General features: G+C 42.7%; 15 protein-coding genes across 15 annotated transcripts; 7 read left to right on the forward strand and 8 right to left on the reverse strand.

Annotated features, from left to right (window-relative positions):
- The first annotated feature begins 1,307 nt into the window (after positions 1–1,307).
- On the forward strand, positions 1,308–4,669 carry BDB00DRAFT_355365 (MCM2/3/5 family-domain-containing protein). Its single transcript, XM_053117063.1, has 10 exons — positions 1,308–1,461; positions 1,541–1,668; positions 1,768–1,982; positions 2,076–2,448; positions 2,517–2,765; positions 2,839–2,993; positions 3,094–3,761; positions 3,847–4,103; positions 4,193–4,276; positions 4,356–4,669. The coding sequence occupies exons 1-10, from the start codon at positions 1,369–1,371 to the stop codon at positions 4,546–4,548; spliced, it is 2,415 nt and encodes an 804-aa protein (XP_052980073.1). The 5' UTR covers positions 1,308–1,368; the 3' UTR covers positions 4,549–4,669.
- A 351-nt stretch (positions 4,670–5,020) lies between these two features.
- Positions 5,021–7,445, reverse strand: BDB00DRAFT_872052 (uncharacterized protein; the record flags this gene model as incomplete). The annotated part of the gene is made up of 12 exons (XM_053126908.1): positions 5,021–5,161; positions 5,240–5,342; positions 5,414–5,485; positions 5,557–5,741; positions 5,820–5,889; positions 5,975–6,014; positions 6,085–6,215; positions 6,311–6,454; positions 6,531–6,719; positions 6,867–7,100; positions 7,213–7,307; positions 7,395–7,445. 12 exons carry the CDS (start codon positions 7,443–7,445, stop codon positions 5,021–5,023), a joined length of 1,455 nt encoding a protein of 484 aa, XP_052980074.1.
- A 517-nt stretch (positions 7,446–7,962) lies between these two features.
- BDB00DRAFT_763014 (uncharacterized protein) lies at positions 7,963–8,543 on the reverse strand (the record flags this gene model as incomplete). Its single annotated transcript, XM_053119371.1, has 2 exons — positions 7,963–8,067; positions 8,151–8,543. 2 exons carry the CDS (start codon positions 8,541–8,543, stop codon positions 7,963–7,965), a joined length of 498 nt encoding a protein of 165 aa, XP_052980075.1.
- A 2,708-nt stretch (positions 8,544–11,251) lies between these two features.
- BDB00DRAFT_821680 (ras guanine nucleotide exchange factor domain-containing protein) lies at positions 11,252–15,876 on the reverse strand. The gene is made up of 7 exons (XM_053123412.1): positions 15,665–15,876; positions 15,043–15,574; positions 14,801–14,917; positions 12,921–14,721; positions 12,665–12,830; positions 12,074–12,575; positions 11,252–11,995 (listed from the first exon to the last, which is right to left on the reverse strand). The coding sequence occupies exons 1-7, from the start codon at positions 15,802–15,804 to the stop codon at positions 11,480–11,482; spliced, it is 3,774 nt and encodes a 1,257-aa protein (XP_052980076.1). The 5' UTR covers positions 15,805–15,876; the 3' UTR covers positions 11,252–11,479.
- A 622-nt stretch (positions 15,877–16,498) lies between these two features.
- On the reverse strand, positions 16,499–21,930 carry BDB00DRAFT_872055 (uncharacterized protein; the record flags this gene model as incomplete). The annotated part of the gene is made up of 11 exons (XM_053126909.1): positions 16,499–16,578; positions 16,668–16,817; positions 16,935–17,096; positions 17,188–17,278; positions 17,337–17,465; positions 17,553–17,665; positions 17,806–17,943; positions 18,080–18,789; positions 18,880–18,969; positions 19,045–21,229; positions 21,339–21,930. 11 exons carry the CDS (start codon positions 21,928–21,930, stop codon positions 16,499–16,501), a joined length of 4,440 nt encoding a protein of 1,479 aa, XP_052980077.1.
- Positions 21,931–22,767: 837 nt separating this feature from the next.
- Positions 22,768–25,780, reverse strand: BDB00DRAFT_355503 (uncharacterized protein). Its single transcript, XM_053117064.1, has 10 exons — positions 24,863–25,780; positions 24,720–24,750; positions 24,531–24,610; positions 24,314–24,428; positions 24,090–24,245; positions 23,797–24,021; positions 23,593–23,670; positions 23,276–23,526; positions 23,032–23,197; positions 22,768–22,945 (listed from the first exon to the last, which is right to left on the reverse strand). Exons 1-10 carry the CDS (start codon positions 25,624–25,626, stop codon positions 22,856–22,858), a joined length of 1,956 nt encoding a protein of 651 aa, XP_052980078.1. The 5' UTR covers positions 25,627–25,780; the 3' UTR covers positions 22,768–22,855.
- A 282-nt stretch (positions 25,781–26,062) lies between these two features.
- BDB00DRAFT_821699 (uncharacterized protein) lies at positions 26,063–27,091 on the forward strand. Its single transcript, XM_053123413.1, has 2 exons — positions 26,063–26,212; positions 26,317–27,091. Exon 2 carries the CDS (start codon positions 26,486–26,488, stop codon positions 26,834–26,836), a length of 351 nt encoding a protein of 116 aa, XP_052980079.1. The 5' UTR covers positions 26,063–26,212; positions 26,317–26,485; the 3' UTR covers positions 26,837–27,091.
- A 1,283-nt stretch (positions 27,092–28,374) lies between these two features.
- On the forward strand, positions 28,375–31,540 carry BDB00DRAFT_821700 (major facilitator superfamily domain-containing protein). The gene is made up of 10 exons (XM_053123414.1): positions 28,375–28,542; positions 28,702–28,959; positions 29,073–29,116; positions 29,214–29,326; positions 29,429–29,492; positions 29,601–29,651; positions 29,817–29,908; positions 30,025–30,797; positions 30,903–30,941; positions 31,051–31,540. Exons 1-10 carry the CDS (start codon positions 28,508–28,510, stop codon positions 31,397–31,399), a joined length of 1,818 nt encoding a protein of 605 aa, XP_052980080.1. The 5' UTR covers positions 28,375–28,507; the 3' UTR covers positions 31,400–31,540.
- Positions 31,541–31,628: 88 nt separating this feature from the next.
- Positions 31,629–34,266, forward strand: BDB00DRAFT_821707 (uncharacterized protein). Its single transcript, XM_053123415.1, has 7 exons — positions 31,629–31,923; positions 32,015–32,239; positions 32,315–32,344; positions 32,484–33,270; positions 33,415–33,455; positions 33,536–33,732; positions 33,790–34,266. The coding sequence occupies exons 1-7, from the start codon at positions 31,769–31,771 to the stop codon at positions 33,993–33,995; spliced, it is 1,641 nt and encodes a 546-aa protein (XP_052980081.1). The 5' UTR covers positions 31,629–31,768; the 3' UTR covers positions 33,996–34,266.
- On the reverse strand, positions 34,267–36,963 carry BDB00DRAFT_821710 (major facilitator superfamily domain-containing protein). Its single transcript, XM_053123416.1, has 6 exons — positions 36,671–36,963; positions 36,494–36,587; positions 36,149–36,314; positions 35,624–35,985; positions 34,840–35,324; positions 34,267–34,708 (listed from the first exon to the last, which is right to left on the reverse strand). The coding sequence occupies exons 1-6, from the start codon at positions 36,804–36,806 to the stop codon at positions 34,491–34,493; spliced, it is 1,461 nt and encodes a 486-aa protein (XP_052980082.1). The 5' UTR covers positions 36,807–36,963; the 3' UTR covers positions 34,267–34,490.
- Positions 36,964–38,231: 1,268 nt separating this feature from the next.
- On the reverse strand, positions 38,232–41,672 carry BDB00DRAFT_356016 (uncharacterized protein). The gene is made up of 7 exons (XM_053117065.1): positions 41,352–41,672; positions 40,565–41,087; positions 40,204–40,414; positions 39,891–40,112; positions 39,528–39,677; positions 39,047–39,340; positions 38,232–38,910 (listed from the first exon to the last, which is right to left on the reverse strand). The coding sequence occupies exons 1-7, from the start codon at positions 41,518–41,520 to the stop codon at positions 38,488–38,490; spliced, it is 1,992 nt and encodes a 663-aa protein (XP_052980083.1). The 5' UTR covers positions 41,521–41,672; the 3' UTR covers positions 38,232–38,487.
- A 4,996-nt stretch (positions 41,673–46,668) lies between these two features.
- Positions 46,669–48,503, forward strand: BDB00DRAFT_821719 (uncharacterized protein). Its single transcript, XM_053123417.1, has 6 exons — positions 46,669–46,791; positions 46,861–46,940; positions 47,029–47,156; positions 47,276–47,717; positions 47,821–47,875; positions 48,013–48,503. Exons 1-6 carry the CDS (start codon positions 46,726–46,728, stop codon positions 48,235–48,237), a joined length of 996 nt encoding a protein of 331 aa, XP_052980084.1. The 5' UTR covers positions 46,669–46,725; the 3' UTR covers positions 48,238–48,503.
- A 37-nt stretch (positions 48,504–48,540) lies between these two features.
- BDB00DRAFT_821723 (uncharacterized protein) lies at positions 48,541–51,521 on the forward strand. Its single transcript, XM_053123418.1, has 4 exons — positions 48,541–48,766; positions 48,867–48,877; positions 48,977–49,027; positions 49,173–51,521. Exons 1-4 carry the CDS (start codon positions 48,696–48,698, stop codon positions 51,494–51,496), a joined length of 2,457 nt encoding a protein of 818 aa, XP_052980085.1. The 5' UTR covers positions 48,541–48,695; the 3' UTR covers positions 51,497–51,521.
- Positions 51,522–56,310, reverse strand: BDB00DRAFT_821726 (uncharacterized protein). Its single transcript, XM_053123419.1, has 9 exons — positions 55,768–56,310; positions 55,469–55,567; positions 55,315–55,380; positions 55,125–55,232; positions 54,965–55,057; positions 54,579–54,875; positions 53,919–54,498; positions 52,812–53,746; positions 51,522–52,684 (listed from the first exon to the last, which is right to left on the reverse strand). The coding sequence occupies exons 1-9, from the start codon at positions 55,948–55,950 to the stop codon at positions 51,848–51,850; spliced, it is 3,198 nt and encodes a 1,065-aa protein (XP_052980086.1). The 5' UTR covers positions 55,951–56,310; the 3' UTR covers positions 51,522–51,847.
- Positions 56,311–60,388: 4,078 nt separating this feature from the next.
- BDB00DRAFT_821729 (transmembrane proteins 14C-domain-containing protein) lies at positions 60,389–61,291 on the forward strand. Its single transcript, XM_053123420.1, has 4 exons — positions 60,389–60,420; positions 60,526–60,687; positions 60,779–61,011; positions 61,127–61,291. Exons 2-4 carry the CDS (start codon positions 60,641–60,643, stop codon positions 61,162–61,164), a joined length of 318 nt encoding a protein of 105 aa, XP_052980087.1. The 5' UTR covers positions 60,389–60,420; positions 60,526–60,640; the 3' UTR covers positions 61,165–61,291.
- The last annotated feature ends 4,267 nt before the right edge of the window (positions 61,292–65,558 follow it).

Here is a 65,558-nt window from a genome sequence, read left to right on the forward strand (position 1 = left end):
GGAGGTTTCGAGCCAAGACGGAGGGAATTAAATGATGGAATTCTTTTTTGCAAGCTGAAATTATTTATTAATTACTAAATAAGGAAGTACAAGAAAATCAAAAAGAAAAAGAATCTCAATAGAATGATGGTAGGTACAAGCTACTGCATATATATCAAATGACATAACATAATCCCAGCAGTTCATGATCCTTTCCTCTCATAAGAGAAATAATGAGATGATAGATGGCAGACTCTTTGATTCATCGCAGTTCAAACAATCACTTTTGGTAGCTTAATATCACGAACGATTCTTTTCTTTCTTAGTTAAGGTTGTATACACTTATCCGAAATTTGAGAGTGAAACGCTACATTGCAGTAGTAGAGCATACAGATGATTAACACGAATAATAGCGAAACAGCATACAGAGTCAACTTCTTTAAGCATTTGGTGCACCATCCGCTTTTTTTCACTGACCATCTTGTACGAATACTGGTAGCTGTTCAATAGAAATAAGGAAAATGTTTCGTTTTAAGGACGAGTGTGCATGAAAGGTGCTTATTTGTGGAATATGCATGCAACGTTGCCCGTAGGATAGAGTACATATATACTTGATCCTATGATGCATGAAGCTTAGTTTATCTTTTACACATTCACAGTGCCTTGACATGGTTTTATAGTAGTACTGGCAGAGCACTTGGTGTCACAGTAACTATAAAAGGAAAGGATTTGTTTGCCATGGCAGCACTGTATGGGCTAGCAAGGGCTGGATGACTATCAACCAAAGTAAAAAGATGGAAAAGAGAGAGGACCCATCATTGGTCTTGAGTAAAGGAACTCTTTGCTCATACGAGTCCAAAGGGGGCATGCACTTGCAAACTCAAAAAACAAGGAGCAACAATCAATCTGTGAGTGTGGTCCAAGAAACAATGCAGGATAGATAGGATTGGGTTACTTGATCTAAGCGCTTAAGGGATTTCATTTTAAGTACATCACATCAGCACTAGAAAATCAGCTAAATCCAGGAACCAGTAGCGTGCGATCAAATCAACCACCGCTTGCTCAAATGAAGAAGCCGCCATAAGCAACTATGTTTATGATACTATGCTTTTTATCGCTTCTCTTTGTAAAATAGGCAAATCGTTCTGTGCTTAGCGACAGTAGCGACTATATAAGAGACATACAAGATGCTTAGGTAGCATTAGCATTGTTTATCCACTTCTACCAGTCCAGTTTCTCGATTTGATGCTACTTCAGAAAAAATCGCGACACAAAACGTGACTTTTGTTGTCGCGACCAAAAACGCGTTCCAAAAATTGACGTTGTACCTCTTTTTATTTTCCTTTTCTCGCTAAGAAAAAAAATAATACAGCTTTGCTAAACCCAATCATGGCGACTCCGGCACCAGCACCACAACAACAACTCAACGACGAAGCCAACGATGAGAACGTTCAATTCTTTCAAGAATTCCTTGACAGTGAGGTATACCTTTATTGAACTATTTGTCGAATTTAGAAAACAGTTATACTTAAAAGTCGTGAGCGTACCAAAACACACTCAGAACGTCCAAGGCGCCAGAGAACACGGCAGCTATCGATCCCAGATTAGCGGCATGTTGGCCACCGGTCAGCGTCGTCTGATTATCAGCATCGATGCTCTCCGTCATTACAATCGCCCAATGACCGATAAGTAAAGTATCATGGAAGAAAGGGAGAATATAAAGCAGGTTTTTTCATAAGCATGAGAAATGGCATACTGACTGAATCAACACCATCACCACCATACCAGTTTGCTGAATTCACCAAGCGAATACATTACCGCATTCGAGAAGGCATTGAAAAACCTTGTCGATACTGTGCACGATCCAACCTTACATAATGTTCAAGATCAACCTTTCTATATCGGCTTCCGCGGCAGCTTTGGTGACAACCACGTTAACCCACGTACCCTTCGCTCCATGTACCTTGGCAAACTGGTTTGCATTGAAGGCATTGTCACAAGATGTATGTACAAAAAGATGGGAAAGGGTTCATTAATGTGTAAAAGAAAGGGAAGGTTATATCTAAGTTCGCGTCTATGTTGAACTATTTTTATAGGCTCATTGGTGCGGCCCAAGGTGGTGCAGTCAATCCACTACTCTGAAAAGACCAAAAAGCATTTCGCACGCGAATATCGGGATGCTATCACACCTGGAAACCCTATTCCAACGGGTGCAGTCTACCCAACAGAAGATGACAACGGCAACCCACTTGTCACTGAATTTGGTTTCAGCACATACCGCGATCATCAAACAATCAGTATTCAAGAAATGCCTGAGCGTGCACCGGCTGGTCAATTGCCTCGTTCCGTTGACGTTGTTCTGGATGATGATTTGGTCGATAGAGCAAAGCCTGGTGATCGTGTCAGCATTGTTGGTATCTACCGCTCGCTCGGTAACAGAAATGCAAACCAGACCAGCTCCACTTTCCGGTAAGAATGTTACATGTATTTGGAGAACATGGGGGAAATCTAACGTAAAATATATTACTTGTCTCTAGTACTGTCATTCTGTGTAACGATATTAGCTTGTTGAGCACCAAAGCTGGTGGTGGCATCGCTTCGCCCACTATTACGGACCAGGATATTCGTCATATCCATCAGCTCGCTAAGAAGAGAAACATTTTTGATGTCCTCTCTCAATCATTGGCTCCTTCGATTTGGGGTCATGAGCATATCAAAAAGGCAGTGTTGATGATGTTGCTGGGTGGTGTTGAAAAGAACTTGGACAATGGCACTCACATCAGAGGGTAAGGTTTTATTCTTATGAAAGAAGGAGGCTAATCATCACAGCTTTTCAGACTAATCATTGTCAAAACTTAGTGATATCAATTTGCTGATGGTTGGTGATCCTTCCACTGCCAAGTCCCAGATCTTGCGTTATGTTCTTGGCATTGCTCCTCTTGCTATTGCAACGACTGGTCGTGGTTCATCTGGTGTTGGTTTAACAGCTGCTGTGACATCCGATAAAGAAACTGGTAAAATCAGAGCTAATAGGATGGGAATCGTGGAGGGGGATTTTTTTCTGAGCGTAAATGCGATGGCTAACTGTCGCCATTGTGCGCATATTTTGTAAAGGCGAACGTAAATTGGAAGCCGGTGCAATGGTGCTTGCTGACAGAGGTGTTGTGTGTATCGATGAATTTGACAAGATGAGCGACATTGATCGTGTCGCTATTCACGAGGTCATGGAACAGCAGACTGTGACCGTCGCCAAGGCCGGTATCCACACATCTTTGAATGCACGATGCAGTGTCGTTGCTGCTGCTAATCCTATCTATGGCCAATACGACTTGTCAAAGGATCCAGCAAAGAACATTGCATTGCCCGACTCGCTACTGTCTCGTTTCGATTTGCTCTTTGTTGTAACGGATACGATGGAAGAATCGCGCGATAGAATGATCTCGGAACACGTACTGGGTATGCATCGATTCATCCCAGCTGGTCTCGAAGAAGGTGCACCTATCCGAGAGCAGATAGATGAAATCATGGATACGGACGCCAACGAGCAAGACGCAAATGACGAAGATATTTACGAGAAGTTCAACCGTCTGCTCCATGCCAACGTTCAACAACAAAACTCTGGAAACGCCAGACCCAAAATCCTCAAATCTACTTTCCTCAAAAAATATCTGTTCTATGCAAAGAACCGCATCACTCCTACCCTCACAAAACGCGCCACCGATACAATTATCAACGAATACACATCTCTTCGTAATGACAAGGACGAAGATTCTCGAAAAAAGGTTTGTTTGTTTGTTTTGCTAAATAGCTAAATTTTATGCTAGGAGAAGAGTTTATGTGTGCGTACTTACATTTTATGATCTTTAGACTGCGCCTATCACTGCCCGTACCCTCGAAACTCTTATTCGTCTTTCCACTGCACACGCAAAGGCACGATTGAGCAACAAAATTGAGGATAAGGACGCCAAGGCAGCAGCGGAAGTATTACGGGTAGCGATGTTCAAAGAAGTTGTGCGCAAGACAAAGGCTAAGCGAAGAAAGACCGTCGCCACTTCAGATAATGAAGAATCCGAAGACGAAGCAAGCGATTCAGAAATGGAAGAAGAGGAAGAAGAATCCCAACAGTGAGTTTTTTATATGGGAGACGAGCAGTAGAAGCATGTTTGCATTAAAATGTGTTCCATACTAACAGTTTACCTTTGCACTCTTTTAGCATGGGAACTCGGCGGTCCAACCAAGAACATGTGGATGAAGATACCGCAATGGATGTGGATGAGGATGAACTGACTGAAGCAAGGTAAGATCAAATCTGTGTGAGATATCGAAATGTTGCAAATTTATTTACAAAAAACCTATCCACCCATTTTCTGTTATAGATTCCAACTCTTCCAAAGTAAGATGAACCAAATTGATCTAAGTGAAGGTTTACCTTTTGAAGAAGTATTTGGTCAAATCAACCAGCTGGTATCCGGCCAAGACTTCAGCTTAATTGAGACCAGAAGGGCACTGGACAGAATGTCTACTGATAACAAAGTCATGATCAGCGATGGCACCGTCTATCGTATCTAAACGCATCTTTTCTTTCCATTTTTTACTCCCCTACTCCTTTTTTTTTCTTTGAACTTGGCATGAAAAAGAATATGTAATTAGCTAATTCAGTAAAAATAAAAACACCAAGCACGCACACACCAGCGCAATCGTAATGTAGTAAGAGCCGTTGCCAGACAGTAGTAGTAGCAGCTGTTGTAGCATCTGTGTGCTTTTGGATCGGACGAAAAAAGTGGGGACTTTTTACCAGCAACAACAGACCATGGATAAATGGATTGCACACAAGAGAATAGCCACTAAACTAATTCACATATACAAATATCATGGTGAAAGGCAAGCCCGAAACGGTTTCGCATTTTACCTTCATGTAATTTGTAGTAGAGCCAAAAGAGGTCCTTTTATTGAGGGGAGAGTGTGTGACGCAAGAATATAATCAACTAGTAAAAATCGTGGAAAAGTTAAAAAAGAGACACAGCGTTTCGAAAACCCACATTCACAGCGAGAACTTGGCATTATAGATGGCTTCAGGTACGAAGACCGCTGTAACTTGTTTACCACCAAACCATCTTCCATTCAACGAGCCTAGTGCTTTTTCTCCTGCTTCGACACTGTTGAACTTAAGATATACTTCGCCCTATTACATAATTATATCAGTATTCAATCCACGTATCATAGATGATTATGATGGACATATAAATATATTGTCACTTACCAAAGAATCGGGGTTGACATGAATGTGTTCTACTTCGCCATATTGCAAGCATTCTTGCTTTACATCAGCAGTAAGATCCTGGACCCAGTCAGGTTCGGTTTCCCTATTGAAAAATGGATTAAACGTCGACTAAAGTTGCTAATATGGAATGTAACTGTTAACCTTGATACTTACTCTTCAGGGTTGAACATGTTGTTCAGCATGATTGTACGCGAAGCCTTCATGGGGATACTGGGACGAGAAACACTATGCGATATCGACTGTCGTTTAGTATATGCAGAATCGACACTTAAATAGGGTTATTGAATGTAGCTTACGACTGAGGTGTAGGCATTTCCTGCTTGTATTCTTGTTCCAAAGCATCTGATTGTCTGGCTGCCAGCTTGTGCATCAACTCAGTTCGCGACAGCGAATTCAACGCAAGACCGGCAGAATCATCGTCATCAAGATTAGTGTAAGGCGCGGGAGCACCCGGCTTATCAGTCACCAATCCGACTTTGAGCTGTATTATTTTTAAAGAGTTACTTTAGAACCCTTTATCTGATGTCCTTATTATGTAAAAAAATAAACATAAACTTACATTGCGTCCAGCCAGATCAAAGCCATTCATCTTTTCAAGAGCCTGTCTGCCATCAGGTGCATTTTTGTATCTATAATATAACATGATCAATCAGCAACACTTGTACCCTAATAAACTTCACCTTTCCAACAACAGAAACGGATAAAACAACTCACTGAATAAATGCATATCCTTTCGATCGTCCAGTTTCCGGATCTACAATGGAATTATTAGATACTCGTTTTCTCATATCATAACTTTAACGTCCCATCGTTGTCCACTTTACCTTTGTGAAGGTTGACGAAATCCAGCGGTCCAAATGGTTCGAATATCTGACGAAGATCTTCTTCAGTAAGACTGAAATGAATGGAACCCACATACAATCTTTGATACACATGTTCCTGTCCACCTCCCATCCTAAAAAAACAACAAATAAAAAGGAAAACTTAGTATGTTTGACAATTTATTTTCCTGAAATTCTGTCCTAATACAGGGCTTGACAACAAACTTACATATTTTGCTGGGCTGCTAAAGCGTAGCGGTTCTTCTCGGCCTCAGACATTTGCACAAGTACAGGAATACCTAGAAGTTTTTGACCAGACATTCCTAAAGCATTTTGAACCGAATCTTCTTCATGAAATTCGACATACCCAACACTGTATGGAGCAAATAAAAATTCAAAAGTCAATAACACATGCATACGAAACATAAGGAAACCTTTTCACTTAGTACCCCTTTGAACGTCGTGAGTTTCGATCCGATATGATTCTTGCGTCTCTCACTCTGCCAGCTTGCGAGAAGAAATCTTCAAGTTCACGCGAGGTTAATCGTGCAGCCAATTGCGTTACAAAGATAGTACGTCTGTCTCTCATTTCTTCTGGAACCGGTGGTGAAGGCGAACGTGCCCGTCTTCTTCTTCGCCTATTTTTTTTGAAGAAAAAAGGTAAACAGTTTCAACGTGAGCAATGATATTCTGTCCACTTCTTTTTCTCTTCGTACTTTCTCTTCCTTCACGCACAAACATTGATATCTTTCACTGCAATCCAACATGATCTGAAACCAACTTACTCGCTACGTTCAGCGCTGTCATCCCGTCTTCTTCTAGGACTGCGGCTTCTTCTCCTATCACGGGAACGTGAGCGTCTACGTCTACCATAAGAGGGGGAACGACTACGATATCTTCTACTACTATGTCTAGAGCGAGAACGCGATGGCGAGCGATCACGATGTGACCGTGAATCGGACCGACGACGGGGCGATCGAGAAGAACGTCGATGTCTGGAACTGGATGAATAACGAGAGCTAATTAAACCAAAAATATATTTAATATATAATTGACCAAAGTAAATCAAAACGTCACCACAACGGTATAAATTATTTCAGTTAATCGAAAAGGTAAAGTGTTCAGACTTACCGGCGTTCATCGTCGCGAGCGTCTCGATCGTGGCGGTGGCTGCTGCTTTTTGGTTCATCTCGCTCACGTTCTGTTCGCTCAGCCTGCTCTTCTTTCTACATTTGACATGAAATCAAAAGAACAATTAGCAACGCGATGTCAACTTTAAGAAGAAAATGACAGAAAGATTAAAAGAAACCTACAGGTTTCTCCAGGAACGGAGCGTCCAGCATTGCTTCTACATCCATGTCCATTTTGATTATAAGTTTTATTTTTGGTTAGTGTAAAGAAACCCGCAGAAAGGTATTTTACGGCTAACTCTTCTCCGAAAATCGTCCTATTTAGCAAAACCTCTGCAGGCATTTAACCTCTGATCACGAAATTACTATACCTATTACTCTTTTATATCAATACAGTCTATCCAGTAGCCAGAACCCAAGCTGAAAATATCAGAAGATACATGGCAATAATCACAGCGTATTTGAACATCATTAAGCAACTTCGAAACAAAAGTCATCGTTGAAAGTGCTTTATTGAAGGTCAAAATGATGAGCCGCGTCAAGGACTTGACATATGCTCGCCCAAACGAAAGAACAATGGTGGTGTCACAGCTAGCTGCATAAGAACCTCTAGTGTACGGACGTAGAGGGAATAAGGTTAAATTGGTGGTAGAAAAGGGGAGACATGATTTTGTACACATTTATTTCACAATTTATAGGTACAAGCGATAATGCTACATAAATAAATGCTATGGGGATACACACCAAGTATTTACTGCTCCTGGTGCTTCTGTTTCTTCTTAAGAACAGATGTGTGGTATTTAGTAACAACTTTTTGGAGCGCCAAGGGGACCGTATTCCAATTAAACACTTTGATCTGTGATAGAAGGCCACAAATTAATCAAATTAGTATCTATGCTACTTAGTTAATAGGTTAGATAGGTAAAAGATCATACTTACATCCTTTTCGATATGCCTCGGTTTGGGACTAGGGAAGCTCATAATCAACCGGTATATATCCATGGTTTCATCACGATTCTTGCCTGCTGTCACTGGTTTATAAATTTGCAAATTGCGCCTTACGCGGTTCTTTTCTTCCATCGACATGCGAATATTCAAGAGAAATTCTAGCAAAACAACCAAGTCGACAGACGTCATGTAACACTGCCTTTGGGATTCCCAAAAGATGCAAGAAACGATACAGAATGGGCTGATTCGGTTGACTCGACCGCGGTAGGATTCTTGAGGCACAGGTTGGAACGCACATACGATCTTGTTGTCACGCTCCTCGCGCCAAAACTGAACGAGACGTCGCCTTTGCTGTAATTCTTCGGGTGCCCAGTCGTATTGCATCATCAACAAGTCGCTGTCGAATTTAAGATGTACTTCTTGTCTACCAGCACGATGAACCATTTTTTCAATTGTGGATGAGAGTGTCGATGCTGGTGGGTTTGTGAAGCGCTGTGGTTGTTGTGATCGTCGTTGGTCTTGTTGTTGTCTGTGGTCATAGGAGGTAAACGGTGGTGGCGGTATCGTCGGTTGTAACTCGTTGCGTTCGTAAGGAAGTGGGGGCAACTGTTGGTTTTGCTGTGATTGCTCTTGTTGCGATGATAGTCGTAGCTCGGATGCTGTCCACCATGAGTCACTGCTATCACTAACATAGTATCTCGAGCCTTCAGGTAACGGTGTGGTAGTTAGAGGTGCCGTGGCGCTGTAATTAGGCAAGGTACTGCCGTACTGCTGATTTTTAAATGTGGAATTGTTTTCGTACAAAACGATCGGTTGATGCTGTAGCTGTGTTTGTGGCTGACGTGATGATTGGTGTTGCTGCGTAACGGAGCATTGACTATGTTCTTGAAGATAAATCATTTCATTTGCTATTTGTTGTTGTTGTTGTTGCTGTTGCTGTTGCTGTTGTGGCGGCAGGTATCGCTGTTCATATGTAAAAGTCGGAGCGGAAGTGCTGGTTGCGGTTTTGGACAATGGTTTGTTGCTGGGCTGCTGCTGTTGTTGCTGAGGTGATACCGATACCGTAGCGGATACTGCGGGTAAAGTATTTTGTTGTTGTGTCCCGGAAGAGGTGAGTGTAGGCATGGAAGAGTGGTGTTCCTTTTGCTGCTGGTGATCTTGTTGTCCTGACAGAGGTGGTGGTGACGGCGGTGCTGTTGTCAAAGCAGTCGGTGGTGTACGTGATGATGACGGTGAAGAAGGACCGGCAGAAGTGCCGGGTGGTATGCTGGGTGAATGCAACGAGTGCTTTTGGTCAAACGACATTGTATTAATTTTCAAAGGTACAGGTGACGATAGTGGCGTCAAACGAAATCAGTGTCAAACACGCACGAAGCAAAAAAAAAAAAGTGGCACAAGGGCTTAAATTGAAACTAGAGTTTTGAAAAGACGAAAAGAAAGGAGAAACAAAGTGCTGGTGGGGGAAAAAAATCTCAAAATAAGAACGCAGATCGAAAAATTCCACTTGGATCCGCTTACAAATAAACCCCGGAAGCCCCATTGAACCAGTTGATGAGATGATTAGTATCCGATATAAACAGATTATGTAAACTCGTCCTTCTTATTCAAGGGGTTTTAAGGGTTATTTGTATTGTCTCTTTTATTTATGTGAAATACAGTGATGTTAATAACCCGTTAATCAACGCGTAAAAGTTGCTAAGTAGTCGTTTGCTTTAGTATAGTAACTCGTAGTTAGGATTTCTTGGCCAGCGGTCTTGAAAAGGAAATTTCACACCATTGTTTTACTCCATTCGTAGACATGCGGGAAAAGAAGCTCACGATGACAAGTGCCGCTTTGAACCGTGCTACTATTAGACTGCGGTTCAGACACCGCTCTTCTTTCCGTTTACACTGCTGGATTATCACACTACGAGAAATTTGTGATAGAAAAATAGATAAAACCCATTTTTACTGAGCATGTGCCAATGGAAGCTTTCTTTTGGTGATTGCTTAGTGAGTATAGCAGTTTCTTATGATGGATCTAGATAGAAAAGGTTTTAGTGGTCGCCGCCGTGTACAATTTTCACGGCGTATAAAGATTGAACTTAGCTTGATCAGCCACCTTGTGGCGAATTAGTATCATTACGTGGATGCAGCCGCATTGTCCAAAGTTATATTCATCGATGTAACATTTAAGCACCTTATGATTGTGTTGATCATCGTGATGATATATCTATGGTCGGTGGCTTTCGCATAAATTGCGCGACGTAGTACGCTTTTTTTTGCCACCATGTGGGGCGTCGAAACACAGACCAACAGTCGGAATAAGCTTTGCCCGAGATTTCTTCTTCGCTGAGCTTCTTTACACCTTTGTGGTTGCAGTAGACGCGAGAAAGAGATGGGACGACATTTTTGAATTCAGCAATCCTATCGCGGAATGGATAATCATGGTCATCATGCATATTGACAACCAGTAGCTCGGTACGAACCCCCCAAAAAGTAAATGTATGTAGCAACGAAACCAGTTGCCGACATGATAATCACGTTACTGTCTGCCATGTAATTTTATTAAGATCTCTCAATTCCGCAAGATAACACATTCATTCGTAAGCTTCAATCACTTTGCGGTTAGATATAACACGTGATACTAGTTACATTTGCTTTATCGAAAATTATGATTAAAGTTACTTATTATCTCCAGTAAGTAGATTTCGTTTACTTCGTCATTTGTCTGTGAAATGTTCATCCATTTAGTAATCGTTTTCTGGTCGTATATATGATTTTCTATCTTTGTAAAGTGAGACAATTTAAGAATACGTAGAAAGAAAAATCAAGCTGACAGGATGAACATGATGAAAATTGTAAAAGTGCTGCAGAAAACCACGAAGATAAGCTAAAACGAGCTAAAACGCCGCCTCTCTTCTTAAGTTCTTCTTTCATAAACACCGCACCGCAAGGAAGCGACAATAATGCTACAAGCGTACCGTCATTAGCATTCCATTAAATATAAGCTTACACTATACACATATATGATATACAAGAAAAGAGAAGTAAAGTCATGATCTCCGTCTATACGTCATCTCTTGTGAGTAAGTACATACAGCAAGGGTACATTACAGTATAATATGGTACAGTAGTGGTTGCAGTAGTACTAGAGCAGCACCAACCAAAATAGATAGAGGAGGAAACATATCAAATATTTACGTACAATGTTGATTTATACAAAATCCAAAGATTTTTTTCTTAAAGAAACGATATTTTCACCGGTATCGTCATCTAATATTAACTTATACTAACTATCATTATAATTATTATTATTGTAAAATGTATTCTTTTTTAATTTAATTGATCATCTCCAGTAAGCGTGCCGCCTCTGCCGCAGCTGTGGTGGTTCTGGGCTCCAGCTCCAAACTGCGTTCATACAATGCCTCGACATCCAAACTGGCTTCCAACTGAGACTTGATGAAATGCTGTATTAAGGGCACGACTTGCAAAGTATAGGGCGATGACTGGAATTGTTTGATTTCACGAATCACCTCGGCCGTCTTTTGTCTTTTTGCGAAATTGATCAGGTTGGTTGATTTAGCAAGACAGTCTGGATTGCCGTCTTCAATAAACGTCAAATCTTGGAGATAGATGCCCAAAAATGGGATACAAGGTGGATTTACGGAATGGATCATTTCACGGTATTCGGTGAAATTGCGGTTGGCGCCCATCAGTTTACGGATATAGTTGAGGGTTTGTTGAGTACGGTTGCCGACAATTTCCCAGGTACGTCGCAGACGGCCCACAGCACTGTTGTCAAAGGCCGAGAAGATCGCCATGCATGTGTTATAATTGTTGAGCATACGGCAGCGCTAACGATTGAGTATTTCGTTAGATTCAATCCTATACATACACATGACATACACGCAGAGAGAGAGAGAGAGACTTACGTCTGCTACCATGGCCCAATGCTTAATAATCACTACGCGTCGCTTGGCTTCGCCATGCTCCAAAATGGATCCTGTGACCCAAGCTGTCAGACGATTACAGTAATCAATCGACTGTTTGACATGAAATGCCAGATCTTGGTCATCGCGCGACCAAGCTTTGTTCAAGCACTCGATTGGGCGGATGCTGCTGTACAATTTAAAATCCAAGATACTGAGCTGACGGGCCAACTCTAATGGATCTGTATCCAGGAGACTGATTTGCGCCGTCACGTTCTTGGGCATGATTGGTGCAGGGCCAGCCATGTTGTTGGGCACTAGTTTCTTTAAACCATCATCCGCATCGATTTCACGTCGTTTCAGGATGAGACGGTTCAATTGATCCGCAGAGAATGCAGAGGCGTCTCGGATCACCGTGTTGGTGAAGAATTCGAGTCGGTCCAAAATAAATTCATCTTCGTCGTTATAATAATTTTCCAGCCAGCTCTTCATGACGTTGAAGACACTATATTGTACGCAGTATGTGTTAGCGATACATCAGCGAAAGTGTTCTTCTATAATATAAACAAGAATGATTCCTCTCTCGGTTCTTACCGTAATCGAATAAGCTTTTGTTTTTTATCCGTCCAGGCTTCGAGTTCTTGTGGAGTCAAGCCTTCAGGTGCTGTGATCATATACCGCTTCTCCAACATATTGACAAATTCTTCAGTTGTACAGAATGATCGATAGGTCAACAAAAAGTTGGCAATGAACGATGTATCTATGCAACGGAAAAAATTGCCAGGAAACCAGTGAGTTTTTTGTTATATATTGCTTGACCGTATAAATAGCAGAATGTATGAGGTTTTACCAAGCGTATCGTGGAGAGTTAAGCGTTCGACCAAAGCAGATAGTGTACCACCCTTGACTTTACCATCCGAGCTGAAAACAACCTCGTCAGATGCATACTCATGGCCAAGAAACCATTGAGCTTCTGTAGCCATGACATCAGTGGGCTTTGTGCTAGGCTGTCGTTGGCGCTGTGGTGAACCAGCGGAATCATTGCCCGGAATACGCAACGAGGCAGCAAAATTGGGCGACTGTTGCTGACGTTGTTGGTGACGGTATGATCGACCGCGTGGAAGTAAATTAGACGAACTCGTGCTGATCACTGTTTCCAAAGTATCGCTATCATAATCGGTATCTTGAGGCGTTGGCATTGGCGGGGGCGACCAAGGATCTGAGAACGCGGGCGACAGTGGATTGCTGTAGCTACTGCTAGCATTATCGTTTGTAAGCGATTCCTTGGTATCAGATGTGCCACGTCTCGACAACCACATACGACGTTGACCGACCATCTGTTGCACACTAGAAAAGAGTCGTTCCAATGCTTCCTCGATTTCCGCATTGGTCTCATCAATGGTTGTGATAGCTCTCGACAAAGCCACACCCGAGTCACTGAGCACTTGAATAGCATTAAACAGTCGACCAAAAGCATTGTATAATTGCTGTCGCTCCAGCTTGAAACGTGAAACGGCGGGAACTTGCGTGTGATCAACGTCGAAACTGATGCCTTCCAGAATGCCCAAATACTTGCTTATTTGTTCTGAAAGGGTGCGGAAGAGCATCACGATGCTTTCGCGGGCTTTTTCTTGACTATCGAGGAAATTGTTGCCGTCAAGTTCGTTTTCGTGTTGGATTTCGATCGCATGGGCTGTGCCTGCAGCCAGTGCTTCGGTCGATCCATAAATCTGGTTTGCGTGCGTTTGCAAACTCACAATCAGATCCTGATTTAATCGGTATTTTGTTTTATTGCTGTTGTTATTGTTGGTGTTACTATTGCCCTGTGATGTGGTTGAATTAGTCGGTGTTGGGATGGTGGGTGCAGAGGTCGGTACGTTGTTGCCACTGCCGTTGGATACTTTTGTGCTGCCGCTAATCGTACTGGTGGTACCGACTTTATCCTCGTCGCCCTCCGGCTCATCTGCTGGATCGCCTGGTACGGGTATCGTTGTAGTCATCGTTACTGGCGGTGCTATCGATGGGCTGTTATCAAAATCTTCGACAAACCGAGGCGTCATATGTTCGACACGGATCTGTCGTTGTTGGCAAGCAGTGACAAAGTTGCGTACAGCAGCCAGTACATCGCCTGCATCCTTTTGTAATTTAAACACGGTTTCTGACGCTGCCGACGCACTGTTGGTATGGTTGTTATTGTTATTGTTGATGGCAGCCATCATTGGATTAATATTGCCGGGTGGCGAAGAAGGGGGTGTAGCAGGTATATCAGCAGCAATACGCGCCGAAAGCACCAGTTTGGACAAGGATGCCATGACAGCACGATGTGGGTTTCTGAGCATATGATCTTGGGTATGATGTGAGTCTTTCTCTATGAGACCAGCAGCATAGAGCATAAGACGGATTGTTTCGACAACAATGCCGGTATGTTCGATAAAAAGCTCGCGCAAGTTTTGTTGTGCAGTGACATTCAATTGATGGATGGCAAGTGCCACATCTCCAGATAACTTTTGCCATGTCAGTGGCTCGCTTTGATCTGTCGCTGCGGTGGAAATGGATTGGTTGCCGTTGATAATAAAGCTCTCTGTATCGCGGGATGCTTTGCGCGGGGTATCTTGTTCGTCTTCTGAATCAGTTTCGTCGCCATTTTTTTGCTTTAAATATGCGAGTTAGTGCTGATGCATCAGTCGACAGATACAGTCTCTGAGTATTTGCATAGTAGATAGGACTCACCAAGCGACCTGTGGATTTGTCAATTTCCTCTCTATCCCACGTGGTCTCCTGGGTGACCAGGTTACAGTAGTAAGTTCTGCCTTGAGGCGTGACACGCTCAACCCATTGTGACATGATCTGCATAGAAACGTTAAAGCATTAAATTTCAAACCGACCCCTTCCCCTACTAGCGATCATTCATGCATTGATAAAAACCCTACACATGCAAGCATATCTTGTATCATGCATAAACTTAAACTTACATGACTTGCATCCATCTTATCTTCATCAACCTCATTATTAGTAGCGAGCATCGTTGCTGCTGTTACGGTGGTTGTGCTTGCATTGTTAGTCATATTCGTGCTGATTGCCAAAGCGGAATCGATACTGGCGCGCGATAAATTACGACCGCGATCATGCGAACGAGCGTCGACAAAGTGATCTTCATCGTCCGAGTCGCCTGCGATAGACCCATTGTTGTGGTATTGGACACTGTTTGTCATTGGATCATAGAAATAATGGCCTGCCGCTGCCGCTGCTGCCGCTATCGCTGCTGTATCGTCTTCGTTCTTTTCAGGTACGTCCGGTAATCGTTGATCCTGATCAAACGGTTTTCTCTCTAGACGACTGTCGATACTACCCTTTCGAGCACGTGTTTGAAAATGTGGTTGTTGTTGTTGTGGCGGCGGCTGCTGTTGTCGAGCAGCTGTAGGCATGACCGTGTCTGCCATTTCGGGATTGACATTGATCATCTCGACATAGTTGCTAGGGAACCAACCTCGCGCACCGTTGCACCTGTTATTGCAGAGTCGTTAACGTCAATATATGTTAATTACTAAATTTAGAAAAAACTATATATAAACCAGCAGCAGCAGAAGTACATACCACCCATCCCACCAACCCGATTCCAGCTGGGCAAGTACATCAATCAAATTGCCCTTTTCAAAACTCAATGAAGATTGCTCAGGGGATTGGAACGGGTGGAGTGCGCGTACAGTGCACAGTATCTTGGGCATGGAACTCATTGCTGCCAAGATGACGAGTTAGTGATAGTGGAAGAGAAGAAAAAGAACGAGAGAGAGAGAGAGAGAGAGAGATAAAGGTAGTAGGACGAAGAAAGTAAACGGTGTAGTGATGATGTGTAAGGTGTGTGGTCTCTTCCCAAAGCAGGAACCGTACGAGACAGGTATGGTCTCAAATCTCGTTTAAATATATAGCGGAATTTGTAGGCCCATTTCCACTGTACTAATGCTTCTCTTGACCATATGCGAATGAAAACAATCCTTGAAGCGGACTCGACTATGGAATTTAACTCAGACGCGATCATCGTCGTGTTTTTATGGAGAAAGTGCTTTAACAAACATTTCGTCCGGTGGCCGCCCCCTATTGTGCTTTGGTGTCATTCAGAAACAATGACGACTGAACTGTTGATGTGCATGACAGGGAAGGGAGGTGTTGGTGTGTCTGTCCGCACACACACACACACATGGAGAGAGATCAGACTGTGTACGGTGACACATACATCGCACACTCTCGCTCTTTCTCTCTCCTTTGCAACCTTATTTGAATGACCGCCACAAGTTTCCTTGTGCTACATTAATTCTTCTCTCCTTTGCAAAGACTCATCGTACTACAAGCAGGAACCTTTATACAGATTCAGAATAATATTAAGTTCAGTGTAATATACATTTATGAAATCAGAAATAACGATAAAGAGCTTTATAAATCCATGTAAACCCCACAGAAAGACGCAACGAACGAATTTCTCTCTTCCTTGGGCTCAACGCGATCGAACTTCCCTATGACATATGTGCATCCCGTGTTAATAAGAGAAGGGAGGCCGAGAGCAGCAGACAGGGATGCTTTCATCTGAATCACAATAACGTACCTGGCACCGAGACAAAATAGTTGCTTATTTCTCGGCAGAACCGTGCTCGATACTGCTGTGGAGGCAATACAGTCACCTGCTTCTGTGGCTTCAATGTAGCTTTGCTTTTCGATTCGATCTTCTTGTACCATGTGTAAGCGCCAATAAAGTCTGTAGAGATGTCATGATGTTACAATCTATCTTGCGCTTTTACATACTCCTCCCTCTTCAAGAAACCCCCCCCCCAAAACCCCTTTTCCTTTGGGCAAACATCCAAGAATACTGTACCGACAAGTCCAACCACAATCTCCTTGTTTTGCTCATCGATGCCCACGAGTAGCGAGTAGTCCATAATGTTGCACTTTTCAATGAATTCGGTATCGTTTCGTAGTGCAATGTCAATGATCAGTGCCTTGGAGTATTGCGTGGTAGTCAACCCAAGGCGGTAACCTGAAATATAAAATGAGCGTTGTGTCACATCAAAAGTGTCAGTAAAGAGTAAGAGGCTCGAGCACTTTCCGTCTTTTCTTTTTTGTGTTACCGTGGATCCAATCACCATCCCACAAAGTCGTCAATTGCTGCTGCTCTTGCTTCTCTACTTGTCGATCACTAACGCCTTTGAAATCAAATCGCTACACTTATCAGTCAGTAAAACATGTTTATCTTTCTCCAGCTTTTCGTATACTTTACCTGGGTGATTGTGCGGTTGTAAAATAAGTGATCCATCACCATAACATCCATTGCCCATGTTGTTCGTTTCTGACTATCCGTCATGCGAATCGTATAGAATCCGAATATCTTGGTAAGCACACTTGGAACCTATGTATTTCACCATTCTCCTTTTGTGAATCGCTCAATTGGCTTACTATTCTTCTTGCCATTCTTTCGTTTTTGGTTTTTATCTACCTCTTCTGCAGTCCTCTTCATGTAATCGAAATAAGCAGGCGCAAACTCGAGAAATTGTTGTTTTTCAGCCAAGTTCCACGATGATATCATCTCCTTGATGACAAGTCTATCGTCTTACGTATTACATTGTGACATGAACCATAAGTATCTCAATTCATCTTTATAAAATAGAGCTACTACTACAGTAAGAAAAGAGTGTTGCTTTGAGTACTATACCAACCTTTCGTCTTGTAAAAGCGACTTTTACTTTTACCACCCGTTGCTTTCCAGGTTTGACAACGACATAGCGACTCAATGATGACCTGGTCTATACCGCATCGTTTTCTTAATTCTTCAAATTCTTGAGCATAGTATACTACACATGTAAACTCAATATTGTTGTGCACGAATCCTATTTTGTTATATACAAGAATGATGGTAAATTGCTTCGCGTTTAATCAATGAAAACTCCATGAAAACGACATTGAAAATAGCGTAGCATTATGGCAACAAAGGAGGAGGTAATAAGAGAAAAGATAATTGCTTACTGTGTCGAATATGAGGACTCAGTTTCCTGTTTTGCCGACTATTGTCTTCAGTCGTTGCTGTTGCTATTGTTTTATGGAAGCGTATTTCTTTGATAATTTCCTTGCTATGAGTATCCTTGTTCACATGATGAGCAATCGTCCGTTCCTCTTGCATCTCCCAGGAAATAGGATTAGCTTCACCATCATCCTGGGGCAGGAATGGAGCTGGTGGTGTTTCTTGTTGGCTATAGTGATGGCGAAGACGATGATGATATAGATGTTTCCAGGGTGAAGGGACAGTTGTTGCACTTGCATGATGCTGAAAACGTGCTCGCCAATGTGCTTTGAGTTTGCCGAGATGTGGGTGCTGTGATATGTGCCGCTCCTGTACATGCTGGATCAGCGTTTGCCGAGCTGTGGCAAACGTACTGGCTGGTGGTTGTTGTTGTGTTGTTGTTGCCAAAATGTCTGCATTGCTGCTGTTGATATTGTTCTGATTTTCAAGATAATATCGCTCTAAAGACGAAAAGTAAAAGTCATTGGTGGTGTTGCTGGTGCTGATGCTACTGCCTGCGAGTGGCCCGTGTTGCTGTTGGTCATCATAATCATCGTCATCGCTATTAAGATGCCCTCCAGCGGTTGTAGCCGGCAGAGATACAATGCTGCTGTTGTCGATGACGGCACGTGATTTAATTTCTTTTTGTAGAATCTCAGATTGATACGCTGCACAACTAAGTTACATATTTGTCAAGAAGATTTTCGTTAATAACAGCAAGAAAAGTGTTGTCCTTTTATAGTATGTATCGTAAATTCAACTTTACTTGAGAGTGTAAGAAATAATTGAAGTAGGCTCATCTTCGCGCACTAGGATCGAAGAATCAGGCATGGCATGCACTCTTTTATCTGCTGAGCTATTACATCATTTCGTAAGGTTTCTCTCCCTTTAAAAAAATACATGTTACGGAAGCTTACAGAGATAAACGTACTTGAAATAATCTGGTATATCCCATCCACATTCCGCAATAAGTTCTGGACATCGATCTCGCTGCCACTCGGTCAGTTGATCCAGCATAAACTTTGCCTGTACAACGAATGCGCGTCGAACATCATTCAATTGATGCTTTTTGCTGCTATTGTCTGCAATGTAGAGCATCCAATCGCTGTAATCATTATGTGCTGTTCGCTTTAACGCTTTGAGCTCTTTATGTTGTGTCTCTATATCGGACTTTTCCGCTGCTGAAAGCTGCTCTTGCTTGGCTTCGCCTTTCAAATAATGGTCGATTAACTCTAGATGGCGTATGATGGCAGTGAAGAACAAGTCGATTTCGTGATTGAGTTCACCACTACTATCAAAAGCATTGGTTGAAGTAGGGACACTAGGCGACGAGGGAGACGTAGTCGTAGTGGCGGTGTTGGTCATAGCAGGGATATTGGGCGTACATAGAGTGTACTTGATTGGATGCTCGTCGCGACGTATTTGTAAAGTACAATGGTCATAATAAAAACAATAGACAACATCTGATAACTTGATATTGTGCTTGCAGGTACCACTATTGCTGTTGCTGTCGTCACTACGACTACGAAATGATGGCATAGTATTACTGCCTTTTTCGTAGAGCATAATTTCGAGATACTTTGCAAAGGAGAAACAAAATGTCGCATGTGTCATGGGCGTCGGTTTTGTTTCTGCTTTGCACACAGTACATTTAGACCACATCATGATGACGGTGCCATCTTCAGGGGCCGTTCTGGCAATCGTATTGGGTAATATCATGGTAGTGGTCGTATTCATATCAATATAGACTCGAGAAGGTCCGTGAGAAAAACGCAGGATATGGTCCGTCATCGGTAGTTCACATCCCCCATCCTCTTCTTCTTCGTCCTCTCCGTTTTCGTCTTCTTCTTCGTTACTACTATTGTATCGTCGCTCGCCATGCTGGTGAAGGTAATCAATATTGTTGTTATTGGGTATGATTATCAACGACTTTCTTTTACTCTTCCTGCTCGGATCGTTTTGCTTGCTTTGCTTAATCCACTCCCAACATGATTGCGTCGCTTGTTGGCTCATGTGGATGATCGTCAGACCCAAAGACTGGTCTAAAAATTGACGACTGATATGCAAATTCGGATCGGCTTTGTAACGATAATAATCCATACGAGCAATGTTGGGACCCACGCACGGTCGTTTTTGATGCGGCTGTTGCTGTTTTCGTTTCATGTTTTTGGGATAGAAAGAGTAGGTGAATGAAATATGTTGTTGTCGGATAAATCCCAAAAGAGATGGAGGAGTGGTGTCGATTAACAGTAATCGCTCCAAGTTTAGTAATTGAACGTTTGTATAATAGTTGCTGCCAACAACAAAAAGCTGTTGTTGTTGTTGGAGCTGTCGGCCTCTTAGCATGCTGGGTCCCCCTCGTCTCCGTAATGAGGATGTCCGAGATAACATGGATGGAAAACGCAGTAAGCTGGATGGTTTCGAGTAACTGGAATATTCTTTTGCTTTGTCGAGCGCCTTTTGTTCGTTTTCTTCAAAATCGCGCAAATGGATCAAAATCCTGGGTAAGGAATACATGCGGCCGATGGATGATGAAACATGTGTCGTGGTGAGTTGGTTACATATATTACGAGCAATGCGTGGTGCTGGTGGCAACGATGGTTCTTTGCTGGAGAATAGCAGAGAGACATTGGTGGATGAAGTATTAGCTGTAGCAGTAGGTGAGTGTTGTAGAAGGACGGGTCGATGTTGCATTTGCTTTGACTGCTTTGGCTTGCTGCTAGTCCATTTACTGCGAGAAAACACCCATTTAATAAGGGCAACCGGCTTAGCAGCAGTGTTGCTCTGCGTAGTACTCTTCCTAGTGTTGTGAGCCGTTGTCATAGACACCACTGTCGGTGGCTCATTCATTCGACGACGTGGCGATGGTGGTGGTGCTACTATAGTCGGCGAAGGAATGCGTTTCTTTCGTCTGTTTTTCTGCTGCTGTTGGGGAGGTGTCAGATGATGATCGCGCCAAAGACTTGTCTCCAAATGCATATTACCAAGCACATGCATCAATGCGCATATCAGATCACTCATATAGTTATAGCTTGATGGAGAAACCAAGCCTTGCAGTTCTATTGTACCACCAACGTGCCACCATCTTCCGTCATCAACGTGTGATAATACGTTACCTACGGATTTTCGATTTAGTTTTAATCGTGGGGGTTTTCCTCTACTTGCTTCTTTGCTTCCAAACGTTCCCTTGAATAATTAACAATAAAAGGTCGCAAAAAAACTTACTAAGGGGCACGCCTTTGTATATGTTGGGTAGGAATTGCGATTGTTCTGGCTTTCCGTTTGGTATACATTGAATCCATAAAGCAGTGGCTGACGATGGCGATGATCGATCAAGCGCCCGCGATAATCCGTTCTTCTTTTCCTTGTGACCAAAATCACCACCCTCAAGAATAGAACTAGTAGTGGTAGTTTTGGTGGTGATAGCGGCAGTAGGGTTAGGATGATGGTGATTGCGGTGATATAGACCTTGTGATGTGTCCACGTGAGTGATGGTAGTATCATCGACGACTGCGGTAGCGGCCATAATTTGCTGTAGTACGATATTTAAGAGGATGCCAGACCAAGGTTGAATGGGTATTTGGACTTCTGCCAACCATCGATGCAGTAATGTTTGCAAATGCTGCTCTGCTGCATCGCTATCGATTTTAGTTCGAGAAAGTTCGACAGGACGACGCATTGCAGCAGAGGCGGTTAATGATGTCGTCGTCGATACTACACCGCCGCCCGTCGTTGTACTCAAAGCAGCAGCAATCCATGATTTCTGTCGATTCCCAGTTGCTTCTTTAGTGTTGATGTAATTATAGTTGGTGTTCATTGAATGTAAATTGCTCTAGTTGTATTTATGTGTTGAATCTTTAAAAGAAGAGGGAAAAGGGTGTTTACTGTCCTGCATTGCTCCTCTTTATGCGGGCTGAACGTAGTTGTGGTCGTACATTCTATTCAGGAATAGCCGGCTGCGAACTTTAATGTCATCTGTGCGCCATATATTTCGACTACTTTATCAGGATAGTGGATAATAAAAGCCAGCATGATTTGGAGAAAAGAACTCTTTTTACCAAGTGGTAGATCCCGCGCGCATTTTTCCATTAGGGTTCGTCGCACTCGGAAATCGAAAAATACATGGGTTTCAGGCCCATCAAACTAATTGTTTGTTTTAACACAAAAGTCTCTTTAATCTTCCTCCTCTTTCTGTTTTTGATTAAGCACTATATATTACTACAATTTGCCATGATACCACATACATCGCAGCACCACCCACGGCATCAACTTCACAAAACAAAAGATAAAGTCAAAGCATGGTCCAGAACGGACACTCGCAACCTCGACGAGCCTATATCCATATCACATCCACGAGACCCGCGAGCAATCGAAAGTGCCAAGGCAGCTGAATCAACAGCAAACTTTGTCATGAACTACAAAACACCAGCTTGTGATGATCTGGAAGAGCCACGTCCACCGCCACAACCCAATGACGTCAATAAAAAGAAACATAAATGGCTTTGCTTTTAAAGAGAGAGAGAGAGAGAGTTTGAATTTTTACTTGGTAAAAGTGGTCTGTGTTTGAGAGCGAGTGAGTGTGGGGATGTGTAGTATTATGAGAGGTTAGCGTAATATTTTATACAGGAGGAGGAAAGGGAGGGTAAAAGTGAGAATTGTGTATGTGTGGAATGAAAGAAGATTAGTCGTGGGATTATTTGTGTGTTTTTATCCTTTTTTTACAATACTAAGTAGAGACTTCCTTAATGATCTGACTTTTTAGTCACTGCGTTTTTGATAAAATGCATGAACCGATGACCATATTCAACCGGATTGACGGCAGATATAGAATGCTGTGTATCCTTGGTGTGTCAGTCAAGAGAGTTTATAAACAACCCACTCTCTACTCTACTACTACTTGCCAAAAACGACAACTTACTTTATCCTGCGTTAAGCTCTTCCAGAAATGCTCGGTTTTCTTTACAATGTTGTACGGCGTTAATATGTCAATGACACCCATAAAATAAAGCCTCTGCGTTAATTCGTTGTTTTCGTCTGTGGATCGGAACCCGCCATCTTCAGAGTAAAAAACACAGTATCGACGCCTAAAAGCAGCATTTACAAAATCATTACTTTACAATTCCTTCTGATTCCTCTGTAAATATATATCTATATAGACTCACTCTTCAGATGGAGTCTCCGGCAAGTCTGATGGGTTTAATTGTACTGGATTGGTATGTTTTAGTGCTTTACGGACAATGTCTGCTTTGCTCTCGTGCTTGTTCCCCAGAGCAGATAGCTGTCGTTGTAATCCTTTGGTTGCAGGCTGCACCATTTGCAAATGATGATCACGAATGCCTTCAGTATTGCCCCGGTTCATATCGTGTATACCAATCAACAAGCTGTAATCCATGATATTGGCTCGTTGTAGTAGCTACGAATCATGATTTTCAATGAGTAACCCTTTTTTTCTTCTCTAACAGAGTCTTTAAAAACTTACAGAAATGTCATTTTCAAGCTGCGTGAGAAGAAACATCCGTTTTAAAGGACCCAATTCCAGATTCATGTTTTTAGAAAGCTATATCACGTACAGAAAACATACAATATGTCATTAGATAAGTGAATTGAAAAAACCACTCTTCAAGAGTCTCTTTCTTTCTTCTGAACGGCTTTCCCGCTATCATTGGAATGGTATTGACATTACCCAGTTTTGATCCTTCATTACTGCATGCGGGTTTTTCGCAATCACTTCTTCCGGTGTTAACCGGCCGAACATGGAGCCCTTGAGATCGAACGTCTGATGAATATCCTTGTTGCCAGGAAACACGTTGCCCATGACAACAAAGTGAATCTTGCGTCCGCGTGGTAATTTGATACGGTGTAATCCATAATATCGGCAGAGGAGTGTATTCGGATTATCACAAACATGCTACATGTGTGTGTGTGTGTGCATCATTATTATCACGATACGCTGGCCTCTCTTGTTTCGCTTCTTACCTGATAATAGTCCTTTAATACTTTGCGCATAAACTTGTGTTCTGAATGATGGATCGTTTTGATGATGAATCGATAATCGCGTGAATAGTAAAGAAAGCTTCCGCTTTTTCCCGGAGAGTTCAGCTCAGAGAGAATGTATTTGTTTGTCAATGACATCTAGTAGATTTGTCGTGAGCCCTCTTGTTTCCATCTGTGTCCTCTGCTCGCCTTTTGTAATACCTTACCATGTAATCACCAGCATCCAGATGAAACTTCTCGCGCAAGCCTCGAAACACCCAAGGTGCGTAGTCCTTGAATTTGAAATCGTATTTGACACCGGGTGTAAGCTCATTTCCGGTACTATATATAAATATAGCGTACTAACAGTTAGCACCTTTTTTTTCTGTCCATCTGGTATTCCAAAGTCTTTTTCTCTCACAAAGAGTTGGAAGCAGAACCCACACATCAAACACGAGCTTATGCGCAGCCGTAAAGTCTTGGGGTGTTAAATCGCGTCGCATTTTTGCAGAGACCCTACCAACCTAGAACCATGATGCCGCGTACATAAAAACATTGTGAGTTTAAAGAGGAAGGGATGATCGAGGCTACTGTCATGTATAAAGTATACACTGTAAATCATATATACTTTACAGCAATCCGAATTCCAGTCAGCATATCGTACCTAGAGTTTATGGTGTCACCAAAATGGCGCAAAAATAAGTTAATATCCCCCCTCTTTCCATTTCTCTTGGAGCCCTTGGCCTTCTCTTTTCTTTTCTTTTCAATCACTTTACATGAGTGGATAATTCTGATGTCCTTCTGCTACCCGTGTGCCCACAAAAACACGTTCCTCATCGTCGTCATCTTCTTCTTCATCAGCGTACGTCTTCCGTCTCTTCAACTTGGATACTCTGCGAGCCGCACGACGTTGTGTTATTTCCGCTTTTAACGCCTCTTGTTCCTCGATATTCAACTCGCCTAGATCAGGTCGTCGAACCGACGCACTTGTTGTTGTTGCTGCTGCTGCTGCTACACCTGTTCCTGTTGACGATGACTGTGATGAAAGTAATGGCTCAGTACGCCATGACGGGATAATGTGAAGCGGTGGCTCATTGGACGACGTTTGGTGATAATTCCAAGACGACGGTCGCCCATTCGCAGTAGTAGTAGTAGTAGCACCAACAATAGACGAAGTGGTGAAATCAGACGTTGTGATGGTAGGTAGCGTGTTGTAACTTTTTAGTCGACTGGTCTGAATTTCATCGCTATGAGATCGCACCAGTCCACCACCTCCATCGCTGTGTATAGAAGTTGCAATGAAGGATTCGGAAGGTTGTTGTTGCTGCTGTTGTTCTGCTATAGGATCGTTGTCGTTGTCGTCGATCGCTACTGCTTGCTGTATACGCAATTCGTTACTGAAATCAGTACCGTCTTCTCTATTTGCTTTTTGGGCACAAGTTGGTGGGCGAACACTATGTTCATAAGGTTGTTGCTGTTGTTGTTGTGTTGGAGGGATCGCCGTTGTTGTTGTCATATCTGTCGGATGCTGTTGAGCCATATCTTTTTTTGGGGGTGGGGGATGGGTTCACTCTTTTTTTTTTTTAATAACAAACAAGGCGTGAAGTGCAAATACACGCCTGGTACAGGGACAAAATATATCAATGGTTGTTTTTTCCGTTTGGAAAAGGCTATATGTAAGTTGAGAGAAAGAGAGAGAAAGAGTGGATTGGGATAGGATGATTTGTATGACGGTGCGTTTACGTAACAGAAATACTTGTTGGAATTAAAACGGGCAGGCACGTAAGCGTTTCTCGGCGGTTTTTTCAACGAGAGTTGGGGTGTGTGATGGATTAAGTAGAAATTCTTTCAAGTCAAAAGGAATGGAAAGGGAGGCGGGGGATGTGTGTTCATACGAAAGAAAGAGAAAATTAGAGAACATGACAAGATAGAGAAGAGGGCACTATTTAAAGCAGCAGCTAAGCGAGCTGTTTTGCATGAAGAGTTTCTGTGTGATGTGATAAAAGGGATTTGGTTTACCATGGACATTTTTCTTTCTTTCTTCCTCTCTCTCTCTCTCTGATTGAGGATCATACCCAAATATGGCTATTCAACGTGGTCCACACTATTCGGTTGGGCGTATACATGTATGATTGAGCGAAAAAAAAAAAGGAGCGTAGAAGGGGTCTACACTGCGTGTTGCTGCAGCCACATCATTGTTGCTCAATATCGTATTTATTTGGTTTTGTAGTAAATTACAGAATATGTAGTACTAATGCTTTTTTTTTCATTGTATACCATACATTCTTCTTGGTAAGGATCATGTCATGCATGATATGTTGTATAAGATGCATACCATGCTGTGGCAAAAAGAATACACGTTAGAGTGGATGCATAAATTATACCTTTAAGCTTAGTATATGCTACTCGTTATTGGGCTGCTTATTCATGCATACATACTGACGGAAAACAGCTATTGCAAAATAGACCCATACAACTATTCATTATCATCCCTTCCTCTCTTCTTTTCTTTTCTTCCTGATGGCGTCCATTTAACCCCCCAACCCTTCCTTCTTTTGACCCAAAATAACCTACGCCTCCCCTTTCTTTCCGTCCCCTCTTTTCCAACATGGGGCGCTTCAAAAGTTGGAAAGGTGCAGCTTATTGTATGCATCTACAACATACAGTACTACCAACAGTTTCTCTCCAAGTCAATTTGCATTATTTTCGGATCAAGCATACATACACACCGTAGAATTTCTGTAATCTGACAGTCATACAATTTTCTTTTGATCACCTTTCATGCATTAATATATGCTTTGTTTGGTCATGTGCTATTACATATATGTCTGCATCGTATTACTGTTGTCGTGGGGTGTTGCCTGTCGACAACCACTGTCAGGTACCTTTCAGGTACACAGCACTTCTTCTTTTTTTGTTGATAAAAGTGCTAATGATTGTCTCAGCAATTGGGGGCTATTTCACTCATGTATATAGTATCATTTGTACATTATTGCAGATCTGAGGGAAACATGACAATTGTCCGAGCTTCTTCTTACTTATCAAAACACATAAACTACTATCTTTGCTATTAATATATTACTCGTCCTGAAGAAGTGCCACGGCATTTACACTATATTATGTCATTTGGTTTTTGAACTATGTGAAGCTGGTAAAAGAAATAGCAATAATACCAGAGCCTATGGCTCTTGCTTCTTACAAACTGACTCCCTATGTAGTCTCATTTTCGCCCCTTCCTCCTCTACCCTTTTTCATTTTCCCTACGACGATTCAAACAGTAAGTCGCACATTTATTGTGGTTTGAAATTATTTGTCACATATTGCTGCTTCCACTACTACGTGGAAAGCTATTACGAATACAAGCCGATCGCGGTCATTATCAAAGCCTCCAATTTATCACCACTGAAGGAATGGGATAGTGCTTTCAATGCATGTGTGCGTATATTGACAAGCGCCTTTTTTTTTTGTTGTGGTACAGTAGTGTATTTATGTATACAAATATATAAGCAGGCATGCAGAATTGACAGAGTTTTCTGTTACTGTCACACAGTGTATGATATAACAACACGGTTCAACTTTTAAAAGTTATGCATGTACACACAGTTTGCATTGCATGAATCGTTTATGAGTAACAAAGTATGTACACGCCATCAACCCCCAAAATAGATATAGCTACCATTTGAAGTCTTTTTAGGTAGGGCGCTCAAGACATTAAGTATTATTGTTGACGAGCTACCTTGGAAAACTACAACGGAAGTTTCATGTTTTATGATTTAGAAGGTATTACTGTATTTTGTAAGCGCTCGGTGTCTGAGCATTGGTGTTGTTCAAGAGTCCCTTGCTGCTGCTGATGCTGTTGGCGATGAATTGTGTGGTTTAGATTCTCTACATCCGGCTTTTTCCTAAATGTAAACATCGACCTTTGAGAACCTAATTACATGTACCAAACGTTGGTTAGACATCATGTTAATGCATTTCAATAATTCAATGGCCATATATAACTATTTCTAAATTTACAGTGATTATGAGATCAATTCAAGTTTTGTTATGGTACATAGAAGCGATCCTACTATTTCACTGGGACACCGGGTGTATCATACCGACGACTCCTTTCAATACTACATAATGGATCGGAAACGAATTCCGAAATATATCATGGTTCCCTTTTGGTGTTTCACGTATAAACCTATCCATCATTGGCAGAAACTTGAGGAGAGAGCGAAAACCCCCTGTGAAAGAGCAAACTGCGAGCCTCACTCTTTGCAAGTATAAGGTAAGGAGGAAGAACCTCTTTGACAATCATGCATATTTCACAGTACGTATGATTTAATATCATACTCGCGGCGGGAAGGCAGCAATTTACATGTTTAAGCACAACTTGTTTATTCATATTCCACCTACCTTTTGTTTTCGTTGCATAAATGTTGTTTACTGCTGGGGTTTTCAAATTTCCCAGGTACGTAAATTCCCCTGAGTATTAGTACTTTGCATTATCCAGATTAGAACCAGGCTGTCCTTTTTATATACACGTCGTTCCACTGCTCAGCATGAGTCTTTTTTTGTTCTTTTCTTCCGTTCTGCCAAAATCTTTTCCGATGCACTCCAACACAAGTAGCATTGTTATTGCCGCATCTTCTTCTTCTTGTTCACTATTCCGCAACAAATCGTCGATCCCATCTTCTTCCACGACGTTTAGCAACATTACTACTACTACTAGTAGCGACGATGACCGTACAGCTACTCATACTGCCCTCTTTAGCAGTGGTGCCAGTATCAAATCGACAACAAGCACAGTCTCGTCAACAGAAGAAGAAGAAGCCATGACAGAACTAAAGCAACGATCCACTGTACAGCTTATCTTTATTATGGCGAGGTCTGAAATCTTCCCAAAAAGATGCTTATTTGCTTGAGATGCATACCATGGAAAAAGTTCGAACTGACGTCCTGAAGAAGAAAAAATGTATAAACGGAAAAACACATTTGTAGTCTATTCTTGAGCCTACTTCTTGTCTCTCTAGATCAAAGCATAGGTAACGTCGTCGTGATAACGTGACTACTGTGTCATTGTTATCGTCTCTATGCAATAATTGTAATGCCGGAATTACTTTTTCTTTTTCGTGTCATTAGTTGCAACGGCATTGCCAGTAATAGCTTCCACTTTCAATTCGCTTGAACAGGTGGAATGGGTTGGGACGGCATACATTGTACCAATGACTGCATTACAACCCATATATGGCAAGGTATTGTAAAGTGTTTTTACTGTTTGTTTGTTTTTCCCCTCCTTCTCCGTGTCGCTTTGTATACTTTTTAATACAACCAAAAAAAAAATGCTATTGTGTTAGTTGGCCGACATCTTTGGACGCAAATACACGATCGTTTCATCAATCATTGTATTTTTAATTGGCAGTAAGTGCATGCTTTGAGAGCGCGAGACAGAGTAAAACCGCATAATACTGACCCTAATATACCTTGCTGCTATTGTCACTCTGTGGTAATAAAATTGACATAATTTAGGTGGGTTCGCGGGATCCGCTCCGAACATGGTCGTGTTATGTGTTATGAGAGGTAAACGTAACAGCGATGGATATACAATACAGATCACATTATCGTCTCATCAAGTGGCACAGCTGTAGTCCCTTTTGATGTATCAGAATACATTATCTAAACATCGTTTCACAATTCATCTCTTTAAAAATACCGATATATTCTGGTGAAATGCTATCACAACAGGCGTCCAAGGAACCGGTGCGGCTGGAATCGCACCCCTTGTCATGATTACTATAGGAGACTTGGTCCCACTTCGAGAACGCGCCAAGTACCAGGTATACACGCACACACTATATCCAATATTTCAATAAAACAAGAAGAAAAAGCAACCTTTTGCCAAAACTATATATCTGAAGCTAAATGTATAACGGGCAACGGGCGATGTTTCAAGGGACTAGTAGGGTTATGCTGGGCCACGGGATCGATTGCTGGACCTTTACTTGGAGGCCTATTATCAGAAAAGACTAGCTGGCGTTGGATCTTTTACATCAATCTACCCATCGGTGCACTCGCGCTCGCCATCCTTGTTCTATGTCTACCGGCCACAACACGCCATCAAGAAGATGGACTAGGCCAAGACCTCGAGCAAAGCTGGCGAGAAAAATGGCTACGAGTAGATTTTGTTGGTGCGACGCTATTTATTGCCACGGTATCTTGCTTCTTGCTTGCAACACAATGGGGAGGCACCCGCTACCCATGGTCAAGCCCTATTATCCTTGCGTTATACAGCGCATGTGTTTTGTTGGCTATTCTTACTGTTTTGCTTTCTTGGCTTCAAGTGAGTAGTCGAGAGCCGATCTTGTCATTGCATTTGTTTCGAGTGCGAGACCAAGTCGTGACCTATATCATGGCATTGACATTTTGCATGGCCATGTTTATGAATGTCTACTATCTGCCCTTGTATTTTCAAGTGGCACACGGTGACACACCGCTCGTGGCCGGTATTGAGCTTTTGCCGTACCTCGTGCCAGTCGATCTCGTCAGCATTGTCTCTGGTTATTGGGTGGCCAAAACGGGCTGCTATCGTATGATGTTTTGGGTCGGAAATGCTTTGGTCGCCCTAGGGGGTGGATTGCAGTCTCGTTTGGCTGCTGATAGCGGCCATGTCGAGCAAGTTTTGTTTTTGGTGGTTACTGGTGCTGGCATTGGGTTCTGTATTCAAAAGTAAGCTGTAGTATAAACTTGTATATTAAGGTTATTTCAAACGCAAAGTTAAAGTGTGTAGTAGATTAAGTTGTACTGATCCAATCTATCTCACTGCTTCTATAGCGTTTATGTTGCTGCGCAGGCCAACGCAGCACACAGTGAGTAAGTCAATTTCATCCGTAAACAGCAGTCAAACTATGAAGAGTGGGAAAGACGACGGGGAAGCGCATAGAATAACGAGGCTAATAATGCTCAACATATCTCCTACTAGCTTGGCAGCAGCAATATCACTCATCTCCTTTTTCGGGCATTTTGGCTTTACATGTGGCATTGCAACGGGTTCTGCCATATTCAAAAACATGCTCGTGCATTATCTGCGCTCAACGATGGATTTAACAGAGCAGCAGATCCGGCAGGCACAGCAGACGCCAGCATTCTTGGATACACTAGAGCCGGGTTTACACCACGTAGCATCACAAGCATATGCAATGGCATTGGATTGGGTCTTTGTTGGTGTAGCCATCTGTGGATGTGTGGGGTTTCTGGCTTCCTTGTGCTTGACAGCCAAGAATATCTTGGGCGACGATCAGCAACAACGACAAGAAGGAGTAGATCGCTGATGACCACATAGAAATCACTACTACTACTGTTATTATTATTAGAGCCTGGGAAAGGTTACTCAGCAGAATTGATCTGGAATTGACAGCTTTCTGCGTGTTTTGGGGGATCCGGTTGTTGTTGGGTTATTTTTTTTTTTCTTCTTCCCGTTCTTGGTTGTATCGTCATGTGAGTTTTTAAAGCATTTCCGAACGGGGAGTTTTAAAAGAAAAATGCTGCTTTTTCGTGTCTTGCAGCTTTAGCGTTGCCGTTTCTTGGGTTGGACGAAAAGAGGCCCTTCTCTTTTTATCATTCTAATCTTTTTCCACACTCATTCTCTTTGACCACACTCTTCCTCACCCTCCTCTTCCTTCTCTTCAGTCATTAGAATAATGTCAACGGCATTACCACCGTTACCGGACTCGTACTATGAGAACTTTCTAGAAAGCTTAGCACAAATTGTGTCCAAGCTATTAACGGACAGGGAAACGGAGACGGTCCTTGCCTCCATTCGGTCGTTCCAGGACAAACTGAAACGATTAAGCAGGTATAAATGTTACTTGTGTCTAACAAGAAAACGTGCTCTTCTTCTTCTTGCATATACTGACCGTTCGGCGTCTTTTGTCATGGGAAAACAGTCAAAACCTTACACGTCTCAAGCTGGAGGCAACGGAAGCGGCAACGAAACAACAACGACGTGGTGGAGAAGCTGGGGAAGCTGCAGGTCGCTATTGTCAACATGACGGTAAAACTTGCACACAAAACTGCACTCGTGGATTCATCAAAGCGTTTGCTGTTGGTTTTGGCGTCAAATACTTGATTGGTATTTTGCCCGCACTGTTAATGGGCAAGGTGTTCAAGAGGTATATGCATAAGAATTGCTTGGCAGCAAGCTGGCATAACATGTATTGACTTTCTTTCTTTTACTGACAATGTAGACCAGGCATATTGAAGCAGATGGCTGGCAAGTACGTACTCTGTTTATTTTTTCTGGGGTAGCAAAGACCGAGCTGTGAAAGGGATGGGGTTCTTTTTTTTTTCATTGTGATTCACAAAAGTGTACTCATATCAGCCTGCTATTGCCCTCTTTAAATTCATATTATGTAGAGATACTGCCATGTTTGCACTCTTTTTGAGCACATTTCTCAGCAGCTACAAGGGCATTTTATGCTTGTTACGACGATACTCACAATCGGATCGCTTGAATTCGTTTGTCGCGGGAAGTATAGCTGGAGCGTCGCTGTTGATTGACCGCGACAAGCGACGACGCCAGTCGATCATGTTGTACCTGCTTACGCGGGCCATCCAATTTACGGGCGCATGGTTGATGAAGCAATGGGCGATCCAGCGCAAGGCACGGCACAACAAGGAGCTTCAGGAACTTAAAAAAAGAGTAGACAGGGAAGGATTTGCGGCAGGCCAGCCACGGCAGCTGATGGTCAAGAAGAAATGGGACGATCACCTAGCCAAATTCATGCAGCGATGGGCGGGTGTGGGTGTGATGATCTTGGCCAATGCACAAATCATTTTCGCCTTTTTGTTCCATCCAGAGACGCTGCCCAAAGCATACGATTCGTTTTTACTCACGCATTCAGGCTGGAAGCACGATTTCGGTGGTATGGCTGCTCCTCTTCGACAAGTGATTGGTGACACGGTGAACCGTATGGCTGAGGAAAAGGGTTCGATCCGGATGCCTTTGGACACAACGAGCCGTGAGTTCATTGCCGAGACCGTGAGTCCCAACATTGCCACCATTATCCCGCCCAAGATTCGCCACCGGTTCGTCATGTGTGCCCTGCAGCATCCGCTCGATCCGAGCTGCACACGTAGCAAGGCTACGCTATTCCGGGATGAGTACCTCAGAGCACTCAAGTTGTACGTTCCTTTGAATGTGGTACGTTTCTCGTCAAGTTCCTCCTCTTGTGGAGTCCAACGAATAGCAGAGAGCGTGGGGCGGAGTTGAGGTTATTGACGCATATGTGTGTGGGGTAATTTTAAATTTTTAGCGGGGGTTCTTTGCTAACTGTTTGGGGAGTAGATCATGACAGCCGTGTTCCGATCTGGACAGCTGACAACACAGTAAGTCTCTCTTTGTATCTATAAATGTGTTACTAGCTGAAGAGAAGGATACTAACATAGTAACCCCTTACCCTTACCAGGCCAACGGATGTGCTGCGCAAATTCACTTATTCATGTCTGCGATCCGCATTCTTCCTGGGCATGTACGTGTCTATGGGTTTCGCCACCCCATGTGCAGTTCGGCCCTTTGTGAACAAGGAGAGACCATGGTTGTACCTGCTGCCTGGTGCTGTAGGTGGTGCGATGGCATTTTTGGAAGCACGCGGTCGTCAACTCGGTGAGTGATTTTTACGTTCTTTGCACCTCTATGCAAACGCTAACGATCCTTTGATAGAACTCGGCCTCTACTGCCTGCCGCGTGCTATGGAATCATGGTGGATGCTGGCTGTGAAGCGTGGCTATGCTCGAAATATTGCTAATGGCGATGTAGCTCTGTTTATGCTTGCTATGGGCACCCTCATGACCATGTACCAGAATGACAAAGACACCATCAGCTCACACTATCTGAGCGTCATGACTCGATTCTTTGGTCACAACTAAAGTAGAATGTCTTTCTATTACCCTCGTTTCTTCATGCTTTTTACATATAATTCTTAACTTCAAAACAACGCACTCGCACGCCAGATTTATCACTTACTACCAACCCACGCACACGACACACCCCTATTTTACTGATTGTACACTAACTACTACCGCAACACTATTACATTTGACTATACTTGATGATTCCCTCCTTTTTTTTTCTTACTTTGCGTATCTTTCTTCTTTTTTATTGTAATATGAGGAAACTATATATATACTATACATATGATGTGTTGGAATGTTGTGGTTTGTAGTGTATGATGAGATGATGAGATGTAATGCAAGATGATGATAAATGGACACGCATGGAAAAGCAATGATAGTGATGGCAGTGATGATGTGAGAAAGGCAAAAAATAGCAGTTATGAGTTAAAGGGGGGGTATGAAGAAGCCGAGATGTTCAGTTTGTGAACTGTTGCTTTTAAATAGATAGTGGGATGCCAGTGGTTGCGCTTAAGGTGGAGACGCAAGCGCTCTATATCCAAGATGGTCGTCATCGTCGTCGTCGTAGCATCTCGGGATATGGATGAGCAAAGGTTGACGTTCTGACTGTCGCTCTTCTTGACGAACGTCTTGGGGTAATCTGATTCGTAACTTTAAGCACAAGGCAATTAAGACGCAGGCAACAGCCGCGCCTAACCCCGCCATTGCACAAGTTATCTTGCCAGTGTCTGGTTTATGATGGATAGCAACGTAATGACGAAATGGATGGATGGATATATATATATATATATATTTAGTATACATGAAGACAAAGCTCTGAATAAAAAAGTGCAAAATAACGAACAAGAAAGAGACTTACGGAATTCAGGCGCATCTGTGACTTCCCAAGTGATGGGGTTGATCAAGTATGGGACGAGATTCCCAACAGAGACAATGAGAGCCATCATGACGGCCCGCATTTCATGATCACACGCATAAATCTGGCTGGACCAGTTGAGCGTGATAGGGATCAGCACTGCGTTCAGGGTGACTGCAAAAGCGGCAGCAAACATGATCTGCACAGAGCCAAACCAGGACATACAGTACCACAGAGCGGACCATAGAGAGACGAGAAAAATATGCAGCCCCTTGTGACGCATCGTATCAGAGGTGCGCGCAAGGACAAGGGTCGGAACGCTGGAAAAGATATACACCGAGGCGCTCCAGTAGTTGGATTGTACGGACGAGTAGCCCATACCATTCAGGATAATTGCAAAATTATGCATCACTGTATCTCCCATGACAATGCATGCAAACATGAATGTAAGCATGTAGATATAGGGTGTTGTTGCCAGGTGCTTTAGACTAGATTGTTACAAATAAAGATGCACATGTAAGTAAATAGAAACATCAGGAGAGAGAGAGAAAAGGAAGGTTCGAGTGTGACGAAAGACTGAGACTGAGAGAGAGAACAGCCAATGGGGAAAATCAAGGGGGAGCAACGCAGCAGCCAACCGAGGGGAGAACAAAAAAAAAATAAAGAGGGGGAGGGGCGGCAAAAGGCGGGGGGGGGTAGGGAAACAGGAGTGTCGATCTGATGTATGCGTGTGTATGTACATGTACGACTACTGTAGTGGTGGTAAGATATTGAAAAAAAAACTTACGTTTTAGCGCTAACGAACAATAAGCTCTCGTGCTCCTTCCACAGGTTCTGCGAAATGGGTTTGCGCTGCATGGCAACCTCACGCTCAGCTCCTGTGATCCAAGGAGTATTGTGTGGATAGTTTGGGAGCGTAAAGTAGCCAGCGATGCCAATGACGATCGCCACCGTGCCCTCTATGATGAACATCCACTTCCAGCCACGGATGTTGGCGACGCCATCCAGGGTTTGTAAAACGGTACCACCGATCAAACCGTTTGCAGCACAGGCAAGATTGGAGCCAATGACAATCATACAGGCCCGGGTGTTCAATTCTTTCTGTGTGTACCAGCTGCTGATAAGAAAGATGATACATGGATAACATCCCTAAATAGCCATACACAGTAATACCGTTTGGTTTAAAACGTTAGTAATAGGTCGATCGAATTGTTTTCTCAACCAATAGTAATCGCGATTCCAGTTATCAAGGTTCCTTTTTTTGTGGGGTTACAGATGTGTGTTTGCTTAATAACTAGTGTACCATACTTACTGCTTCAGATAAGCCCATGCAAAATCGGATGACATACAGTAAGCCCCGATGCTTATCAGTGATGAAAACCGCCATGTTGCTTAACACGCCGGATAAGATGACGGCTGTGGGTAGATAATATTTTGGCTTGACTTGGCTAAAGATGATGTTGCTCGGCATTTGGAAACTTTAAAAAACAAAAAAGAACAATTGCATATACACGTGTAATAACATGTTGTGTATGTAAACAACAGATGTTTCATATCGTGAGTTGATTTGATCTAGGTTGTTTTCAGATACTGACACTTTTTCCTATCTCTGTGTATGTGTATTTTCTCATCGTAATACAAAATCAACGATACATACACTGAGTAGCTGATGAAGAACATACTGACAGCCCAGTTATAGGCTGAGGAGTTCAAATGAAGATCGGTGTTCATTCCGGTGGTAAACGCATAAGCTGTTATTTAAGCGTGTTATTGTTAGTCCTTTCTCTTATATAAATATATGTATCAAGCAACTATTGTCCATGCAGCTACTTACGCATGTTACCGCGGAGAAGTACATTGGAAAAGTAGGCCAAGGCACCCCAGGCTACTAAGCGCATATCAAGCTTTTTCAAGAGCGCACGCTCGATATCTGGGTCGACTTTGGGATAGTAGTGCGAGTAGTCTTTCATTTCTCTTTGTTTTCTTTCAGATTGAGCAAGTGATAGTAAGAAGATGATACGTGTAAAAAGTGTAAAGTGCGTGTCGGTGTGTGTGTGTGTGTGAAATGGGCTTAAGGAAGGACGAAGAAAATAAAAGATTTGCGGAAGAAAGATCCTCGCCCTTTATATAGGTGTTCGGTTATCGGGATTAAATTTTCACTGGATGCATATTGGAAGATAAAACAAGTTATCATTTTAGGCGATTTGCCTAATTTGATCTTTGCAACTATTGTAAACTCAAAAGACGGGTAAAAAAGCTGCTACTGCCTACTAGCACGGTGGTGGGCCTAGAAAAGCGTATAATCAACCATGACCTGACATCTATCGTGTGTCCATCAAAACATCATCATCATTCATCATTAAATCATGCCATTCGTTTCTTGACGGGGGATCGCCTGTACATTTCAAACTAACTAGCACACAGATATCGCGGTGGTGGTGGCCCTGGGTCACTCGAAAACCAGATTATTTCATTTTCTATCATCATTTGAAACCAGCAGCTGAGCGACTAAAGGCACAGGCCGCATCACTTCAGATACCCTCATCGCACATACGAGTGCATACATGAGGATTACACAAAAAGGAACTGTGGCCCGGTTGTGTACAGTATGTGCGAGCACATGACCGTCTTAATATAGAACTATTCCGAAATCGATGATTCTGTTGGTTCAGTAACAGAGGCATAACTTACCCAGCGGCAGTGTTTATGCTCTAAAAGAGCGAGAGAGTGTGTGTGATGGAGTTACACCCGCACGTGCTCAGTAAATAATCGAGACTCCTCTTTTTTTTTTTTCTTTGGGCTTCTTCGCTTGTCTCGCTTTTTTTTTTTCTACTCTTTCTATCACACCCCCTCTCTCTCCTTCTTCCCTCCCAAAAAAGGAAAGAGAGAAAATAGCAATATGAACGGTCTCCCTGCTTATATTTTGCAGATCTCCGCCTCCTACAACCCACCATCATCCACCCACTTACCAGACCTCTCCGCCATAACCGTGCGTCGGGAATAAAGATCAATTAAGGTTCAAAGGTCGAGCTACACTCGGTGGGTCCGAACTGCCGATACAGTGCGTGTTCTTTCCTTGTGTATGTAAGAGCGCAAGACAGAGGGTGTATGAGTGGCCCGGTCAATTATTTAATCGCAAGGGTCCCTTCTAACTCGTTTTATCGCGCGCGCAAGTGCTGCTAGTGTCGTCGTAGCTATTGTAAAATGTACAGCAAGTGCTTACTTTTCCTTTATAGGTATAGACAAACTACATACATAGCACCTGGATGACAGATTTGCAATACGTGCAACTAAAAGCCCTCTGCGTCCCCATATACATACCCCCAACATGTAGTAAGCTATGATAGCATCTGTAGAAATATGTAATATGCAAACGTTAATTCATATCCGGATAACCTTATATCACTTGCATGATGACGATGATGATGATGCTTTAATGACAGAAAAAAGAGATACGGTTTGTATATAGATACTCTTATTATTATTATTATGAATATGCATAGGAAGAGTTATGTTGATGGGTCAAAAGAAGTCAGAAACAAAAGAGAAGATAGGGTAGCGGTAGCAATAATGTGCGATATGGTTGTAGTAGGATATATAGAAAGACGAGAATAGAGACAGAGAAAAGGTGGAAATTTCGCACTACACTCGTTAGTTGAAAGCTCTTCCATTTGACAACGCATTGTACATCGTATCAATCTGCTCTCGGTACACCTTTTGTGCCACTTCACGCTTGAGTTTGAAAGTGGGAGTGAGCATATCATTCTCGACGGCAAACTCCTGCATGGTCAAGTAGACAGACTTGATTTGCTCAAAGCCCTTGAGATCATTCTGCTTGCCATAGGCCGTCACTGTCTTGAGATAGTCCTTCTTGACTTGTTCAGACTCGCACAATTCCTCGGCTGTCTTGTCACCCAGACCCTGCTTAGCAGCCCAGCTTTTCAAGCTGTCCTTGTCAGGGACAAAGATACCAACCAGAGAGGGTTGCAATGAATCGCCGTAGACAAAGGCTTGTGCAACCAATTCATGCTTTTGGTACACGCCTTCGATCTTTTCAGGGGCAATGTACTCTCCCTAAAAGAAAAATTCAAGATCGACGTATTTAAATTTAGCTTTACTTTTTTCTCCTATTCTTTTTTATACACTGCCGTTCATCTTGTTTAGGTTTTTTTTTTTGACAATAGTGATACTTCAAAAAGAGTTCACTTGCCTGGGACAGCTTAAAGATGTTCTTTCTTCTGTCAATGATCTTGATACGACCAGCTCCATCAACAAGACCAATGTCGCCCGTCAACAGCCAACCGTCGCTATTGATGGTCTCGGCCGTCTTATCGGGCACCTTGTAGTATTCACGCATGATCGAAGGTCCGCGTATGCAGATTTCACCGCGTGGATAAGGTTTGTCCGTTGACCGGTAATCCATATCTGGTACATCAATCAATTTGAATTCAGAGCAAGGGAATGGTACACCAACGATGCCCGATGTGTTGTCATCTTGTATGGTCTATTTGGAAAACAGTAAAAAGAACAACAACAACAACAACAAATAACGTCAGCCAAACAATAAATATTAGGTTTGACATGCTTCTCTTTTCTCTTTGTGTTTTGCTTTTAAAGTTGCTGTCATTGTTATTATTGCTGCTGAGTAACAGTCAATACAACATAGCAACATGATTGGATGGATACTTTACCAAGCAGCCTCCGCAGAAGTTTTCAGTCTGACCATAACCTTCAAACACCCGTGCAGAAAAACAGATACGCATGAAATCCATCACATCTGGCGAAACGGGTGCTGAGCCACTGAGAATGAATTTGATGCGGCCGCCGAGCTTGGCACGAACCTAATCAACAATCGAAGACATAATGAGTGCAACGTTCTCGCTCGCATAAGATGTGGATCACCGTCAAGTGGAAGAACCACCATGGGCATCAACCCGACCCACCACCAGCAGCAGCAGCAGAAAGAAGTTTCTTGCATTTCTGCTCTTTCTCCAATTGTGTGTGGGAAAAGGCAACATAAAGTGGTACAATCAACAAGGCTCATTCTTATTTACCTGACCAAAGACAACACGGTCCCAGAGCCAATGGTGGACAGATTTGTTGAGATTGGCTTTCTTTTGATTGAATGCAGTGTTGAACAAGTATTGGCTGACCCCGCCCTTGGCCTTGACACCTGCCAAAACCTTGTCGTAGATTTTGTTGAACAAACGGGGCACTGAACAGAACACAGTAGGTCGCAACTCGGCGATATCGTCCAACAGCTTCAAGGTATCGCCCTATAGAAGCACATTACAATACCATTGAAGGTTATATATTCATTAGTATGGTCCCTCTTTGTTTGCTGCCAGTCGTGATTGAGCATTGTACCTGATAATAACCAATAGCAGCGCCCTTGAACACATGCACGCCCTGTGCAGCACGCTCAAATACGTGGGCCAAAGGCAAATACGAAATATAAACATCGGTGTGATCAATCTTGGCAAAGCTATTTGCTCCTCCGAGCTTGTCAATGCCAGCAATTGGAGCAACACAGTTGGCGTGAGTGATAACGGCACCCTTGGGCGTTCCCGTCGTACCACTGCATGATAATGAATAGTGCTTTTTGGTTAGTGTTTCAATGATTCCAAATGAAATGAATGCGGAGTTGCGCCATCGTTTGCAAGAAATGCTTGGCTACTGCTACCCCACACACTTAATGCGAGAGCACAAAAGTCAAATGATACGTTACCTAGTATAGCAAATGGTTGCAATATCCTCAGGCTCGGGCTCGACGCGTTCTTCTTCCGTGATACCTTCGCCTAGTATCTCCACTCCTTTGAATCCAAGGACAGCCAATCCTGCCTGCTGAGCAGCCTCCTTATCCTCAGCCTTGATATTCTCCTCATCCATGATAATAACTGTCTTGATCGTCGGGAGCCGTCCCTTGAGTCGGACAATGTTGTGGAGTTTGTCAGCACTTGCAACAATGAATTCCATCTCGACCTGGTTGACGATATAGTCCATGGCCTCGGCACCCAAGGTGTCGTAAAGAGCCACAATGATGAATGATTGACGGTAGCAGGCCTGCTCCGTCATGGTCCATTCGGGCATGTTGACACTGTAAATACCCACGGCCTTTTGTCGCTCCAGGCCAAGACACGTCAATCCTTTGGCGTAGTTTTCGATACGGACGCGCACTTGTCGATGCGTTTGCCATACATATTCCTTGGCGACACCATTTTCGATGCGTCGAGTACCCAGAAAAGGACCATCTATTGTAATTTCTCCACTGTTAAGATCCAGGGTATTCATCGTTATTTCTCCCCCCCCTCCATCCCACCCCGGAATTGTAGTAATAATATAAATAACCCCACATCTTGACTCCCTAATACATTGTTTATGCCAATGCCCGGTAATTATCATTTCATCTTTCCGTGTCCCTCGCTCAATGCGCGAACATAGCACGTAGAATGCCCCTCTACCTCACTCTATTTCTCCTTGAAATAGATCACATCTTGAAGAAAGTGGAATATTACCTCCTCCTGCTTTATTGCCGTGAAGATACAGGGCCCACATTGTTTTTGCGGTGCCATCCAACGAGTCGACGAGCTTGTCCTTGAACAAGAAATGTCGCATCACTGGTGTTTCGCCGGGTGTTTCTTCGGACACCTTAACAGTGTATGGCGGTTTGAACTCGAGTACCATGATTGATATATTCTGCTACTTTATTCGCGTGTTGTGTTGTAAGTTCCCGTGTATAAAGCGGCTGGATAAAGAAAGAGAGTAAAACCGAGTTTGTGAAGAAAGAAGATACAAAAGAAGAAAAGAGAAATTGGGAAAAGATGCTTTGCTCTCTCTTTTTTACACTTTTTCCGTCACACAACGTATATGCGCCTTGTAAGGAAAGCCCTGGGGGAGAGCGAGGAGAAACAACTTGTCACGCTGATCCATAAGTGGAGAGTCTTGCTTGTGGTTTTCTTTCTCACTGTCACTATTTTCTCATCCAAGTTTTGTATTGTAAGATGTGGGGTTGTTTCTTTTCATGCTGTGTTATATAGGTCGCATGAGCTTTATAGCGAGAATCGAAAAGAGGGAGAAGTAGGGTAAAGCCTTTTTAGCTCGTTTTCACGTTTTCCCCATCAGACTTCTAAGGAGTTTCTCAAGTGCAAAATACAGTCAATACCACATGGTTGGTTTCAAGAAAAAAGCTGTGTGGTATAGGACATGGGAGAGCAAAGAGAGAGAGTGTGTGTGTGTGTGTCCTATCAGCCGATCAACATAATAAAGGAATCATGGACTCGTCCAGCACTTCCATGCACCTCCAGATTCAATTCCCACGCGTGCATGTACCATATCCATCATTCCATAGATGCTGTACCGCTTGCATTATCGTCGCAGCTCGGACAATGTTATTATCTCTTAGTAAGAAAAAGAAGACGGAGATCACCGGGGGAAGAAGATGTGGGGGTAAATGGAAAAAACGTTCGTATGCAAATTTTTTTGTCCCTTTTCCAATTGCTCCATTATACAGAAATGGAACATGAACAGCAGCTACAGATATATCTGACAAGTTATACGTTGTGTGAATCGACTGTGCAAAAATGATCAGCTGGTCCAACTCACAGAGACAAAGATGAGAAATTGATGGCACGGGCCATAGCGGAAAGGATAAACCTATCATTCTTGGGGCAAGATGCTGGGTTTTCCATGACAAACTGGTAGTACAAACCTTTTTCAGCTTTGTTTTTTGTTGGGGGAAGACCAGACTGCGTTGGGAATAATCAAATCGAGCTGACAGCAACAGCAGCGTCTCTGCCCTGTTGCGCTCTTCGTATATTCATACAGCACATACTCGATAGGCAAAACTTGCTATTATCCAAATAACAAATATCTTGCTCCCATTTTTTCTTTACATTGGGAACGAGCCAAAAAACATGGTGTTAACTTTTTTTGTAATGGCGAAGACGATAAATAGTCGTCGTTAAATAATCATCACCTCATCAGCCACAGCACAGGCAATTTAGATAATAAGAAGAAGCACCAGCAACACGAAAAAGAATTAGAGAAATTTTGGGAGTGTATGTTGCACAATAATTACCACATCGCACACCGCGGCATCCAAACATTCTACTAGAGCCGTTGATACACTCAAACATGCACATTTTATCGTGTTAAGCAATTGCTATCAAATTTGCGTGCTACAGTACCACGAAAAGAACGAGGCATTACATACAACATTTTGTGCTTTCCAGCTTACTAGACTATCATAGATATGAAGAGATATACGCGGCCCTCAAGCCGCGTTGGTACGCAACGAACGCTTTTCTCTTGTTTTCTTATATAAAGCATGTTATATTGTATTGCCATGGTGACACTTTGTAACCATATAGCATTTGCTATGTGTTATGTATCGGAAATAGATTAAGCAGTACCAGGCAGCTTGTACGTTATGTGACTGGTTTTGCACTCGCTTTTGATCTGCTATCATTTGCAGCAAATATCGGTAAAGCGCATACATACTACGCTGCTAGATACAAAAGCTGCAGATGAATATCATCATGTAGATCAGCGCGCCACGACGAAACACTGATAGCAGAAACGTTCCTGCATACTGACGTAGACAAATAAGCTTGATCTGCTGTTATACTTTCATCTTTGGATTGCTGTATATCACAATACGTCATGCTTATCACTATACTCATTTGCCAGTTTTTGGCTTTGATCATCAGAGTTGCCTTGGGTAGCAGTACTGAATATGTACAGGGAGTTAAAAAGAAATCAAGCTTCGGAATGAAGTTCCGATATACATATTAGAGTACCTGGCTCATCGATGATCGTGCTTTGTTTGACGAAAGAAAAAGTTGATGGTGATGACGATTTAAGTTTCATGCAACAGTATATCGTAATATGACGGTTGAGTTAATCGTATGATGAGTGCATAAACGTCATGTTTTTATCTTTTGATACATCACTTCAGAAAAAAAAAAGTAATTAGCTTGTCAATAGGCAGCAGCAGCAGCCCGATCTTTCAAACATGACCGACTCGTCTGATGATCTTCCCGCATGACGGCTGATCATCATCGTCATTGAGGGAGTATTTGCTTCTCAAATCACGCTCCACGATGACCTTCCTTTGGTATGTTTTGACAGTTGCAATATGTAATCATTGACTAGCGCACGGATCACGTACAAATTTCATGATTGATGGTATACAGGAGGGTTCATCTATTACAGCTGTCTATTAGGCTATTCCTTTTGTAAATATCTTCTTCGGTACATAAAGACGTCATACAAACTACAAAGAGCATCGACGATGAATGCTTGTCTCCCAAAAACTTTGGCTCAGTGATTTTTCATACGCAGTATACTATGCTAAAATCACCACATGAATAGAATTGTTAGCGTGCATCATGCATACATCACTCATTTGGATCGCGAATTATATCATACTGCATGATTCTTGTATGCCAGGGTTGGTTGTGATCCTGCTTCATTAAACAGCATGAACGCTTATCTACACGAATCTCAGGGAGCCATTTCTTTATATTTCTCAGTAAAGTGTACATCGTATGATATATGGCATGCTATGTAAAAAGCGGGTGCTTAAAGTTATGTTTGGATAGTAACGTTGTATCCATTTTTATTACACCTAGGTTATTTGTAATGATTATTAAGGATGATGTGTCGTCGTAGTAACCTTCCTACCTTTGAAAATGTAATGCTGTTGTTCATACGAATACGCATAAAATTTACTAGATGATGACGATAGAGACTGTTTTTCATATAAAGAGCATAGTAATAGGCGAAAATAGGCATGTACAGATTCATGAGAATGAAAAGTCTTGATCATCTCCATTAAGCATATTCCTCAAGTTTAAATTTGTGTAGAAGGTAAACTGTTTTTTTCACTGGGACCTTTTGCCAGAAGCGATACACCATGCTTATGTGCTGTAATGGTGTGATAGTCATCAGGCGCTGATGTATTCTTTAATGGATCTTGCAGCTCTTGAAAGAGGGGTTTAACCATGATTTTAATATTTTTATCCGTGGCATCGTGTATCTTTAGCCTTTTGAATTCTTGAAAGTTGCAAACGCCGTTATGAGAACACTGCCTATCTCCAGCTTCAACCAAAGATGTATATTGCGTACATAGCACTTTACTATTTGCAAGGAGCTTCAGAATGGCAATGCTATGGATAGTGAATTCGAGCTTCAGTTTTGGATAGTTGAGCAAGCGGTGCCAAATCCTTCATGTTGATTAACTCATCGTCAGCGCTAGCGTTGCTGCAATACATATTTCCTTGCATTTGCTGAGCAGTCAGTAATTTATTGAGCGCATGTGAGTGATATAAAACAGTTTAGTCACATTGACGCGAGGCGTAAGCTGCCTTGCGCATATTCAAATGCGGTCTGCACGGTAACAATGTTGAGCTTCGTCTTCATCAGCACTGCATACAAATTGCCTAGCTGGGCCACTGGGACCGATGGCAATCGTTTTGGTCGTAGCGATTGAAATATATCTTATAAAGTGAGCAACAAAGAAAAGAGGCACTTGAATTGATCCCGATGGTAGCCTGTTTACTATAAATACGCAAAGCAATGCAAAAGGCTTGGAAGCAAAGTTGTGAGTTTTAAGCACTGTACCACTTTTAATGGTTTCTGTGGTATATTTATATCATGTAGAGAACGTCTCAAAGCGAGCGCAAGTTTAGTGTTTTAGACAGTTAAACTTAAAAATTTGCTATATGTAATCGCAAAACGCACACGACAACTGACAACACTTTAATTGTTTGATGCTGTGCAGTCAATCGCCAACTGTACATGATTATCAAAGCTGTCTGTTATATTTAAGGTCAACAACGCGTTTTCCCAAAAGCAGAGGAAATAGGATTAAAAGTCGGATTGTAAAGCTATTAACTAGGAGGACATACCCGTTCGTAGCCTTCTTTCTGGCTCTTGCTGTTAGACTGGAAAACCAGAGCGCGCTGCACAGTAGTAGTGGGACTGAAGGCGAACGCGTAGACGTGAACCACCGTTCTGCGGGGTAGTGTTCAAAACATCCTATAAGATCAAGGTATCGGTGTTTTCATCTAGATGAAATACTACAGCAGTGGTACACTACTCTAAGACTGAACCGGGAAGATCAACCCACTCCACCGCCTTCATATTTATGATATCAGTAGAGGTAAAACATAGCTTACGAATGGCGCAATATAGAAGATGCTTAAATAGTAGACCCTCACACATGGATGGCATTTACGATTAGCTCAGACCTGACTATTGTACGCTCGAACTTTTCTCCTCGTACGTGTACAATGAGTCATCCCTTTCCTCTCGATCTTCATATTGCGAAGATTCAGTTAGTGTTGCCACTTGTCTATAAGAGCACCAATAGTAGATCATATACTGTATTTCATGATTGACTCTAGCAGTTTTTTGTATTAAATCTTGTTGGATTCAAACTCTTATGACAATTTACATTTGTCAGAACTGGTAGTAGCTATAAAGGAAGGAAGTTGAGTCGTCGACGAGTACTGGTAGCTACTAATTTAGTAAGTGCGACGTTGACTTTTGGAGACAAAGCAGAGAGATCAACTACCTGAGGTTCAAATGGTACGGTGCCGAGAATAAATGCCCAATGTACACCCGTTAAATGGCGATTTATCTCATTGTATGTCTGATATATATCTGAGGATGGATGTGGAAGGGTGGGAGAAATGCCAGTCGAGGTTAGTGATAAAGAGCAGCATGTCTGTTGCTCGCTCAATGTGATGAGTTACAATTATCAAAGTCGTCCAATCAAATTTGATCAATTCTTCATTTCAGGTACAAGCACGGCATGTAGTTGACCCGGTCAATTAAAAACCGTTAGCGAGAAAGGAAACTTAGAGAATCTTTATGCATTAGACTATGACAAACGATCGCTTATTGTGTGTGTTTGTTCATGGATACAGGGGAGGCGATACGACGTTCAAGGTATGCACACATTAACCTTTTCTTTTTTTTACCACTTATATTAGTTATAACAGGTTATTTGCCACATAGGATTTCCCAAACAGATTAAAAACGATCACCACCCACGACCGTGTTGAAGTCAAAATCTATCCCAAATACAAAACCTCAGGGTAAGTTGAAGTAATTAGCAATAATGCGACAAGCCATGACAACGCTTTCTTCATGACAACAGTATGTTAAGCATTGCTATAAAAAAAGCGATTTTCAGTTAGCGGTAAAGAACCTACTAGCGTGGCTTCAGGGACAAGTTCAATTAGCACAAAAGGAAGCAGGTTGTGGTCGGGTCCGGTTTGTATTGCTCGGGCATTCCATGGGTGGACTTGTATGTAAGTGTCATTACAATTTTAATGAGTGATTCGTATATAGGGTTATTGTATGTATAAGATTCCTACCATGTACGCATGATATTCATTTGAGATATTAATCTCGTATCACGATCATTTAGCTGCTGAAGCAATACTTCACTGGAAACAAAATCCAGAGGTCTTGGATGCCGATATTCTTGGATTAATAGCATATGATACACCGTTTTATTCTGTCAATCATCGATTTGTTACGACTCAGGCGTTGAGCCATGCAGAACAAGTGAACCGTCATGTGAGTCGATTTTGGTCGGCAACGGGTGCTGCTACTACAGCAGCTACAGCAGCAAGTGCGACAACATCACGATCGACCAAAGCAGCTGCAATTGAATATCCCGGAACAGCGGCAACGAAGAAAAAGTCATCTTCGTCCTCGTGGGGATTACTGGCTGGAGTTGTGGGTGTCGCTGCAGCAGGTGCGGCGGCCTATATGGCCAGAGAAAAGATCACTGCAGGGATGACGGATGTTTTTGATCATCTCGAATTCGTCAGTACATTGATGGATCTGAATGGCTGCTGGGAAAGGTATGAAAAGAGAAGTAATATTATACCTGGTGCTACTCCTTTTTCCATATCTGTATATACATGTCTGATACAATTTGAGTTGCCTGATCCAATTATTTTATAGAGTACGTCGACTCACCGAGCTACCGGATGTCATGTTCAAGTGTTTTTATGTCCAGGTAAAGAAGCCGATATAAAGTTTCTGCATAATAGAAGGTGGTGTGCCTGTTCTGATGGAGTGGCGATAGATGCTGGATGTTGCTGCATTAAGTGTGAACATGTGATGCTAAGCTTCGAGGTATGCGCATTATATCAGTTAACGAGTGACGACAGCTTAGCAAGTGATCCACGTACATTTATCGCGTTGCCTCCTCCAGAGACTGCGCATCATTTTATACCCATCACTTCAAGAATGGAAGGCGAGATTGATGCACATACAAGCATCTTTGATCCGTCGAAAAACGACCACTACTATACCTTGGGGCTGGACTCTGTTTCACTAATCTCTGAAATGTTGGCAAGGCAACATAGAAAACGATAAATCATATCACTACTGCTTTCTGTAGTAAGCAGGACAGTGATGTGGCTCGTTTAAATCATTAGCACTCTCTTTACTTTAACCCGCATCCAACCAACTTTTCCTATTACCTGTATACTATATTTATATATTTGTTATTTGTATGTAATACTATATATATATTACTGCTGTATGCTTACATACATAAGCCAGTAACTATTTTCGGCATTGTGCATGGCATGAGATCGTTAGTCATATTTCAAATCCAAAACAGAGTAACTACAGATCGGTAATACTGGTATGTACTAATGCAAGTATCACGTTTAAGCAAGTCTGCAGCGTGTTCTTTTAAGCTTCTCGTCTCCTTTCTTTTTTGTTTCTCTCTTTCTCTTTCTTCCTTTCATCCGGGTTATCATTCTATTGTCTCGTCTTTTTCATATTACACGCTACACATACAACCGAAAAAAAAGCAAAAGAGATAAATGACTCTTGAAAACGACCCTCATTCAACGTCAAAACGGATGCGAATGACGCTGGCTTGCGAGCGGTGCAGGTATTTAACATTCAGAAGTTAATATTCTCAACAACACACCAAGAAGTAAACTCTTACATTTTTGCTCTTCTTGGTTTCTGTCACCACACACAAATGAAAGACTGAAGAAGGGTAAGATAAATTCTGTGACATCAATAACGACACTCTTACTTTCGTTTGATTTCCTCACAGCAATACTCAAACCATGATGTTTCTTATTATCGACAAAAGTCAAGTGTGATTTCGCCCATCCAATATGTGGTCGATGCCGCGGCGCTAAAGGTACGCCGTTGCCGGGTATTTCTTTGTTTGCGAGAGGGAACAAAAAAAAGGGGGGTGTCTTTGCTGTTATGGTGGATGGAAAGTAACCAGCAGCGACACTAAATTGGGTGATAATCGACTTTGTTTATATACTCTGTACATACAGCCGCATGCTCATACACAGGAGCACCTACGCAGATTGACTTGTTCAACTTGGTGCAGCTCAACGAAACTGTAAGCCAACTGCAATCCCGGGTTGCTGCAATAGAAAGTGGTGTTGAAGGAATTAAAGACGACACACGATTCATTGCCAAAGAGATTCGAAATAAGCGACTAAAAACGAAACACGAGTTTGCAACAACAGCCACAGCACCTTCATGCAACTATGATGCTGAAGTACCGTCGTCGTCCATCCCCTTAGCTACCTCCTCTTCTTCATCTTCATCTTCACCCCCACCGTCATCGCCAGTTCAACAGCAACAATTAAATCCAAACTGGGCCGTCTCCTTGACACCTAATGGTCTACGAGTGGACACGAATATCATTTCTCTGAATGACCTATATGATATACTGCTTTCCGGCTTGTCACAGCTGAGAACAATCGCAACGACCACTAGTACGCCGAAACACTCTAACCCAACGTCACACGCGGGGCTGCCGCATCCAGCAACATATTCGAATGCGCAGACAGCAACAACTGATGCAGAAGCACCAGGAGGAATCAAAAGACATCACGGTCACGATCATCATCATGAAAGCCCACAGCAGCATCACCGGGAAGAGGATAATGACGAGGATGACGAAGAAGACGGGTTAAACGCCGTTGTTATCAAATACAATCCCCTGTACAGATCCAAAGACATCATCTTCCCGCTGTATAGCGCTTGGGAATCTGGCAATAGCAATCACGAAGTTTGTGCTACCACATCACGAACCAGTACATCGTGTTGCATTGCTCGGAAACTACCGCATCCCGCACTATTGAATCAGCTACTCAAAATCTACGAAGAGTGTTTCTTGTGCTTGCCGCTGCCCGAGATGGATACGTTCTTACAACAATGCAAAGAACAGACCGCATCACCGCTCTTAATTAATGCCGTCTTATCCTGGTCAGCACGCCATGCAGCCATCTACCACGGTATTCTGGGTCAACAAGATCCAAACCGGGTGGGTGAACCCTACTTTGCTGCAGCCAAGGCCTTACTGCGCGATGCATTTCTCACACCACGTGTTGAGACGGTGCATGCACTGTTACTGATGTACATCTACAGCATTGGAAAAACGGGTCCGGACCGATGTGAATCTGAAGCCTATACCTTCTTGGGTCTAGCCACCCGTATGGCGTTCGACTTGGGCCTCCATCGCGCACATCCTGAGGACGAAACAGGCCGCCGACTGTTTGCTGCCTTGGAATTTCTGGAGACGCTATGTGCAGCGCATTCAGATAAACCGATGCTATTTCCACTACAAGCGCAGACAATCCAGCTTTTGGACCATGAACAAGGCGAGCGCCGTTACCGCGCTGAATTTACCAAGCACAGACACATGATCAACCAAATTTATCGCCGCATTCATACCAGCTGTCATCAAAGCGACCCCTTGTTCAAGACAGTATCCACCTTGGAGCGCGAACTCAAGACTTGGTACAAGCAGCTACCATGCTATTTCCAATACAACCCGCACCAACAAAAGTCATGGACAAGCACTTCGTTTCGGGAACAGGCATGTCTGAAGCTCAACTTTGAGTATCATTTTCAAATGTGCCAGCTATACTCAATCTTTCTGCCGCCTCATCCGGACAAGCAACACACTGTGAACCTACTATCGTTACGCTTGTGTTTGAATAGCGCCGATGCCATCACTGAGCTATTGGAGTGCTGGATGCAGCTGCGCCAACCATGGTGTCATTTCACTCTGGACACGATTGTCATGGCGTGCTTGGTGTACGGGCATCAGTTCAAGTCTAAGAAACCGGAAGTTTTGGCTCATGCGAAACGGCAAATGCAGCGCGTAGGAGCGGTGCTCAAATCATCGCCCGTCAAGCACCACAAGTATGTACGTACATTGATTGCTCGCATTGAAAAGCAAACAAATCCGTCGCTATCACCCCACGACCCGGACGACGACGACGACGAAGAACAAGAACAAGAGGACGCATCATCAGCACCAGCACCTTCATTATCGTCAACATCTTCATCATCAACATCGTCGATTTGGCAAGAACAGACACCACTGCATCCATCGTCATCACCATTCCCGCCTACTTCTGGAGCAGCAGTAACGGCTACCATTACGGATACGGCTGCTCATGTTAGTACTGCTCCACCGCCGCCCATGGCCGTGCTTCCAAGCGCGCCAACGGCATCCTTGGAGGAAGATTGGTCCTGGCTAAAGCCGACAGATATAGCTGTCAACGATTTGTTTCGGTTTGCTGATTTCATATATACACCCACGATGGATATGATGGGCTATCAGTGGCCGCCCAGTTAGTCTCCCGATCAATTTTGTAATAAGAGGAATGAGAAAAATATATTATGCCTGAGGGGAAGTTTGGGGTGGGGGATAAGTACATGAACAAGAGAAAGAAAGGAAGAGTATGAATAAATAAGAAAAAAAGAAACTCAAAACAAGGAATACGGGTGGATGAATAAAGAAGTGTGAGTGTGTGTGTATGAGTGTGTGTTTGGATTGTATGGTGCGTGGAAATAAAAAGGCGAGAGAGAGAGAGAGAGAGAGTGTGTGTGTGTGTGCGAGTTCTATACATGTACTAGACTACTAAAGATATTATGCGTTGTTTGTATGAGTTGCGGAATATGTGGAGAGGATAATTTTGTTTCTTTTTTACCAGCCATTCTCTGCGTTCTTGGTCTTTATATACTCATAGATCTTTTGACCTGTCTCCTCCTCCTTGATCTGGACCATGTACACCATACTCTGCCGTTCCTTTTCGTTTGTCAACAAGAACGTGATACGCTTTGGATTCATCCGACTGACATTGCGACTGTGAACCGTTGCGCTGACCAACTTGGTTGCCTTGTTGCCCTTGCCATTCTCCATCTCGATATGCATTTTTTTGCTAGGCAATTGCTGCGAGATCTTCATGGTCACACTGCCAAAACTGCTCCAGCTGGAATGTTCTTGCTGGACAAATAGCTTGGCCTTGCATTGCATTACAAGACGTAAGGTCTGGGGTTGCTGTGGTTCTTCTTTGGGCTCGTCGTCTTTGGGATCGTCATCCAAGAAATCAGCAGCAGCAGCAATAACACCAGGTGGAGCGCCACGCAAGGTTCCTTCACCCATTGTTCCGCCCATGCGGATGGCTTCTTGATGCGTGCGCTGCAAGATTTGAAACAGGTGCGCAGCTTCTTGCGGGGATTGGAAATGGACAAGGTAGTTTTCCTTCTGGTTGCCCATAAACACGGAAATGCTAACGTCGGTGGGTGAAGCATGGCAAATCACCGTATTTGGAAGGACCCATGCGTTCAAGTATAGCTGGCCTGTGTTTTGCATAAGAACGGCGACACAAGATCGATTCGTGAACGTTTGTCGCACTTCGAGCAGGCACTGGCCGTCAACGGCATACCATGACTCGGCCTTCCAATGGAACACTTCACATTGTCCGCTATACACAACTTGGCGAATGCCGTTGGGTTGACCGTTCACCATATGTGGGGTAGGCTAAATACACACAATAGAACGATAAGAACAACCGAGAAAAAAGGTTAAAGTTTGAGTGACCAGCTCTTCTTTTCTTTTTCTGGGAAACAAAGTCAAACAATGGGCTTCTTGTTTATCGCCAACTTACACTGCGGGGTGGCGAATTCAAGTCATCCATGGATCGCTGCTGATGCAAGTAAGGAGGAGTATTCAAATGACGACCCATAGGCGGCTGTTGTTGTTGTTGTTGTTGTTGCTGCTGCTGAGGTGGAGGAGTAGGCTGTTGTTGCGGATATCCACCAGGTCCACCAACAGCCATTCCTGGACTAGGTGACCGATTACCCGGCATATTGTTATGGAACGAACGACGCTGAGTCAATGGCGGCGCACCAGGCCGAGCCATATACTGAGGCTGAGGTTGATGGATCACCGGTGGTCTTGGTTGTTGTGTCGATTGAGGCTGTGGAGGAAGCGATCGATTCATCGAAGGATGATGATGCATGGGACCAGGCTGTTGCTGCTGTTGGTGGTGTTGTTGGTGATGGGCCGGAGCAGCAGGTGGTCGTTGTGGAAGTGCTTTTTGCATAGGTGGTTGTTGTGGCTGCTGGCGAGAAGACGAAGTCCGTGCGGGCATAGTCATGGCAGGAGTATAAGGATCAGCAGCAGGGGCAGCAACAGCAGCAGAAGAAGTAACACCGCGATTCACAGAAGAGGTGCGAGGCAAAAGTTTTGGATCCGCAGCGTTGTATTCCTGAGTCACTGCTTGCATAGCAGCCACTGGTGCGACAGCATGGCTGATTTCGATGGTTCGGGGTGATACAGGCCGTGCAGCCGCGCCGGGTGAATCTTCCGCTCCTGACGAATTAAAAGTGCTCGTGGACACCGCCGAAGGTGCAGGGCTTGCCGAGCGTGGCGATAGATGCGAATCCTGTCTTGCTGGTGCTGGTGCTGGTGCTGGTGCTGGTGGCTTCAAGTCACTTTCATCGTTGCTCGCTTTCGGAGGTGGTGGCGGAGCAGGCAAGTTTTTCGTTTCGTGCTTCTGCTGCTCTTGCTGTACAATATCTTTGGGTGGCAGCGCAGGTACTAAATAAGGACATTAAACACCTTTCAGAATGGGGCGCTCAAGAGCATTTTTGCCTGTTTTCGTTTCTCCTTTTACTTTTTCCCTTATATGTTTGTAAAAGGCAGAAAAAGATACGATGATCACTTGACCTATTACCGATGGCGCCCCTCCCCCTGCACTTATTTACTCTACCTTTTGGGAGAAACTCTTCAGAAGATGACTCATCAGAAGACAATGGGGATATCTCGCCCGTTTGATCCGTGTAAAACGAAAATATGTCATGTTTGCGGATACCACTCTTGCGGGCATTCTTGTCTGCTGGTGTCGATGCTGATGCTAGCGATGAAGATCCCTCTGCTGCTCCGTCTCCGCCACCAACGTGCTTTTGCACGACGGCTCTAAGCGCTTTTGGTGCAAGTGTCATTGAGCTGGGCGCATTGTCGTTGACGCCGACCCACTTGTTGCGTGTTTCCTTGAGGTCAGCTCGCATCGTAAGGTGCTTCTTGCCCACAACGGCGAATTCCACAATGTACTCACCCACCAGCTCTCGGTCGAGGTTCTTTGACTTTACAGTAATGTCGTTTACAGTAAGGGGTGGGTATAAGAGTGTGTACACGTTGTTGGTGCCTTCCTTAGCTACAAGCAAGACATCGTTCGTAAGGATAAGCTGGACGCGAATCGGTGTCGTTTCGTTTGTTTCTCCGGGCAGCTGCACAAAATGATCCCGCAGAACGACTGCTGCATCGTCGGGTAGACGTGGTTGATACTGGTGCTGCTCATAATAAGGAGATTATATCGAGGAGTTAAAAAAACTTGGAAGAAGTAAACGATTTTTTTTGCATAAATACAAACCATAGGCGAACCGCTGAAGAGATCCACGACTTGAGAGCAGTCAAGCTTACAGCCATCAAAAGACATAATTAACTCAGAGCGCACAGATGTCATGTTGGTTTGGATGGGTGTAACGATAGGAAGTGGTTTAGTGTGTGCCCTCGATGCAGAAGAAGAAGGGGAAGAAGAAGGGTCTGTGGCCCCGCTTGATTTTCCAGAACTTTTCTGGGCCATTAGCATGACCGTATCAATACGTCGATTGGCCTTGACCAAAAGCTTGTGATCAGCCCGACCAGGCTCAGCACTTTCTAAAAGACGCTGTAGTAGTGCATATATGCATGCATTTTCCTCGGTTAGCGAAACGCACTTGCTACTTCTTAGAACTTTGAAAATCAGTAGTTACTCACACTATATAACACTTTGTAATAGTTGAGCTGTTGTGCTGGCGCATTAAATAAAGATTCTAGACTGATCTCATAGGATGCTTGAGCAGACAAATCCTAGAATTAATATTTGGGTTAGTTCAATATTTATAGTGACGCCTTCTGTTTACAAATATTTATATACCTTGAGCAGCTTTTGGATGCCAGGATTCTTGGCAATGTCTTGACGTTGATTGAGATTGAGTATGTAGCCACGCGAAAAGTTGGCATAAGGGACCTCCATATCATCAACCTATCATATAGGTAGTTGTAAACACACAGGTTAATATCTGCCGGGTGTGATGGTGCAAGGGCAATTTATTTATATATCTAACCCATTGCATGAGCACGTCTCCAAGCTCCTTGATCGTCTGAGGGTTTGCGGCGATCTTGACTAGTTTCTGCAGTGATAAAATTCGCAATAAGTAATCAAATACACATGTATAATATCTTGCAGAATTGGATCTGCTCCCCAACGGAGATCCTTACCGCGCAGAAGCGTTTGTTGACTTTGATGATTTCGCGAACATTGGCTAAAAGCTCGGTAAAATCAGTAATGGATTGATCGGTCCATAGCGGGGCTAATTGCTTTTATATTTTTAAAAAGAGGGAAAAAAATCAGGGCATTATTAGAGAATATCCAAATTATCGTATGGTGCTTATTACAGCACTTGATTCACCCCCACCGAAACACAAGAGACAGCAAATATCTTTTCAATTGTGCAGTGCTGCATGTTTGCACGGTAATTATTATCTTAGACGAGAGAAATAAAGAATAAACACGTTACAATGTCAATGATCTTGAGTGTTTCCATATAACTCTTTTCGGTTTCAATAAGCTCGGCCAAAGGGTTGTTTCCCGAGTTCTTCGGAGTCGAATCGGTAGAATAAGGTGACAAGGGCGTCGTTGCGCCGGAATTTGTTGAAAATGCATCTGATGCATTTGATGCGAGCGTAGATGCGGAAAGCATAGTATAAGGAATTAAAGTACAAGGGGTGGCAGAGAAGGTGGGGGTGGGTCTTCAATAGAGAGGAAAAAGGAAAGGAGGGTAGTGTTTTTTAAGAAAAGGAATGAATGAGAGGGAAGGAAAGGAAGGAAGGAAGGAAAGTATTTAGAATATGAGGGCGATTAAGTCCAACGTAGTGGAAGAGTGCTAAGGACGTGTTGTATTTTTTTCTTACGACTGTCGATGAAAGAAAAGAAAAGAGAAAGCAAGTATGCATCTGCACCCGAAATTTGAAGGTCGACAAAAGTGGGTAGTAGGGGCTGAACTCTTATTAGGGCTCCCAGGCGTTTCGCTCTGAGAAACAAAGTTGGTGACACATTGAAAAGATGGTCGCAACCATATTTAACATAGAAAAAATAGACAATATTACGGTTAGAGCATTTCTCTATATCAAAATAAGAAACATCTTTATCTTATAAATTAATTTTGTGGAATAGAACACCCGGTCAAAAAAAGCAGATTGGAGATCAGTTTTCTTGCTGTTGCTATGGCAACATAACTCAAAGCAACCCAGCATAGCAATATCACATTACCATGGCAACAGGAACAGGAACAACGAAAATATATGTGCCGTATACAGCAAAATACGTAGCACCGTTGCAACAGGTCGTGTAACACTGAGCCAAAACCATTGTACTGGCGAAAAGCCTCGACCATAACCTGTTTTCGTCTCTTCGCTTGAATAAAAACAAAGAAAGCATGTTGACATCCCCTTTATTAACTGTTTCGGGAAGGTAACTCAGCTGCTGCTGGTTGCCGCAATGAATACCCTTTTTATTTTTTTATCTCAACTTAATAGCAAAACCAGGGAAATAGGGCACAAAGAAGTCGATTTTTTTATACACTCTCGCTTGTATCATCCTTTTATTTCGCTCCTGATTCTCTCGATCAGCTATTATTACCTATTAGCCCCTCCTATTTCCATTTTTAGCTATTACCTTTCCTCATTCTCGGTATTCTCTCTGCGTAAACTTTCACCGATGCACTGGCTGTACTAGTTCGATCCTTTGGTGCGCATGTTATGATGTGTGCAAAAGCACATGTCAACACACACATTGTATATATGCAGTTGCACGATATTCGAGGCCGAGAAAACCCTCATGTTGCACTATTAATTCTGGAAAATTATTAACATGCCTGCGTGTGAGTAGAAACTCACCGCAATCATCATCAGCACTCACAGTTTTGTTGAGATGATATAGAGAGCGCGGATGTAAGCCAGTCTTCTTTGTGAAAGTCAAGTGTAAGATAATCAGCCGGGGCTTTTTTAACGACCTAAATATTACGTTCCTTCAGAGCAAAATCACCTTTATTTTATTGCTGTTATGTACCACTGCTGTCAAAAAAATAAGATATGTGACCTTACTACCTGTCGTCAAAAAAAAGGCTTACATTTAATATACGGTGCCTAAATTTGATATGTTCATATATGTACTAGTGATTTGCAAAACTTGGCAACCCGATGACATGTGCAAAGATCCACCCTGCTACTATAGTTAGCAATATGAGCGTATGAGGGCCTGTGCGTTGTTGGAGCTATTATTGTATACTTGCGTCAATCACACAAGAAACCAACAAAGCAGTGAAGGTTATCAGCTATGATAAACGTAGCTACAACTTTATCTTGCCCATCTCACCTATTATTCTTTCTTACTCCCTGTTTCTCTTTGCTGCGATATTTTAAAAATATCCGTTGCAACTTTCACAAGCGCTCCCATTTAAACATCGCTCAAACGTCACTACACAACTGTACCAAGGTTTTACTAAAAACCATTATATATTGTCTAGCCCCACAAATGTCGTTCCTCTGGCAATCTTCATGATGTAACTCTTAAATTTGAATATGAATTGTTGACTTACTTGCGATAGTATACCCGCCTCGTGTTTTATAATGTATGGTGTTACCATATATGATGCAGATCATCCAACTATGTGTCACTTTTGCTGTAATGATACAAACTATTATAAGCTGCTCATGTTATGTATAGAGAACGCCTCTTTAGGGTCAGCTTCTCGTTCAGTTAAAATGATATCCAGGTGGTACGAAAGTAAGGCGATACATAAAGCACTCTTTTTTGTATAAGAAACAGTAATCAAGTATGTAGTATATACCATATTGCTCCTCATCATAGCCCTGTACCTTTTCCTTTACTACTCTACTGTTTTTTAAATATCATGGTATGTGTCAATAAAAAGCCACTGTTTATACTGGATTAGCTCAGATGAAGCAGATAAAATGTATGTAGTAAGAAGAGATTACTGTATTCAAATGAAATAACCTCTATAAAAATTATTTAGTGACCACCACATGGTTCAATGTAATTAATTTTTGAATACGATCTATATATCTATATATATATTTATGAAGATCAAAAAAAAAGTCACTGATTTACTTACACAAATAAAAGGATTGGATAGTTTCAAATCCTGTTAGAATAACATTGGAGACTTTGACTTCAGCCGTATTAATGCAAATAGCTCCACAACACCGCGATGTTTTGGAAGATACTGTTCTGCATATAAATACAAGGTAATTGAAGCGGTTTCATATTGTCATGTTAGAGAATACTGTACAGCATATCCTTATCACTCACATTTGCACATTAAAGAACGGCAAGTTTATGGATATGGAAGTACGTATCTGCTGGCGCTTTTCGCTAATGGTGCGGTCACTGGAGAAAGTTGTCACTCGTATCATGAATGACGATCAGGCCCAGCGACTATTTTGAACAAAATGGCGTAGATCCCCGCCCCGGATGACAACATGAAGCTGGCATGTTGAGCGAAAGTATCAATGATATTGAGTACACGCAACAATGGCATCCCGGTAGCAATCAATATCAGCATATTACGAACTGCCATGCAAATGACACGATCAAGCGAGAAGATGTGTCACTAGAGGTGTGGCGTTGGCAAAGGAACTAGCCATGGCATCCATCGTGGTATATCTTCCAAATCTGGTGAGTACTATCCGCGTCAGCGAAGAGAGCTTGAGCGTTGAAAAAAACGTAAGAATGGCGCTGTCGAACAAAGCACCGCCGTCCAAATCTAGTAACTGAAGTGCTGCTTGATAAACATGTACTCTTGCACTTTATACCCAGATATTCCGTGAAAATTAAATGGATCGTGAATTATAAGATGTTTTACTCCTTAGTTGCTGTCGTTCCTCATCCGTTTGCTTCCTTTTTCCAGTGGGATTATAGTGGGCACTTGCGTGGAACGTAGCTCTCCTGGTCGAATGACTCGACGATTGTAAGTTCGGGACGGCACCGCTTTTATACTGCCGGTAATTCAGGGCTAGCAATAGCGATATACGCCACATAAAATTACGTTAGAACGAGTCGTTTAAGGTTTGGTGCCACTGCCGAGTACCATTCTATACATAGCGTATTGCGAACCACGCTTATCGTATTGTAATCTGGTACATTACTAACTAGTAATCAAAGGTGATGAAGAGTTAAGAGTGTCACCCCTAAACGTAAAATACCTTTAATCCAATTCGGATGCCTTTACAATAAATGCATTTGCGGCACCTTAAAATGTATTTAGATGTATCCAAAGACATGTGAGGACATGTAAAGACATGTAAAGACATGAAAAGCGCTTTGAAGCTTTTTATGTACATGTTAGAACGGTACTAAGCTCTGACGCGCTACGCGAGGCTGAAAGTGAGGCGATTGACTGATGAACGAAAGCCGCGTTTGAAAAATCATTCCGGAATCGAAAGCCGTACTGTGACACAAGCCGCTCCTTTGTTCTACTTGCTACAAGGCAATCACGGTAATCTGTTGTCAGGTCATCACATAAAAATGAATGTATCCATTTAATAATACTTATAGCATTTTACTAGTCGTATATTTATAATCACACTTTGCGATGTAGTCCGCCATAATTTCATGGGGTTTGAAGATAAGTAGTTGAGTGTTTAGCTGTTACTAATTGTGAGGCTTTCATTTTTGACGTTGCCGTCCAATGACCAGGTCAAGTCGGATGCTTTAGATAAACATCGATTCCAGTTGATCTGCAATCTGATTAGAGATGATTTTTACTGAGGTACGCTGTCGAATAATGTCGCTATATAGCCGCTGACGAAGTACCCATGAATTACAAAACGACAACCAGGGACAACAAGGTAGAGGCTATAATTCTCTAATTATCGGTACAGCAAGCGCAACATATGTATTGTCGATTCTTCTTTACGGTTTTACGTTATTCATCTGCGCCGCTAATGTGCTTTTTCTCACCAGGTTTTTTAAAAACGTTTTGATCATTCTCAACGTTCTTAAGATATAAGAAATAAAGGTGTCGGTTGAATCGACTATTTACTTGAGGATCTGTCGTCTGAAGCGCTAGCTTAATGAGCGCTTATTATATGTCGTTTTCTCTACTGCTGCCAAGCGTTATTTCATCAAAGAAAAAAAAAGAAGAGCAAGAGTAAGTGGAGTGTGCGCGGATTATCGGGAATCTGGGTACAAGTGCGCGGTAGCACGGATGCCGGTTTGGTTCGGCCCGAGTTGACACATCTCTTTCCTTTTTGAGTCATCGCGGACCCCGGGGTCCCAATCGTTGTTGGGAGTGACTTTAAGTAGGGCACGCATATACAGCGCGTGCCTTTTTCATTGCCTTCTTCCAAACCGCTTTAATACATACAACTATGTCGCATCATCCTAGCTACACTATGGCCGCTCTTGCCGCTACCGGGTAATCACTGAAAATAAAACTAACGAGATAAAATGAAAGGAGGTTAGCTGCTCGAAAAAATATATACTAAGCACTTTTCTATAACTAATAGTGGTATTGCTGGTTTCGCACGTACTCGTTCGGTGCCTTCTCTCGCTGCTGGTTTGGCCGTGGGTTCGATGTATGGCTATGCTGGTTACCTGATCAAGGAAAACAAAGACTATGGTCACGAAACCGCCGTGGCAGCTTCAGTCGTCTTGGCAGCCGCAATGGTGCCTCGCGCAATCAAGAGTGGATTCAAAAAGCCCGTGCCAGCTGCAATGTCAGTAATTGCCTTAGCATCAGGTTTGTGATTTGTTTTATTTTGTTCTGTTTTAGCAGTAACTAAAACGACAATGTCAAGATTACGCGCTCACATTAACTTTTCCTATTCGTGTTTTTTTTTCTTCTGGCGGCACAGGTGCCTACTATGTCAAAAAAGTGATCGAATACAGTTAAATAAAAAAACTACTCCCTCCTCTGATACTCTCCTGCCCGATTTGCCACTATGCATTTCATAAAATAATAAAAGAAGTTACGCACCCGCGAATAATAAAGATTCGACTATAAAAATACCAGAAACGCTATCCCACCACAAGCACTAAGAAAGTTTTTTCAAACTACATGTTTCTACTGTATCTTAGCTCTTTAGTAAGGATCTTTCAGCTCTTTCTTGAGGATCATACAGCGTCTTTGTGCCTTGGCTGAGATTCAACATTAGAAAAGATATTTCAATATCCAAATCTTGCTTTGAGATAAACATTTGTTGAGACCCATAAATGCGCCCGCGGGTATCACCCCCTTTCGCTCCTGCTGCGAATCCGACAATATAATCAACATCGGCGACTACTGGTCTTGAGCTGCCCAATTCAGTTCAGTATGACCATGGAACATCACTTTGTATAACCTTGAATATCTCAACAAGAGCAAGCATCCTTTCGTCGCCACCAGACTGATGAGTAAAAGAAAACTTTGTCGTACCAGAATATTAACTTTTCTCGGGCGGTTTCTTCATCTTTTTGTCCTCTTGATCTATCTACTAATACTCGTATATGTAGCCTGACAAAGGGTTCTTTGGCACTTCCTCCAAAAACAGTCAACGATGGTTTTTTAGTCCGTTGTTACGACAAAATCAACACCGCAATCTTTCTTTAGGCTAATATTTCGATAGTACAAACTTGCCAAAAATGCGAGGGAAGAACCCTCAACCATGAACAATGTAGTACGTTGAGCTGCTTCAATCATTATACCCTTGAGGGACCTCAAGAGCCAGGTGTTAATAAACTGTTTGCAATAGAAGAAGCAATAGTCAATATGTGTTTCTGTCAAATACTAGAGATCATCCATTCTTTTATAAAATCTCTGGATTCTTTACCTTTTCTGCGTAGCTATCATCGATCCTCTGTGATAGCAGCGTTTTAGGACTGTACTTAATGATTGCTGAAACAGCCCTGTCGCGCCTGTCAAAAAACCAACGTTACATGCCAATAAATATATGGAAATTTCCGTAGCAGCGGCTAAATAATCAAAAATAAACGGAATGCAAACGATTCGCTACTGAGAGTTGTATCTTACGCGCTAATGATGAGCCACACACGAGAAGAGACAAAAAAGGTGAGAGAACCCACTTCCTTTAAGTAACGTACGCAAGCAACAATCACAAGAACCATAGAACGTCGAAGCGAAACACCTCCAAAATATATGACAAACGTGCCGACACCAAGAGGAACTCTACCTTTTATCTAGAAATACAGGAGTACTATAGACGTTGTGTAAAGTGCAACGATTACATATAAAAATTGTGCAAATGAACTGGTGAGATCCTTACACGGTCCAGCCACGAAGCAATCAACAGGAACAGCTACGGCTCCGAACAACATCCATATGCTAGCATAAAGTTGTGCTGAACTAAGTACACACTATCATTTCGAACAATGGTTCATAAAATTGAAATAAGAAATTCATAAGAATATGCATTTATATTTCGAGCCCATTTGCTTGCCATGATAATTTGAGGTGTTAACACAAGAGCACCGGATTCACTAATGGAGAAAAACAAGACATTGATGCATGACGGTACAAAGTTGCGATCCACTGCTGCACGAGATTACAATGGATACCAAGCCCACTGCCTCTCGTATATATAAAACGAAGCATATGCAATGGGAGTATGATAACGATAAATGCAGTATAAATTAGAGGATTCTTCCAACCATAGACTCCACCAAGCAAAAGTACGCATGTAAAGGATACATTCCAATAGAGACCAAGGAAATATCATAGTAACTAATATATAGCGACCTGTTGACAAATATGATATAGAGATACAACCACACCATAAGTTGTGGGCAGGTCTATTTGCACACCCCCAGTTACACCTAGGCAGGATTTCCATTACACGCCCTGCTGCACACCCCGCACACCCTGTTGAGCAAATTACTTTGGTCATGCACATCCTTTATAAAGTTACAGTAATGCAGCTTATTCCCAAAGCTATGCGAACTTGCAATGAAGAAATCATCCAGCGTAACGTATATGCTTAAATAGATTATAAATAAACACGTCTTTACCTTTCATCATTGTATATGGTTATACATATGACGGACAGTTATATTATTTAAAAATCCAGGAACACTTGAAGTGATACAAACGCGCTTTTATTTATTAAAATTTCTACCTACCTCATTACTGCTCATTAAACGCAATGTCAAAAACAATGAACTCAATTCCAGAAGAACTTAACACCGCATGGGATGGATTCGATGCCACAAAGACTGCTTGCTATACATGGAGAAAAAAGAATGGTGTCTCGTTGCAAACTACTAGAATTAATAAGATGGGAAGTAAGAGGAAGCTCCAGATTGCTTGCAACTATTACGGTGAGCCAGTCAACAAGGGCGTATGTGAAGAGCAGAATACCACGACAAGACAAATGGTTATTGTAGATGACAAGGGCGAGGCCATTGCGCCATCTAAGGATAAAAAGATCGACACTCGTCAAAGGGACTCCCAGTGGTTCGGTTGCAAATTCGAAATGATCCTTCATCCTTTGTACCAGACCAGCAACCAATGGCACATAGTCTCTTTCTATGATGGCAGCCACAACCATGAGATGGCAAACTAACTTTCTTCGTACCCAATGCTCCGTCGACTCGATCACGATGAGGAGGTCGTTACGAAGATGGTACAAGCGCATGAAACCAACAAAGCTGTACTGTCGTATCTTGCCAGCAGGAAAAAGATTGCTCATCCTAAGGACATCAGCACGAATCTTCGTCAGCGCATATATAACAACAACCCAGACCATGTAATGTTACAGCTGATCAAAAAGCTTCAAGAAAACGATTACGAAGTCCAATGGAAAGCAACACAAGAAGGTGACAAACGCTTTTTGCAGTCTCTCTTCTTTGCGCACAGATCGGCAATCGCACTCGCTCACCAATTCCCGGAAGTTGTTACTTTCGACGCCACTTACAAGACAAACAAGCACCGGCTGCCATTTATCAATATTTTTGGAACTGGCAATATTGGATATCCCCAACAATTGATGACTTTCTGCATTGCTGGTTGCTGGGTATCAGAGGAAAACAATGACAGCTACGATTGGGTGATTCGCAAGCTTCAAACTGTCATTTGGCCACTTGATCAGTTGTCGTCCCCTGGTGTGTTTGTAACAGACAGCGAATCAGCTTTGACCGGTGCTCTCGACCGCGTTTTTCCAACGGCAAAAAAGATTCTATGCAAGATCCATATACGACGTAACTTCAGGGTCAACATACGAAAGCTTTTTGATGTCAAGGACCATTACGAGGAACTCGAAAAAGCTATTTATTTTTTAATGGCTAGTGAATACCAAGACAAATTTGACGATATACGACCCACGATTTCGAACGATAAGCTCGAAGAAAAGGCAATGAAGATGTATGAGGAGGCTGCTGGAAGGCAAAAAGGCCCGACGTTGTCATGGATTATTTGCAAAGGCGTGTAAGATTGAATAAACACGGATTTTTTGACCACATGCTATTTGTTGGACTTTAACATGTTTTTCGTTATACAGAAAGCTTGCTTCAAAAGACAAGTGGGTAGGCAATTGCCTCACCGATGTAAAGCATTTCGGAAACGACAGCACAAACAGAGTCGAAGGGACGCATGCCAACATGAAAAAGGCAATCATGTCCTCAAGTGGCAATCTCCTAACTGTCTTTACGCAGACTGACGAAGTTTTATCAATTGAAGGTTTATCTCTTACAGTAATTATATTGACTCGTTAGTGTCGAGGCTCTTATATGCTTTCTTCTTTATATTAGTATTTGAATTGGAAGCGACAGATTGACAAAAAAAGTTTTGGCGGAAACTCGCATATCCCAGCACAGCAAAAACAGCGTTTGGCAGCTTTGGAACGTAAAATTTCTAAGCTCGCTTTCTATGCTATCCGTGACGAGCTGACAGTCAACAATGCGTTAAAGACTGATCACTGCCGATGTGCAATCAAGTATCACTATGATATTCCGTGCTGCCATATGCTTCCATCACAGGGTGAAATCCCCTTAAACTTTATTCCCAGACGTTGGCACCTTTATCCTGAGAAAATGGCACCTCAAGGTACTCATGGGCTGTCATGTAAAAGCTGTTTTTACTTGCCATGTAGCTGATTCTTGTAATTATTAGGAGAACCAAACACAACAAGCAATAGAAATAGCAACATTTTGGCGATGACTGGTCCATTTACAGCCCCAAGCCTGGACTCGCAAATCGAAGCAGAGCTCACACGCCTCAACAATCTTTTACACCGCTTTCCAGATAACCAACAACGTGCAACTCTTCTCGCGCAACTACGATCCATCAATGATGAT

The sequence above is a fragment of the Zychaea mexicana genome, assembly GCF_025766255.1.
Source record: "Zychaea mexicana strain RSA 1403 chromosome Unknown BDB00scaffold_33, whole genome shotgun sequence".
Classification (NCBI taxonomy): Eukaryota; Fungi; Mucoromycota; class Mucoromycetes; order Mucorales; family Lichtheimiaceae; genus Zychaea; species Zychaea mexicana.

Excerpts from the sequence above, each read along its gene's own strand:
- BDB00DRAFT_355365 (XM_053117063.1), top strand. The coding sequence starts at position 1,369 with ATGGCGACTCCGGCACCAGCACCACAACAACAACTCAACGACGAAGCC. Across the intron at positions 1,983-2,075 it reads TGAAGGCATTGTCACAAGAT|GCTCATTGGTGCGGCCCAAG; the intron begins GTATGTACAAAA and ends CTATTTTTATAG. Across the intron at positions 3,762-3,846 it reads ACGAAGATTCTCGAAAAAAG|ACTGCGCCTATCACTGCCCG; the intron begins GTTTGTTTGTTT and ends TATGATCTTTAG.
- BDB00DRAFT_821680 (XM_053123412.1), bottom strand. The coding sequence starts at position 15,804 with ATGAGTTCCATGCCCAAGATACTGTGCACTGTACGCGCACTCCACCCG. Across the intron at positions 15,575-15,664 it reads TCGGGTTGGTGGGATGGGTG|GTGCAACGGTGCGCGAGGTT; the intron begins GTATGTACTTCT and ends CTGCAATAACAG. Across the intron at positions 14,722-14,800 it reads ACAAATCCACAGGTCGCTTG|CAAAAAAATGGCGACGAAAC; the intron begins GTGAGTCCTATC and ends GCATATTTAAAG.
- BDB00DRAFT_355503 (XM_053117064.1), bottom strand. The coding sequence starts at position 25,626 with ATGGCTCAACAGCATCCGACAGATATGACAACAACAACGGCGATCCCT. Across the intron at positions 23,671-23,796 it reads TAATGAAGGATCAAAACTGG|CTTTCTAAAAACATGAATCT; the intron begins GTAATGTCAATA and ends TACGTGATATAG. Across the intron at positions 22,946-23,031 it reads AGAGCTTAACGCAGGATAAA|CATTCTATATCTGCCGTCAA; the intron begins GTAAGTTGTCGT and ends AAGGATACACAG.
- BDB00DRAFT_821699 (XM_053123413.1), top strand. The coding sequence starts at position 26,486 with ATGCTACTCGTTATTGGGCTGCTTATTCATGCATACATACTGACGGAA.
- BDB00DRAFT_821700 (XM_053123414.1), top strand. The coding sequence starts at position 28,508 with ATGTTGTTTACTGCTGGGGTTTTCAAATTTCCCAG. Across the intron at positions 28,543-28,701 it reads GGGGTTTTCAAATTTCCCAG|CATTGTTATTGCCGCATCTT; the intron begins GTACGTAAATTC and ends CAACACAAGTAG. Across the intron at positions 29,652-29,816 it reads CGTGTTATGTGTTATGAGAG|GCGTCCAAGGAACCGGTGCG; the intron begins GTAAACGTAACA and ends CTATCACAACAG.
- BDB00DRAFT_821707 (XM_053123415.1), top strand. The coding sequence starts at position 31,769 with ATGTCAACGGCATTACCACCGTTACCGGACTCGTACTATGAGAACTTT. Across the intron at positions 33,271-33,414 it reads TGTACGTTCCTTTGAATGTG|ATCATGACAGCCGTGTTCCG; the intron begins GTACGTTTCTCG and ends TTTGGGGAGTAG. Across the intron at positions 33,733-33,789 it reads AGCACGCGGTCGTCAACTCG|AACTCGGCCTCTACTGCCTG; the intron begins GTGAGTGATTTT and ends ATCCTTTGATAG.
- BDB00DRAFT_821710 (XM_053123416.1), bottom strand. The coding sequence starts at position 36,806 with ATGAAAGACTACTCGCACTACTATCCCAAAGTCGACCCAGATATCGAG. Across the intron at positions 35,986-36,148 it reads GCATGGGCTTATCTGAAGCA|GGATGTTATCCATGTATCAT; the intron begins GTAAGTATGGTA and ends ATGGCTATTTAG. Across the intron at positions 34,709-34,839 it reads CACAGATGCGCCTGAATTCC|ACACTGGCAAGATAACTTGT; the intron begins GTAAGTCTCTTT and ends ATCATAAACCAG.
- BDB00DRAFT_356016 (XM_053117065.1), bottom strand. The coding sequence starts at position 41,520 with ATGGTACTCGAGTTCAAACCGCCATACACTGTTAAGGTGTCCGAAGAA. Across the intron at positions 40,415-40,564 it reads GCAACCATTTGCTATACTAG|TGGTACGACGGGAACGCCCA; the intron begins GTAACGTATCAT and ends ATTATCATGCAG. Across the intron at positions 38,911-39,046 it reads ACATCTTTAAGCTGTCCCAG|GGAGAGTACATTGCCCCTGA; the intron begins GCAAGTGAACTC and ends TTTTTCTTTTAG.
- BDB00DRAFT_821719 (XM_053123417.1), top strand. The coding sequence starts at position 46,726 with ATGACAAACGATCGCTTATTGTGTGTGTTTGTTCATGGATACAGGGGA. Across the intron at positions 46,792-46,860 it reads GAGGCGATACGACGTTCAAG|GATTTCCCAAACAGATTAAA; the intron begins GTATGCACACAT and ends TTTGCCACATAG. Across the intron at positions 46,941-47,028 it reads CCCAAATACAAAACCTCAGG|CGATTTTCAGTTAGCGGTAA; the intron begins GTAAGTTGAAGT and ends CTATAAAAAAAG.
- BDB00DRAFT_821723 (XM_053123418.1), top strand. The coding sequence starts at position 48,696 with ATGACTCTTGAAAACGACCCTCATTCAACGTCAAAACGGATGCGAATG. Across the intron at positions 49,028-49,172 it reads TCGATGCCGCGGCGCTAAAG|CCGCATGCTCATACACAGGA; the intron begins GTACGCCGTTGC and ends CTGTACATACAG.
- BDB00DRAFT_821726 (XM_053123419.1), bottom strand. The coding sequence starts at position 55,950 with ATGCTTTCCGCATCTACGCTCGCATCAAATGCATCAGATGCATTTTCA. Across the intron at positions 55,233-55,314 it reads GAGACGTGCTCATGCAATGG|GTTGATGATATGGAGGTCCC; the intron begins GTTAGATATATA and ends CCTATATGATAG. Across the intron at positions 54,876-54,964 it reads ATTACAAAGTGTTATATAGT|CGTCTTTTAGAAAGTGCTGA; the intron begins GTGAGTAACTAC and ends GCACTACTACAG.
- BDB00DRAFT_821729 (XM_053123420.1), top strand. The coding sequence starts at position 60,641 with ATGTCGCATCATCCTAGCTACACTATGGCCGCTCTTGCCGCTACCGG. Across the intron at positions 60,688-60,778 it reads GCCGCTCTTGCCGCTACCGG|TGGTATTGCTGGTTTCGCAC; the intron begins GTAATCACTGAA and ends TATAACTAATAG. Across the intron at positions 61,012-61,126 it reads AGTAATTGCCTTAGCATCAG|GTGCCTACTATGTCAAAAAA; the intron begins GTTTGTGATTTG and ends CTGGCGGCACAG.